General features: G+C 29.3%; 3 protein-coding genes and 1 pseudogene across 4 annotated transcripts; 1 reads left to right on the forward strand and 3 right to left on the reverse strand.

Moving 5' to 3' along the window:
- Positions 1 to 30,326: 30,326 nt before the first annotated feature.
- On the forward strand, positions 30,327 to 30,968 carry LOC150027856 (uncharacterized). Its single transcript, XM_090301843.1, has 2 exons — positions 30,327 to 30,511; positions 30,645 to 30,968. Exons 1-2 carry the CDS (start codon positions 30,393 to 30,395, stop codon positions 30,772 to 30,774), a joined length of 249 nt encoding a protein of 82 aa, XP_090157969.1. The 5' UTR covers positions 30,327 to 30,392; the 3' UTR covers positions 30,775 to 30,968.
- Positions 30,969 to 33,328: 2,360 nt separating this feature from the next.
- LOC137837064 (zinc finger protein CONSTANS-LIKE 2-like) lies at positions 33,329 to 35,957 on the reverse strand (annotated as a pseudogene). The gene is made up of 2 exons (XR_016520644.1): positions 34,918 to 35,957; positions 33,329 to 33,890 (listed from the first exon to the last, which is right to left on the reverse strand). The product of XR_016520644.1 is annotated as a zinc finger protein CONSTANS-LIKE 2-like (transcript).
- Positions 35,958 to 40,800: 4,843 nt separating this feature from the next.
- Positions 40,801 to 42,572, reverse strand: LOC137837065 (large ribosomal subunit protein uL6). The gene is made up of 3 exons (XM_068645921.2): positions 42,128 to 42,572; positions 41,137 to 41,259; positions 40,801 to 41,046 (listed from the first exon to the last, which is right to left on the reverse strand). The coding sequence occupies exons 1-3, from the start codon at positions 42,497 to 42,499 to the stop codon at positions 40,960 to 40,962; spliced, it is 582 nt and encodes a 193-aa protein (XP_068502022.1). The 5' UTR covers positions 42,500 to 42,572; the 3' UTR covers positions 40,801 to 40,959.
- Positions 42,573 to 49,376: 6,804 nt separating this feature from the next.
- Positions 49,377 to 54,491, reverse strand: LOC137837066 (protein CLAVATA3 INSENSITIVE RECEPTOR KINASE 5). The gene is made up of 11 exons (XM_068645922.1): positions 53,634 to 54,491; positions 53,390 to 53,522; positions 53,163 to 53,234; positions 52,914 to 53,057; positions 52,743 to 52,814; positions 52,590 to 52,649; positions 52,399 to 52,496; positions 52,112 to 52,261; positions 51,613 to 51,954; positions 50,661 to 51,040; positions 49,377 to 49,991 (listed from the first exon to the last, which is right to left on the reverse strand). The coding sequence occupies exons 1-11, from the start codon at positions 53,737 to 53,739 to the stop codon at positions 49,668 to 49,670; spliced, it is 1,881 nt and encodes a 626-aa protein (XP_068502023.1). The 5' UTR covers positions 53,740 to 54,491; the 3' UTR covers positions 49,377 to 49,667.
- Positions 54,492 to 62,891: the final 8,400 nt, after the last annotated feature.

The raw sequence follows: 62,891 nt of genomic DNA on the forward strand, positions 1-62,891 counted from the left end.
TCAAGGTAGGTTTGAGAGAAAACTATTTAGTGTTTATAATACTATTAATATGGTTCATGTCTCCAGTCCTCTTTTTAGTGCTTTATCAAAAAGATATACAAATATTCCAACTTATGTTTTTCAATTCTAAAATTATTTAATACAACTTATCATTCTAGATAAGCATATAGAATTGTGCAAATTAATTAATTCGATGGAGCTACTAGAGGTCATCCTAGTTATTACTCAATTCCATGTATTTGCAGCATATGTAAAAGGGACTTTTAAGAGTCTTCTCTATTTATTATGAGATTTATACAACTCTAGGATTTGAATTGATATTGATAACTATTGAACAAGAAAACTTAAAAGGGTTTGAATTGAACTTGAAAAGAATAGTGATTCTATGCTTGTCCAATAAACATTACTTGAAGTTGGTCTGGTTCTCTCAAGGTTAAGATAAAGGTAATTATGTTTTCTTAAAAAAAAAATTTGTGCATTTTGAATTTTTACATTTTTTCGTATAAGAAAATAGATGAGCAAATCAATGAATTATTGATAAGATCATTTTTGTTAATACGATGTTATACGAAATTGTATTAAGAATATTTTTTCTTCAAAATAAGCTTTATTTGCTTTTGTACAAGTTTCTCACATAAGTTTTCTTGTGGTCCGCCAATGTTTGTAGCCTTTTTTTAATAAAAGTTTACTATCTTACATATGATTGATAAATTGTTAAGTATCAATAAAGATGTCATTGTGCATAGTAATATATATTATTAAACTTTTGTATAAAATATGTTTAATGTTTTATCCTATATTTTTTTATCGTTAAAAAACTGTAGTTTTATATACACAAATTGTAGAATTATTATTATTATTATATCATTTTTTTTTAATATAATACATATTTATTTGAAAATACGTTGTAGTGATAATGTAGACTAAAAAATTTGACTTTTAGAAATTTTGAATCTATTTAACTTATTATTTCAATTTATATAAAAAAAAAACAGCCCACAAATCCATTTTGTGTGAAAAAATAAGAGAAAGGATACCATTGTAAAGTGGGCCAAGCCCATTACAATTGAGTATGTTTATAAAAAAAAACATTCAAAACCCTAATTTACATAATTATTGGATGCGCCGTTCTCTAACGCATCAAACCCTAGCAATTTAAGGCTATAAAAAGGAGATCACTAATAGAGTACAAACATAATCTTATATACTTTTGAAGTTTCCTTGGTGATAAGGGATGAGGTAGTGTTGTAGTTTCAAAGAGTGTGTGAAAAGTAAAACAATAGAAAAAGGAAGAGCAAAAAAGAAGTTCTTATCACCATAGATCATCTTTAGGGCAAATTAAGGACAAATCGGAGTAGTGATTGGTGTTTCACCAATTGTATTGGTTCTATTCTTTTTCCTTTAACTTTGATTATAATTTTAATACACTTTTATCTACTTTTTACAATTGACAGATACATCCACTCTTGAACAGACAATTTTCCAGATGTAAGATTCTTTGGTATTTATTAGGGTTTGCTAAAAAATTTGTAGGTGTTGCCTAGAGTAAGGTGGCACGGGGAAGAAACAATCAAAGTGAGTACTTTATTTACCATCATGATTTTTTTTTAGTTATTTTTATAATTCTTATATAATTAAGTTTGTTTCTTGTGTAGGTACTTATAATTATAAATTTACTTCTTTTATGGTAATCTTATTTCTTAAATAAAATAAAAGTAATTCAATTTATGGAGTTTTATCTGATTGTTGAGATGATAAAAAAAAACACACACACACACACATATATATATATATATATATATATATCAATTAATATATTTTTCGTGAAGAGGTAAATTGATTATTGATTTTGGCTACAAGAACACATTTTTTCATTGTATAATATTTTTTATTGATATATTTCATATGCAAAGTTCTATCTCTTTCACCTTCTACTTTTGACAACCTTTGCAAATCTGAAACAAATGAAAGAAATCTGAACCTAAAGGTAATATGTGACCTTTGTTCAATTTAGATTCCTTTTCACCCCTATTTTATTCTTATTGGATTATTTCAAATAGTAAGATTTTTGTTAAGTTACTCAATTATATATATATATATATGTAATGATTAATATTTTGTAGACATTGAATAATTTTATTTTTTTAATTCCAACATGTTATATGCATACCGGTGAACTATACCTCCTCAACCATTGTGACAACTTCATGTTTTCGTTATCATCCTCATCACAGGAATCCTCAATATCATATTCCGCATGGTCATCTTCAGAGTAAGAATGATTGATCATTACAACTGACTTCATTAATTAGTTATTTTTCCCATTTCTCTTACTCTTTTGATCACTCCCCGCCAATAATTTTAACAACTCACAACCGAAAAAACTGATGGTGAGATAATTGATTTTTTAGACTCCTACACAGAGTATGGTTTGATGAGTAAGAGAAAGCGAGTATGGTTTGATGAGTAAGAGAAAGCGGAGAAATAACTAAGTGATTTATCAAGTTGTGATCGAGAATCATTACTACCCTGAAGATGACCATGTGAGCTATGACATCGAGGATTCTTGAGATGAGAATGATTACGACAATATCAAGTGCAGAAAAAGTTAAGGAATCATGTGTACACCAATAATGCATATAAAATGCAATGTGTTTAATTTTGTTCCCATTTAAAAATACAAGTATAACATTGTTTTAGATATATTGGTAAATGTCATGACTATGAATTAAGTTAAAAAAATACAAAAGGTTACACATATATGTAAATGTGTGGGTCGTGCAAGTTAGGAAATTATACTTATTGAATTAGATTATTTTGGAAATCCTTTCGATAGGGAAGGAGAAATTCTATTAAGTGCATTTGGAAGTTTGGTAAAGAGACATAAAAATTGTTATATCTTTCATTGAAAAGTCATTCATAAAGAATTTATTGTTGACATGGTAAACCCGATTCATTACTAAAATTTTTCTAAGTATTTTTCTTGTAAAATTTTATGTATATTGTTAATGACACTCACGATAGATAAAATTTATTTTGTTTTTGAACTAATTGAACAAAACAAAGCATGTTATAGTACAACAAATTGAGTATGAAATGAAGACAATGTAAACATGAATTGAAATAAAAAGGATATAAATTGCTAACACCGAGTAGAACACAACCACTTATATACCTAATCTTGGAGTTGATGCATACCAATATCATGATTCGATACATATTGTATTTACTCTTTGGTTAACAAAATTATTTATTAAGGTTTTACAATATATTCACTAGTGATAAAAAAAATACAAAAGACTCATATAGTATTGGAATTAAGAATCTTCCTAAACATATTAATGAGATTATGTGTTTTACTATTTTCTCTTATCTCATTTATTTTCGTATTATTTTATTTAATCTAATTTCTCAAACACAAATTTATATTTACAGTAAACTTGAAGAGATGATAACATCGTTACTAAAATTATTATTGTCGTGACCGAGGACATTCTTTATATAAAAGTTGGGATGTCCATAAAAAAATCTCTTTTTAATTTATTTATTCTTTAATAATAAAAGAAACTTTTCTATAACTTACCAATAGGTATATATGTTGGTATTTACTTGCAACACAATTTCATCACTAATTCATAACTCTACTTTTGGTTTATTAATTCACGGATCATGCTATCACTCAGAAATCATTTCAATTGTAAAGATCAAAATGTTTTTTTTTTCTTTTCTTGTGTGTTTATCTATATGAAGTTCTATTTTTTTTTATAATTTGCATGCAAAAATTTGTCACTAAAAAATATTTTAAGTTATTGGTGTAATTAAAGTTGGTCTTGAAATCTTTCAAAATATATTTATGTATTGATATTTTAAGTTATCATTATTTTATTAAACTTTAATATTTTAAAATATCGTACTGATGAAAAAATAAATATAGAGGTGTATATCCAAATCAATATCTTAATCTTTTATTATTATTATTATTATTATTATTATTATTATTATTATTATTATTATTATTATTATTATTATTATTATTATTATTATTATTATTATTATTATTATTATTTTAAAAATTTCAGTTTCGAGGAAGATTTTAAATGTTATTATTAGCTGGCATTCTTAAATTTATAATTTTAAAATGACGTTAGATTACGAAAATAATTTTGAATCTAAATATCTCATTACTAATTTTAATTAAGACATGAAACTTGGTTAGTAGTTATATATTTTATAAAAAAAAATATTATTATCAATAAAATATTTTTTTTCTATTCACTATTCACTATTTGAATATAAACAATTACTTTCTTACGTAGTTATAATATAACTATTATTATTATTACTAGAGATAGAGTGTTTTATTTATTATAAGAAATATGACAAATGCTTATACGATTAATACAACTCTGGGTTGAATGTGATATAATTTTGTTCAATATATATCAAAAGAAGTCCACAAATTCATTTTATGTGAGAAAAACAAAATAAGAGAAAACAACCCACCATAAATTAGGCTAAGTCAATTACAATTGAATATGTGTATATAAAATTGGATTTAAAACCTTAATTCACATAATTGTTGGATGCGACGTTGTTAGCGCATCAACAAGGTTATAAAATATAAAGAAAGGAAGGTCACTAAAAATGTAAAGACAATCTTATATACTTTTGAAGGTTCATTGGTGATATGGAACAAGATAGGGTTGCACTTTTAAAGAGTGGTGCAATAGTTATTCACTTGATATTGGAGGCGAATTTATAGTCCACAAAAGGAGTGTGTGAGAAGAAAAACAATAGGAAAAGAAAAATAAAAAAGAAGTTTTTATCACCATAAATCGATCCTCTTCGGAATAGATTAAGAACAAATCGTAGTAGTGATTGGTGTTTCACCGATTACATTGGTTCTATTCTTTTTTTTATTATGATTTTTAATATGCTTATATATGTATGTGATGAATGATTTATATTTTGTAGACTTCGAACATTATTCTTTTGATTTTACAACATATGTTATAGGCATACTAGTGAATCATACCTCCTCAACCATAGTCACAACTTCATGTTGTTGTAATCATTCTCATCACAAGAATCCTCAATATCATAATTTGCATGGAAATCTTCAAAGTAAGAATTATTAACCTTCACAACCTACTTCATCATTTGGTTCTTTTCTTTTTTTTATCTTGCTCTTTGAATCACTCTCCGACAAGAATTTGAACACATTGGTGAACTCACTACCAAAAAAAGTGATGGTAAGATAATTTATATTTTAGAGTCCTTAACGGGGTATGATTTGATGAATAAGAGAAAGAAAAGATATAATTAAGTAATTTACCATATTGTGATCGTGAATCATTATTACTCTGAAGATGACCATGTGAACTTTGACATCGAGGATTCTTGAGATGAGAATGATTACGAAAATATCAAGTGTAGAAGTAGTTAAGGAATCATAATGTGCACTAATAATGCCTATAAGATAAAAATATGTTTAAATTTAAATCCATTTGAAAATAAAAGTATATAATATTGTTTTAGAAATATAGGTAAATGTTAAGACTATGAATTAGGTGAAATAAAGAAAAAAAAATTATACTACACGTAAATTGTGTGGGTTGCATCATATAGAAAATTATACTTATTGAAGTATATTATTTTGGAAATCCTTACCATTGGGAATGGCAGATTCTGCTAAGTGCATTTGGGAGCTTGAGAAAGAGACATAAAAATTGTCCTATCTTTCATATTATTTGGAAAGACATTCATAAAGACTATATTACTGATATGGTGAAGTTGATTCATGTCTAGAATTTTTTGTAGATATTTTTCTTGTAAAATTTATTTTGTTCTTCAACTGGTTGAATAAACTATGCATGTCCTAAGACAAAAGTTGAGTTTGGAATGAAGGAAATGTAAACATGAATTCAAATAGAAAGGATATAAACTACTAAGGTCGAACATTACACAATTGTTGATATACCTAATTCTGAGGTTGATGCATATCAATATCGTGATTTACTACATTATTGGTGTTCTTAGAAGGATCAGGTACATATTGCATTTACTCTTTTGTTAACATAATTATATATCATAATATTTTTCAAGTATTTTTTTTTATATTTATTAGTCATAAAAAATCAAAGACTCGCATTGTATGAGAATTAAGTATCTTTCTAAACATATTAATGAGATTATGTGTCTCTTTTGTAATTTGTTTTAGTATTATTTTATTCAAATCTAATTCTCAAGCACAAACTTATATTGACACTTAAACTTGAAATGAAGAAAACATTGTTACCAAAATTATTGTTGTTGTGATTGTACGATGTTGTTTCAATTTGTATGTATTAAAATAAAAGGACACACATGGTTTCATAATCATAATCTTTTCAAAATGACTTATTACTTTGTAAAAATAAGTCATATATAACGAGTAAGTCATATTTTAGTAATATCTCCACTAATTGTATATCTCATGTGCAAGAGATCTTATTAACTTCTTATCCCTTAAATACACGGGAGTTCATCTATTTAATGTAACTCCCTATGCTTGCTACTTCAAAAAATCATGTAAAAAGTTAGAACAAAAGTTGATTCATGGAAACTATTATCTTCAATCTGAATAGTCCAACTTGTAAATACTATCATATTAGGTATGTTGTTATATGTGTTTCAGATTTATGCTTGGCCTATGTCATTGTAGAATGAAGTAAAGACTTTGCTTCAAAACTTTATTTTGACAGTTGACGTACACCAAAAGAATCTAGTTACTCTTAAATGGAACAAAGTGTGGTTACTGCGCTAGGAGGGCCGCTTGGGAAATGCCTATATCAAAGTTCTCATTAGAATTGCAATATTAGAACTCTCTTGGGATTTCTTATTTTCTACCTATGCCTAGTATATCTTTATGCACTATAGGATTTTGAAAACACGTTTTGTGTCTTAGGTTGGGTATACATCCTCTTCAATTTTGTCTCGAATATCAATGTATATTTCTACAATTTTATAAAATTTTGGTTGGGTTATACGTGGAAGAGGATAAGTATAAATTTTTTGACATATTTGTAGTGTATGGAAGGACCATAACCAGTTTTAAAGGTAGGTTTGTGAAATAATTATTTAGTGCTCATAATACTATTAATATAGTTCATGTAAATATGGTTCATGTCTCCATTCCTATTTCTAGTGCTTTATCAAAAGGATATATGAATAATTCAACTTATTTTTTTCAATTCTAAATTTTTTAATATAACTTGAGATGTTAGATAAGGATATATTGATTAGATTAATTAATTAGATAAGCATTATGAACTTAGTTTATTATACCGAGCTCGAGGAGTTTGTATTACACCAAACAAGGTCTTGTTAATTAAGTTTGAAAATGTGCTAAGTAAAAGACCTAAACTCGAGGGATTGTTCTACACAGACTTCTATCTTTATGACATCATTGATGAATGCACTTTTAACATGCATTTTATACAACTTCATATTTTTATAACCAACAACAAAACCAATAAGAAGAGAATGATTAAAGAGAAGAAAATCTAATACAACAACAATATTCTCCTAATTATTCGAATTAATAGAAATAATTAGTAGAATTGTAATTTTAGTTTGTTTTATGATACTTAGTTCTTAAACATTAAACTTTGGTTTTATTTTGAACTTGGAATTTCATAAACTAAGATATTTGAACTTGTGAATTACTATATAATTGACATGTTTATATGATGATAAAAAGATTGATTACCAAGATTAGATTTAGAATTTAACTTGTTTTAACCACAAATTTTTCTCGGTGTTTATTGATAAGTATCGTAATTGTCCAGAAGTAGAATATTGATAATTAAAGAAAACAAATTACTTGATGACTTAAGGAAACCTTGTTTCTTCATGACTTCATCAAACTTTATGAACCACTGCCGTGAGGCTTGCTTGAGCCCGTAAATGGATTTCTTCAGCTTGCAGACTAAGTGTTCTTGACCTTCAGGTTTAAAACCTTCTGGTTGTTTCATGTACACGTCTTCATACAAGTCGTCGTTAAGGAAAGCGGTCTTGACGTCCATACGAGGGCCATTACGATCCTTAAGAAATCTTTTCGAGAGATAGGTGAAAAGGTCTCTTGATAATCAATTCCCTCTTTCTGAGTGAACCCTTTTGCAACCAATCTTGTTTTGAAGCGTTCAATGTTTCCATTATGATCTAGCTTGGTTTTGAACACCCATTTAGATCCTACGGGTTTTACTCCTTCGGGTAATTCTACTAGATCCCAAACATTTTTTTCTTCATGGAGTCAAGCTCATCGAGCATGGCATTATTCCATTCAGAATACTGATCACTAGTAATGACTTCATTGTAACAGGTAGGATCAGTATACCTTCCAGCATCCATTTCTGCTTCAGTCACTTAGTAGCAGTTTTTGTTCTAGATGACCTCCTGAGCTGATTAACGGGTTCTGCATTGTACTGATGTTTGTCGTTCAGGGTTCCTTCATTCTCGGATGGATTCAGAGTAGCATCAGGTTCTGAGCATGGAGTAGGTGGTATAGTGACGCGCAGAGTGGGTACAAGAGGAGTGATTATAGGCAAATTAGTAGTCGATGTAGATCTTCCCCCCGCCTCTTCTAGTAAATCCAGGTAAGGATTGTCACTGCTCCCACTGATCTTGAAATCCTCTAGGAAATGAGCATGCTTGGTTTCTACAATGCGAGTGACGTGGGAAAGACAATAAAATCTATAACCCTTTGAGTGATCGGGATACCCGATGAAGTGACAAGTTATTGTTTTCATGTCAAGCTTCTTTAAGAAAGGGTTATAAACTTTAGCTTCAGCAAGGCAGCCCTGTACTTTCATATATCTAAGACTCGGTTTCCTTCCAGTCCAAAGTTCATAAGGAGTTTTAGGGACAGATTTGGAAGGAACTCTATTGAGTATATGAACTGCTGCTTTTAATGCCTCGGTCCAGAGGAATAAGGGCAAATTGGAGTTGGCTAACATACTACGCACCATGTTCATTAGGGTCTTGTTTCTCCTTTCAGCAACACCGTTTTGTTGAGTACCGGACATGGTGTATTGGTTCACAATCCCCTGGTTTTTACAAAACTCATAAAATGGACCAGGGGCTTGTTCCAAATCAGTATGTCTACCACAGTATTCACCTCCTCTATCTGATTGCACAACTTTTATTTGAAGATCAAGTTGTTTTTCAACTTCAGTTTTATTATCTTTAAAAGTTGTAAGTGATTCAAAATTTTCCTTAATGAGATACAAGTACATGTAACGAGAATAATCATCTATAAAAGTGATAAATGAATTATGTCATGTTATTCCAACGATGTTGTAAGGGCCACTAATGTCAGTATGAATAAGTTCTAATAATTTTGAACTCCTAGTTGCACCTTTCTTAGTCGTGGATGTCATTTTGCCTTTGAGGCATTTGACACATGTTCCAAAATCAGTGAAATCGAGAGATGGTAAGACTTCATCCTTCACAAGTCGAGATAAGTGATCTCGTGAAATGTGGCCTAAACGTTGATGCCACAACATGGATGAAGTTTCTAAGTCTCGTTTTCTCTTGGTCTTTGTTAAGTTTTCATTAATATTATATGATAACAAAGATTTGGATAAGCTATCATCTAGTTCTAACTTATAGAGACCGTTATCTAGAAAACCAGTACCAAACAATTGAGAATTTAAAGAAATAGTAAGTTTGCCATGACCGTGGGAAACATAAAAACCATCAATGTCTAACTTTGGTCCTGATACAAGATTCCGAGTAATCTCGAGCATATATAAGGTATCATAAAGTTTAATACATTTTCCAGTTTTCATAAGTAATTCTACGGTTCCCACAGCTTCAACAAATAGTTCTTGTCCATTCCCCATCTTAAGTGTTCTTTGGTTTCTTTCCAGCTTCCGGATTGTAAGGAATCCCTGGATTGAAATGGTCACATGAACCATAGAACCAGAGTCAAACCACCAAGTATTAGTTGGAACATTTAAATTAAAGGACTCAATTATCATATTTAGATGATTACCTTTCTTAGCCAGCCACTCCTTAAAGCTTGAGCACTTAGACTGCTTATGTCGTACCTTGCGGCAGAACTTGCAGTAGGACTTGCTAGTGGATTTGTTAGAGCTGGAGGGTGCACTTGCATCAGTTTTAGGGACCTTATTAGATTCCTTTTTATGGAATTTGCCCTTCCGCTTCTTCGGTTCAGCAGCCACGAGGTAAGCAACATCTGGTTTTTCCAGCTTCAGGCACTCTTCTTCTTGAACAGTCATAGCAATCAACTCACTCATGGACCATTTTTCCGTATGAGTATTATAGTTGACTTTGAAGGCTTCAAACGCAGAAGAAAGAGAAGTCATAATGAAGTGGACTAGGAAACCTTCACTGATCTTCATGGCTAATCCCTTAAGTTTACGGGCCATGTCGCTCATCATCAGGATGTGCTCGCGAATGCCGGTGCGCCTGTCATATTTTGTAGTCACCAACTTCAAGATAAGAGTACTAGCATGTGCCTTAGAGGTTCCTTGAAATTGTTCCTCCACAGAAGCTAGATAAGCCTTAGCGTTAGGTGAATCAGGAATGCCTCCTCTGATGATTGGGCTGATGGAATTCTTGATAAGAATAAGACACATCTTGTTACTCCTTTGCCATTTCTCATAAGCCATCTTATCTTCAGGAGTACTCTTATCAGTGAGGGCAAGAGGAGTAACTTCAATTAGTGCATGATCAAAATCCAGCATCCCAAGAGTCAACATCAAGGAATATTTCCAAGAAGAATGATTTTCATCAGTCAAGGTCTCAATTCCCATATAAGGGACTGGTTAGACGATGAATTAAGATACTTAGGCTAAGGAAAAAGTTAGAGTGACATAGGGAAACTTAGATCTAAAGCAAGCATAAGTAAGAACCATTATGATAATGAAGCTGTGATAAAATCTATTATAACATCAAAATAATATACTAGATTAGGTTCTACTTAAACAATCAGCTTTCACTTTGGTTAATTACCAATTATTTAAGCATAATGAACAATTATAAGTAAGGTATGTGCAATAAGAATGTGACACATCATCTTTGGACAGAAGTGAACATTTAGGCTTATGCACATATTAAGTTTGCAAAACACAAGTGCAACAAACATCGTTGGACAAAATAGAAATAATTGTGTTTTTAGGCAAATGTCATGTGAATATTTAATAATTAAGTGTACTCACAAGTAAGTGAAGGTGCTTAATTAGACTCAAATAACAAGACATAACCCATCATCGTTGGACAGAAGAGAGACTCATGTTATTAAGTTTAAGCAAAAATTTTAATTTTAATTTTGTCAAACTTAATATTTTTTTTAAACATAATTACGGTATCATGAGATTTACCATATTTAATTCGATAAATAAAAGGAAACATGTAAATATGTTACTCGTAAACCCAATAAGGTGAGTAGCGGAATATTAGGGATTTGATTTTAGATTTGGTCTTCAAAATTTTAATTAGATTGATATGTTTCCAAGTTTGACACGACTGCTATTTTCGAAAATAGTAATAATAATAATACCCGAAAATTAATAAGGCAAGAATATACTATCCTAAATAAGGAAAAACTTGGAGACTAAGATATCAATTTTTTTTTTAGGAAAACACAATCAAATCAAATCCATTCTAATTAAGGGAATCAATTGTATTTCAAAAATTTTAATTAAGAAAAAATATTATTTTCAAAATTTCCTAATTAAGGGAATAATTAATTTCCGAAAATTCTTTATTCCTAATTTTCGAGAATTCATATTAACAACAAATAATGATGATGAACATAAAATCAAAATTAATAACATTCCAAATAAGGGAATACTCACGAAAATTATGAAGAACACATAACATTCATATTAAATTTTAATTTTCGAAATCTTAAAATAATTATGGATCTCGAAAAAATTAAAATTTATTTTATGATATCAAGGTGGATTTTCGAAAATAAGTTGTTCAATAATATACCAAAATAAAAACATTGAAAATCAATAGGTTGAATCAAAATCCTCGTTTCTTCCAAATTTCGGGAAAACGAAAGAAGAATCGATTAAGCAACATAAACGCTTTTATACTAAATATTGGATTAGGATTCCTCTAGTCATATAATGAAACGTGAATAATGATTAAATAATACCTGGTAGACCCCTGATCGTATGGCTGAGGGACGAAGACATGATCTTGATCGGGTTCCCCTTTACGGTGTATCACTTAGAATGGAATTATGTGAGTAGAGAGACAAAGAGATGAGAGGCTCGAAAATACCTTTAGGGAATTAGTTTCGACCGTGTGATGTTAGAATATAAGGGTGTCTCTTTAGTTGTCTAATAATCTCTATTTATAATACACCTAAGGGGAAAACCCTAATTATTTATGGTGAGAGTAATTATGTCCATCAAGTAATTACCAATAATATAATAGGATAAATATGGTAATTGATCAATTAATAAAATAAATAATCGTGAGGTGCCACATAATATTCGTACAATTAAAACTTTTATATAAAAAATATGTTTTAATCCTTTATCCTGTATTTTGTGTATTGCAAAATAAAATATAGTTTTATAGAGACAATAGTAATCACAAAATAATATATTTGCAAAGTAAAAATTATATGATGTATTAACCATTATATTATTAATTATTATATTAACTAAATTAGATATTATTTTAATGAAAGCATTCCTAACATACATTTGATACAATTTCATATTTTTATAACCAACAAGAAAACCAATAAGAAGAGAATGGTTAAGGAGAGAAAAATCTAATACAACAACAATATTCTCCTAATTATTCAAATTAATAGAAATAATTATTAGAACTGTAATATTAGATTGTTTCATGATACTTAGTTCTTAAACATTAAACTTTGGTTTTATCTTGAACTTGGAATTCATAAACAAACTATTTGAACTTATGATTTACGACATAATTGACATGTTTATATGATGATAAAAAGATTGATTACCAACATTAGGTTTAGAGTTTAACTTATTTTAATTAAAAAAAAATCTTTGTATTTATTGATAGGTATAATAATTATTCAGAAGTAAAACATTGAGAATTAAAGAAAACAAATTACTTGATGGATTTTCATGAGTAATTTTATCATGATTATACAACTTACTGGTAGATGTATCTATTGATATTTACCAACCACATAAGTTCATCGCTCATCTCATAACCTCACAATTGGTTTATTAATTCACATATCATGAAGTCAACAATTACCAATAAATCATTTTATTGGTAAGAGTTAAAATAATACTTTTTTTTAAGATTTATATAAAAAAATTAATCACTATATTAATTAAATTAAATATTATATTAAAGATTAAAAAAATTATTAGTATCTAAAATAATTTTTAAATTGATATTTAATAAAAACCATTTTATACTAGTTTATTAATTTAAAAATTAAATTAAATATCAACACAAGCATCTTGGGTATCTAAGTACATATATGCAATTAATAGCTGGTAAAGTGGTATTTAAAACTAATTTTGAAGCAAGAATATATAAATGTGAAATTATTGCCCCATTTAAGACTTTGCTTATACAATATTATATAATAGGCCCCAGAAAACGTGTCCTTACAGCTGAGGCATTTCCCAGTTTTCTTTTTCACATCAATTTACATTATATGCAGATTCATTCCTTTCTTTTCTTCAAATAAAAGTTTAATATTTGCAAAAGGTAGAATAGTAATGGTTTCTTGTGAAAAATCGATTTTAAGTTTTTTAATTTTTTTAAATAGTCTTAAATAAAGCATAATTTCATTTTCTTTTTAAAGAACATCAATACTATGTACTTCCATACCTCTCTTTCGTCCATAACACTTTAATTTTTCTCCAATCGCAATGGTTGAGAGAGTAGTTTCATCATTTGAGCGTGTGTGAGAATGTTGACGAGAAAATTCTTTTATTTGATGTTTCTTAGTACGAAGATAACTTTTTTTTTAGTTTTGTACTCCATTTTTTCACCTTGCTTATTTTTTTATGGGTTTTGTGGTTTCTAAAAAAATAAAAAATAAAAATGAACGAAACACAATCACCACCAGTAAAAACACCACAAAACTTACTTCAATCATAAGGTTTATCACCAACCATCACAAGGTTTATCACCAACAACCACAAGCAACCACCACCACTTAAAAATGAAGAAAAAAACATCACACTCTCCACCATACTCAAAAGGGTATTATTGAAATTAAAAAAGAGAGTATAAAGGTGCAAGGGAAAGAAATAAAGATGTAAGGAGAATTTCTCTATAAATGGAGTATATGAACAGTAATAGTAGATGAGCTCACGTAAGGCCAAGTCTCATGTAACAAAGAAATATCACCTATTTAGGTTATATGACTCTAAATAGAGAAAAGTTTTACCCTAGTTAGTAATCATTTCCTTGAGTACTCGAAGCTCTCAGTAGACATTGTAGCAAAACTTTATCATTGTTGCTTTTATTAACTAGTTCCATGCCTTCCAAATCTCAATCCAAAGACTCAGAAGAAATTTTTCATGCCATTCAGGACCTAACAACCATCCAGTCCCAAACGGAGGCCAATGAGACCTGTCAGACCAATATTGAAGCACACAATGACCTCATTCAATCCTCTCTCACCATGTTAAGGGACGATGTTTCCTCTTTACCTCCTCATGTTTCTTCGTCATTTCATTCTAAACAGAAGCAAACCAACACTCTAATAACCCCATTCCCATCCCTCAGACCATCCAAACTACAACTAGCTCTTTCTGAAGGACTAGACCCATTGGATTGGTTATTTCAATTAGAGTAATACTTTGATTTTTACCAAATTTCTCCATAAAATATATTGTATATGGTTCCTTTATACATGAAATGAGATTCTCTTAGTTGGTTTAAATAGTTGCATAAAAACCACCACATTACCAACTGGCCATCACTTACAGGTTCTTTATAAATACGTATTAGACCTTCCTCATACACAAACCACCAAGTAAAATTATTAAAACTTCAACAACATACTATTGTCACTAGTTACCAAGCCAGGTTTGAACAATTATGCAACTGCGTACATGACTTAACCCCTTAGACCATTTTCAATTGTTTCATCTTAGGTCTTGTCTTGGAGATTCGGAGAGAAATCACCATCTTGAACCCCTATTCCATTTCACAAGCTATTGGCGTAGCTAATCTCATAGAAGACAAAACTAGAGACTCAAAAACTAAAATCACCCGCCCATCCATACACCACTCCTTTTAACCACACCACCACCACCACTACACATTCACACACCACCCCTCTACCAAACCCTAACCTTCCCATTATATCCATGATATTTTACGGAGGTTTTCAAACCCATGGTATTTTACAAAGATTTTGAACTCCATGGTATTTTATGGAGGTTTTGAAAACCATGATACTTTACAAGGGTTTTTAAACCCATAGTAGTTAATGAGGGGTTTTGAAAACCTCCATTAAATACTGACTTTTCCTGAAGTTTAAAAAATCATCGGGAAACATGTTTTCAACGGATGATTTAGCAAGAGAAACTACAATCTCGGGTAAATGACTTAACAGGTGGTTTTAACCCTTGGTAATGTAAAAATAAACCTCCATAAAAAATATTTTTTCTTGTAAAGAGTATACTGAAGCAAATGAATAAAGATGTGTATTTAAATACTTATATCTTAATAATTTATTATTATTATCATCATCATTATTATTACTATTTATCAAGGATAAAGTTACACTAAAAGTTTATTCCTGGAAAGGAAAACTTTTATCTTTAATGAGAAGAATTCAACTTGTAAATACAAATATATTAAGTATGTTGTTATAAGTGTTTCAGATTTATGCTTAGCCTAAGTAATTGTTGAATGAACTAAAGACTTTAATTCAAAACTTTATTTTGACAGGTGATGTACACACAAAAAATCTAGTTATTCTTAAATGTAACAAAGCGTGTTTACTGCGCAAGGAGGGCTACTTGGGAGTGGCTCTATCAAAGTTCTCAATAGAATTACAATATTAAAACTCACTTGAGATTTCTAATTTTCTAACTATGCCAACTATACCATTATGCACTCTACGTTTTTAAATTTTTGTGTGTCTTAGGTAGGGTATACATCATCTTCCATTTTTTTCTCGAATATCAATGTATATTTCTATAGTTTTATGAACTTTTGGTTGAATTACATGGAATGAGACAAGTATAAATTTTTTGATAGTATGGAAGGACCCATAACCAGTTTTCAAGGTAGGTTTGAGAGAAAACTATTTAGTGTTTATAATACTATTAATATGGTTCATGTCTCCATTCCTCTTTTTAGTGCTTTATCAAAATGATATACGAATATTCCAACTTATGTTTTTCAATTCTAAAATTATTTAATACAACTTATCATTCTAGATAAGCATATAGAATTGTGCAAATTAATTAATTAGATGGAGCTACCAGAGGTCATCCTAGTTATTACTCAAGTCCATATATTTGTAGCATATGTAAAAGGGACTTTTAAGAGTCTTCTCTATTTATTATGAGATTTATACAACTCTAGGATTTGAATTGATATTGATAACTATTGAACAAGAAAACTTAAAAGGGTTTGAATTGAACTTGAAAAGAATAGTGATTCTATGCTTGTCCAATAAACATTACCTGAAGTTGGTCTGGTTCTCTCAAGGTTAAGATAAAGGTAATTATGTTTTCTTAAAATTTGTTTTTGTGCATTTTGAATTTTTACATATTTTCGTATAAGAATATAGATGTACAAATCAATGAATTATTGATAAGATCCTTTTTGTTAATACGATGTTATACCAAATTGTATTAAGAATATTTTTTCTTCAAAATAGGCTTTATTTGCTTTAGTACAAGTTTATCACATAAGTTTTTTTGTGGTCCGCCAATGTTTGTAGCTTTTTTTTTAATAAAAATTTACTATCTTACATATGATTGATAAATTTTTAAGTATCAACAAAGATGCCATTGTGCATAGTAATATATACTATTAAACTTGTGTATAAAAAATGTTTTAATGTTTTATCCTATATTTTTTTTATCATTAAAAAACTGTAGTTTTATATACACACATTGTAGAATTATTATTATTATAATTGTTTTTATTATTATTATTATTATTATTATATAATTTTGTTGTATCTAATATATACTTATTTGATAATACTTTGTAGTGATAATGTAGACTAAAAAATTTGACTTTTAGAAATTTTGAATCATTTAACTTATTATTTCAATTTGTATAAAAAAAAACAGCCTACAAATCCATTTTGTGAGAAAAAATAAGAGAAAAGATACCATTGTAAAGTGGGCCAAGCCCATTACAATTGAGCATGTTTATAAAAAAACATTCAAAACCCTAATTTACATAATTGTTGGATGCGCCGTTCTCTAGCGCATCAAACCCTAGCAATTTAAGGTTATATAAAGGAGATCACTAATAGAGTACATACATAATCTTATATACTTTTGAAGGTTCCTTGGTGATAAGAGATGAGGTAGTGTTGTAGTTTCAAAGACTGTGTAAAAAGAAAAACAATAGAAAAAGGAAGAGCAAAAATGAAGTTCTTATCACCATAGATCATCTTCAGGGCAAATTAAGGAAAAAATCGTAGTAGTGATTGGTGTTTCACCAATTGTATTGGTTCTATTCTTTTTCCTTTAACTTTGATTATAATTTTAATACGCTTTTATCTACTTTTTACAATTGACAGATACATCCACTTTTGAACAGACAATTTTCCAGATGTAAGATTCTTTGGTATTTATTAGGGTTTGCTAAAAATTTTGTAGGTGTTGCCTAGAGTAAGGTGGCACGGGGAAGAAACGATCAAAGTGAGTACTTTATTTACTATCATGATTTTTTTCTTGTTAGTTTTATAATTCTTATATAATTAAGTTTGTTTCTTGTGTAGGTACTTATGATTATAAATTTACTTCTTCTATGGTAATCTTATTTCTTAAATAAAGTAAAAGTAAGTCAATTTATGGAGTTTTATCTTATTGCTGAGATGATCAAACACACACATATATCAATTACTATATTTTTCGTGAAGAGGTAAATTGGTTATTGATTTTGGCTACAAGAACACATTTTTTCATTGTATAATATTTTTTATTGATATATTTCATATGCAAAGTTGTATCTCTTTCACCTTCTACTTTTTACGACCTTTGCAAATCTGAAACAAATGAAAGAAATTGTCTCCCTTTTTATTATCATAAGATCTTAACTTAAAGGTAATATGTGACATTTGTTCAATTTAGACTCCTTTTCACCCCTATTTTTATTCTTATTGGATTATTTCAAATAGTATGATTTTTGTTAAGTTACTTAATTATAAATATTTATATGTAATGGTTAATATTTTGTAAACATTGAATAATTTTATTTTTTAATTCCAACATGTTATATGCATACTGGTGAACTATACCTCCTCAACCATTGTGACAACTTCATGTTTTCGTTATCATCCTCATCACAGGAATCCTCAATATCATATTCCGCATGGTCATCTTCAGAGTAAGAATGATTGATCATTACAACTGACTTCATTAATTAGTTATTTTTCCCATTTCTCTTACTCTTTTGATCACTCTCCGCCAATAATTTTAACAACTCACAACCGAAAAAACTTATGGTGAGATAATTGATTTTTTACACTCCTTGACAGAGTATGGGTTGATGAATAAGAGAAAGCGGAGAAATAACTAAGTGATTTATCAAGTTGTGATCGAGAATCATTACTACCCTGAAGATGACCATGTGAGCTATGACATCGAGGATTCTTGAGATGAGAATGATTACGACAATATCAAGTGCAGAAAAAGTTAAGGAATCATGTGTACACCAATAATGCATATAAGATGCAATGTGTTTAATTTTGTTCCCATTTAAAAATACAAGTATAACATTGTTTTAGATATATTGGTAAATGTCATGACTATGAATTAAGTTAAAAAAATACAAAAGGTTATACATATATGTAAATGTGTGGGTCGTGCAAGTTAGGAAATTATACTTATTGAATTAGATTATTTTGGAAATCATTTCGATTGGGAAGGGGAAATTCTATTAAGTGCATTTGGAAGTTTGGTAAAGAGACATAAAAATTGTTATATCTTTCATTGAAAAGTCATTCATAAAGAATTTATTGTTGACATGGTAAAGCCGATTTATTACTAAAAAATTTCTAAGTATTTTTCTTGTAAAATTTTATGTATATTGTTAATGACACTCACGATAGATAAAATTTATTTTGTTTTTGAACTAATTGAACAAAACAAAGCATGTTATAGTACAACAAATTGAGTATGAAATGAAGACAATGTAAACATGAATTGAAATAAAAAGGATATAAATTGCTAACACCAAGTAGAACACAACCACTTATATACCTAATCTTGGAGTTGATGCATACCAATATCATGATTCGGTACATATTGTATTTACTCTTTGGTTAACAAAATTATTTATTAAGGTTTTACAATATATTCCCTAGTGATAAAAAAATACAAAGACTCATTGTATTGGAATTAAAAATCTTCCTAAACATATTAATGAGATTATGTGTTTTAGTATTTTCTCTCTTCTCATTTATTTTCGTATTATTTTATTTAATCTAATTTTTCAAACACAAATTTATATTTACAGTAAACTTGAAGAGATGATAACATCGTTACTAAAATTATTATTGTTGTGACTGTACATTCTTTATATAAGAGTTGGGATGTCCATAAAAAATCTCTTTGTAATTTACTTATTCTTTAATAATAAAAGAAACTTTTCTATAACTTAACAATAGGTATATATGTCGGTATTTACTTGCAACACAATTTCATCACTAATCCATAACTCTACTTTTGGTTTATTAATTCACGGATCATGCTATCACTCAGAAATCATTTCAATTATAAAGATCAAAAGTTTTTTTTTTCTTTTCTTGTGTGTTTATCTATATGAAGTTCTATTTTTTTTATAATTTGCATGAAAAAAGTTGTCACTAAAAAATATTTTAAGTTATTAGTGTAATTAAAGTTGGTCTTGAAATCTTTCAAAATATATTTATGTATTGATATTTTAAGTTATCATTATTTTATTAAACTTTAATATTTTAAAATATCGTACTGAAAAAATAAATATAAAGGTGTATATCCAAATCAATATCTTAATCTTTATTACTATTATTATTATTTTAAAAAATTTAGTTTCGAGGAAGATTTTAAAAGTTATTATAGCTGGCATTCTTAAATTTATAATTTTAAAATGACGTTAGATTACGGAAAATAATTTTGAACCTAAATAAATATCTCATTACTAATTTTAATTAAGACATGAATAGTTATATATTTTATAAAAAAAATATTATTATCAATAAAATAAATTTTTTTTCTATTCACTATTAATATAAACAATTAGTTTTTTACATAGTTATAATATAACTTTTATTATTATTATTATTATTATTATTATTATTATTAGAGATAGAGTGTTTTATTTATTGTAAGAAATATGACAAATGCTTATACGATTAATACAACTTTAGATTCAATTTGATATAATTTTGTTCAATATATATCAAAAGAAGTCCACAAATTCATCTTAGGTTAGGCTAAGTCCATTACAATTGAATATGTGTATATAAAACTGGATTAAAACCCTAATTCACATAATTGTTGGATGCGGTTGTTTAGCGCATCAACAAGGTTATAAAATATAAAGAAAGGAAGGTCACTAAAAATGTAAAGATAATCTTATATACTTTTGAAGGTTCCTTGGTGATAAGGAACAAGATAGGGTTGCACTTTTAAAGAGTGGTGCAATAGTTATTCACTTGATATTGGAGGCGAATTTATAGTCCACAAAAGGAGCTTCCGAGAAGAAAAACAATAGGAAAGAAAAATAAAAAAGAAGTTCTTATCACCATAGATCGATCGTCTTCAGGATAGATTAAGAACAAATTGTAGTAGTGATTGGTGTTTCACCGATTATATTGGTTCTATTCTTTTTTTATTATGATTTTTAATATGCTTATATATGTATGTCATGAATGATTTATATTTTGTAGACTTCGAACATAACTTTTTTGATTTTACAACATATGTTATAGGCATGCTAGTGAATCATACCTCCTCAACCATTGTCACAACTTCATAATTAATTAATTTACCATATAGTGATCGTGAATCATTATTACTCTAAAGATGACCATGTGAACTATGACATCGAGGATTCTTGAGATGAGAATGATTTCGAAAATATCAAGTGTAGAAGTAGTTAAGGAATCATAATGAGCACTAGTAATGCCTATAAGATAAAATATGTTTAATTTTAAATCCATTTGAAAATAAAAGTATATAATATTATTTTAAAAATATAGGTAAATGTCAAGACTATGAATTAGGTGAAATAAAGAAAAAAAAAGTTATACTACACGTAAATTGTGTGGGTCGCGCCATATAGGAAATTATACTTATTGAAGTATATTATTTTGGAAATCCTTACAATTGGGAATGGAAAATTGTCCTAAGTGCATTTGGGAGCTTGAGAAAGAGACATAAAATTTGTCATATCTTTCATATTATTTGGAAAGACATTCATAAAGACTATATTACTGAAATGGTGAAGTTGATTCATGTCTAGAATTTTTTGTAGATATTTTTCTTGTCAAATTTATTTTGTTCTTCAACTTGTTGAAAAAACTATGCATGTCCTAAGACAAAATTTGAGTTTGGAATGAAGGCAATGTAAACATGAATTGAAATAGAAAGGATATAAACTGCTAAGATTGAACATTACACAATTGTTGATATACCTAATTCTAAGGTTGATGCATATCAATATCGTGATTTACTACATTATTGGTGTTCTTAGAAGGATAAGGTACATATTGCATTTACTCTTTTGTTAACATAATTATATATCATAATATTTTTCAAGTATTGTTTTTTATATTTACTAGTCATAAAAAATACAAAGACTCACATTGTATGGGAATTAAGTATCTTCCTAAACATATTAATGAGATTATGTGTCTCTTTTAGTATTGTCTCTTTTGTAATTTGTTTTAGTATTATTTTATTCAAATCTAATTCTCAAGCACAAACTTATATTGACACTTAAACTTGAAATGAAGAAAACATTATTACCAAAATTATTATTGTTGTGATTGTACGATGTTGTTTCAATTTGTATGTATTAAAATAAAAGGACACATATGGTTTCATAATCATAACCTTTTCAAAATGACTTATTACTTTGTAAAAATAAGTCATATATAACGAGTAAGTCATATTTTAGTAATATCTCCACTAATTGTATATCTCATGTGCAAGAGATCTTATTAACTTCTTATCCCTTAAATACACGGGAGTTCATCTATTTAATGTAACTCCCTATGCTTGTTACTTCAAAAAATCATGTATAAAGTTAGACCAAAAGTTGATTCATGGAAACTATTATCTTCAATATGAATAGTCCAACTTGTAAATACTATCATATTAGGTATGTTTTTATGTGTTTCAGATTTATGCTTGGCCTATGTCATTGTAGAATGAAGTAAAGACTTTGCTTCAAAACTTTATTTTGACAGGTAACGTACACCAAAGGAATCTAGTTACTCTTAAATGGAACAAAGTGTGGTTACTGCGCTAGGAGGGCCGTTTGGGAAATGCCTATATCAAAGTTCTCATTAGAATTGCAATATTAGAACTCACTTGGGATTTCTTATTTTCTACCTATACCTAGTATATCCTTATGCATTATAGGATTTTGAAAACATGTTTTGTGTCTTAGGTTGGGTATACATCCTCTTCAATTTTGTCTCGAATATCAATGTATATTTCTACAGTTTTATAAAATTTTGGTTGGGTTATACGTGGAATAGGATAAGTATAATTTTTTTGACAAATTTGTAGTGTATGGAAGGACCCATAACCAGTTTTAAAGGTAGGTTTGTGAAATAATTATTTAGTGCTCATAATACTATTAATATGGTTCATGTCTCCATTCTTATTTCTAGTGCTTTATCAAAAGAAAAAAGAATAATTCAACTTATTTTTTTCAATTCTAAATTTTTTAATATAACTTGTGATGTTAGATAGGGATCTATTGTTTAGATTAATTAATTAGATAAGCGTTATGAACATAGTTTATTATATCGAGCTCGAGGAGTTTGTATTACACCAAACAAGGTCTTGTTAATTAAGTTTGAAAATGTTCTAAGTAAAGGAACTAAACTCAAGGGATTGTTCTACATAGACTTCTTCCTTTATGATACCATTGACGAATGCACTTTTAACATACATTTGATACAACTTCATATTTTTATAACCAACAATAAAACCAATAAGAAGAGAATGATTAAAGAGAGGAAAATCTAATACAACAACAATATTCTCCTAATTATTTGAATTAATAGAAATGATTAGTAGAATTGTAATATTAGGTTGTTTTATGATACTTAGTTCTTAAACATTAAACTTTGGTTTTATTTTGAACTTGAAATTTCATAAACTAAGATATTTGAACTTTGTGATTTACTATATAATTCACATGTTTATATGATGATAAAAAGATTGACTACCAAGATTAGATTTAGAGTTTAACTTGTTTTAACCACAAATTATTCTCAGTGTTTATTGATAAGTATCGTAATTGTCTAGAAGTAGAATATTGAGAATTAAAGAAAACAAATTAATTGGTGAAATTTTGTGAGTAACTTCATCATGATTATACAACTTATTGATAGATATATCTATTGGTATTTACCAACAACACAAGTTCATCGCTAATCTCATAACCTTACATTTAGTTTATTAATTCACCTATCATAAAGACACACTTAAGCTATGATCTGGTTAAAATCATGTTCAAGTTTATTTTTGTTCGCATGTTTTAGTAACTTGATTTTGATTTTGTGTTTAGTCTCTATTTTTTTATAATTTGCATTCAAATAAACTTTCAATAAAAAAATATTATATGTTATTGGTGTAATTAAAGTTGGTCATGAAAGTCTTTAAACACCTTAAGAAAATTACTGAATGTAAAACTAATTTTAGAAAAAAGATTAACTATTATATTGACTAAATTTGATACTTAAAACCTTGCTAACTAATTAGATACTAATTTATAAACTAATTTATAATTTTTTTATTAATAATATAAACTACTTTAGAATCAATATTTTTTAATATATACAATAGTATATAATTTAGTTAATATAATAATTAATTATTTTTTACCTCTAAAATTAGTTTATATTTAATGAGTTTTTTTCGTAATAAAAATATATTTATGTATTGATATTTTAAGTTATCACTACTTTATTAAACTTTAATATTTTTAAACTATCGTACTTAAGAAGTAGATAAAGGTGTATATCCAAATCCATATATCTTACTACTAGTAATATTATATTATTATTGTTATTATTACTTTTATTTTTATTTTTTGTTATTATTATTACTATTATTATATTTTGGTGTATGTAATACATATTTATGTGATAATACTTTGATGATGTAGACTCGAAACCATTTGACTTTCAGAAATTTTGAATCTATTTAACAAATTATTTACTTCAATTTATATTAAAAGGCCCATAAATTCATTTTATGTGTAAAAAAAAATAAGAGAAAAAAAAACATTTTAAAGTGGGCCAAGTCCATTACAATTGAACATGTTTATAAAACAACATTCAAAACCCTAATTTACATAATTGTTGGATGCGGCCGTTGTAACACATCAACAACTAGCAATTTAAGGCTATAAAAAGGAGATCACTAATAGAGTACAAACACAATCTTATATACTTTTGAAGGTTCCTTGGTGATAAGGGACGAGATAGTGTTGCAGTTTCAAATAGTGGTGCATTAGTTATCCACTTGATTTTGGAGAAGTTCTTATCACCATAGATTGTCTTCAGTGATAATAGTGCAGGTGTTTCACCAACTATATTGGTTCTATTATTTTTTTTCTATAAATTTGGTTATGATTTTAATACGCTTTTATCTACTTTTTTTTCAATTAAAAAACACACATTCACTTTTGAAGAGACAATTTTTCATGTGTAAGATTCTTTGGTATTTATTAGGGCTTGCTAAAAATTTTGTAGGTGGTTACCTAGATTAAGGTGGCACTGGGAAGAAGCAATCAAGTAAGTACTTTATTTTATTATCATGATTTTTTTTCTTGTTATTTTTATAATTCTTGTATAATTAAGGTTTTTTTTGTGTAGGTACTTGTAATTATGTTTTTACCTCTTTTTGGGTAATCTTATTTATTAAAAAAAATTAATATATATATATATATCTTATAAGCATACTGGTGAAGTACACCTCCTTAACAATTGTAACAACTTCATATTTTCGTAATCATCCTCATCGCAGGAATCCTCAATATTATAGTCTGCATGGTCATCTTCGGAGTAAGAATATTAACCATCACAACTCAATTCATCATTTGGTTATTTCCCTTTTTTCTCTTGGCTTTTTCAATCACCCCCCCCCCCCCCCAGCAAGATTTTGAACACATTGGCGAACTCACAACCGAAAAAAGTGATGGTGAGATAATTGATATTTTAGACTCCTTGACAGGGTATGGTTTGATTAGTAAGAGGAAGAGCAAAAATAACTAAGTGATTGACAAAATTGTGACCATGAATCATTATCACTTTGAAGATGACCATGTGAACTTTGACATCGAGGATTCTTGAGATGAGAATGATCACGAAAATATCAAGTGTAGAAATAGTTAAGGAATCATATGTACACTAGTAATGCGTATAAGATACATTGTGTTTTAATTTTTTGCCCATTTGAAAATACAAGTTTATAATATTGTTTTAGATATATTGGTAAAGGTGTGGGTCATGTCAATTAGGGAATTATACTTATTGAATGAGATTATTTTGGAAATCCTTTCAATTGAGAATGGGAGATTCTACTAACTGCATTTGGGAGCTTGGTAAGGAGACAAAAAATTGTTATGTCTTTCATTGGCATAAAGACTATATTATTGACATGGTAAAGTTGATTCATTGCTATAATTTCTTTTAAGTATTTTTATTATAAAATTTTATGTATTGTAATGTCTTATAAATCCTTTTTGTTAATGAGACTCAAGATAGATTAAAGTATATTTTGTTCTTGAACTGATTGAACAAATATTTGTTAATACAAAAAAAAAATGAGTATGAAAGGAAGACAATATAAACATGAATTGGAAAAAAATGATATAAATTATAAAGACCAAGTAGAACACAATTGTTGATAGAGCTTGGGGTTGATTTTTTTTTTTATCAACAATGATTAAATAAAATTAAAGGGGATACTTCAAGGGTATCCCAACCCATATACAGTAACCACAAGGGGACTTCCTATATCATCCACAAAAGAAACTCTCCTTTATGGTTGGAGCAGAACAACCATAAAGTGAGAAAAACATACCCAAAAATATAACCAACAAGTTACCTCAAAGCAACATTCAACTTTACCGAAACGCCTAGAACTGAGGCCACCTACATTCACCTCACCACGCGACAAGTTACCCATGCAGGGAATAACTCGCCATGTAGCTTACTCTGGTGAGCACTAAGTGCCACGAGGAGCACAATCTCTACAAAATCGCCTGCCACCAATGCTACTCGCCATGTATGCTCTGACCTAAGGAAACCCCGCTCTCGACGAGGATCCACTCGGGAAATCCCCTCGTCGACGGGCGAGCTGTTCCCTTCATCTCATTGCTCATGTTGAGGTTTAACAGACATCTTTATCGAACCAACACATCTGGACTTACTCACCTAAATCTCCAACAGCTTCAAATAAGCTTTCTGGAGAACTCGGCGATGTGTCCACCTCGGCGATTTCCAGTTATCTGATCTTCTGTTCTTTGGATACGGTAATGATGCACAACTTCAGCGACCACCGACTACGCACGCATGGAGATCGTCGCTTCATCGACTGGCGATCATGTTGACCTTTGCATAACTTCGACGACCATCGACTACACACGCATGGAGAACGCCGCTTCCTCGACCGGCGATCATGTTGGCATTTGCATAACTTCGGCGACCATCGACTAGGCACGCATGGAGAACGTCGCTTCAATCAACCAGCGATCATGTTGGCTTTTGCAACTTCACGCATGGAGAGCTTGGGGTTGATGTATACCAATATTGTGATTTAGTACATTGTTGGTGTTCTTAGAAGGATTAAGTATATATTGTATTTATTCTTTGGTTAAAAAAATTATATATCCTAAGGTTTTTCAATTATTGTTTATTATATTCATTAGTTATAGAAAATAAAATAAAAAAACTCATATTGTATGAGAATTAAGAATCTTCCTATACATATTAATGAGATTATGGGTCTCCTTTAGTATTATCTCTTATCACATTTGTTTTAGTATTTTTCTTATTTAATCTAATTCTCAAGCACAAATTTATATTTACCATTAAACTTTAAAAGACAAAAACATTGTTACCAAAATTATTGTTGTTGTGATTATACAACATTATTTTGTATGTTTTAAAATAAAAGGACACACATACTTTCATAATCATAACCTTTTCAAAATAGCTTGACATCCTATAAAAGAGACACTTAGGAGTGTCCCAACCCTTATACATATACAAAAAAGGCCTCACCACCAAAACTTACAATTCAAAAGCATTATAAAACAACATAAAAACTTGGAAAAGCCTATGATTTAGCACTCCCATCACTGTTGTTACAAATTCAATCTATGCAACAAATTCTACATAACTTTCCAGCAGTGGCACTTTTATAAGACAAATCCAAAACAACACCTATAACTTACTTTTCCTTACATTAGCAGCCTCATTTCCCTTCCCAAAAAAGAGCATTATTAAGTTTTAAGAATAGTGTTGCAAAAACGTATGACCATGGCCTGCAAAATGAAACTGTATACTTTCTTCCTTTCTACAAAGTGTAGTGACAAACCCTGCTGACCTCTAGATCTTATGAACTTGTTATCCCTTAAATATATGGGAGTTCCTATGTTTAATGTAACTCCCTGTGCTTTCTACTTCTGAGGAATCATTGATAAAGTTAGACTAAAAGTTGATTCCTGAAAAGGAAATTATCATCTTTCATGGGAAGATTCCAACTTATAAATACATATTAGGTATGTTGTTATATGTGTTTCATATTTATGCTTGGCCTATGTCATGTTTGAATGAACTAAAGTCCTTGATTCAAAACCTTCTTTTGACAAGTATTGTACACAAAAGGAAGTCAATTACTATTAAATGGGACAAAGTGTGTTTATTGTGCAAGGATGGCTGCTTGGGATTGTCAAAGTTCTCCATTGAGTTTCAATATTAAAACTCACTTGAAATTTCTTATTTTCTAACTATGCCTAGTATACCTTTACGTTCTCTAGGATTTTGAAAACAAATTTTGTGCTTTAGGATGGCTATACATGGCTTGAAAACAAATATGTAAAATTTGTATAGTTTTATAAATTTTTTGTTGTTACATGGAATGGGACAGCTATAAACTTTTTGTCATATTACCGTGGTATAGAAGGATGCATGACTAGTTTTAAAGATAGATTTGAAATAAAACTATTTAATGCATATATAGAGAAATTAGAGATATCAAAGTGGTGCAACATTTCAATTGATCACCTCTTTTTTTACTTTCCACTTCATGTTTCCAATTTTCTTTTGGAATTTATAATGTAATATTTAATTTATTATAAATTTATGTGTATTTGCATTTTTTTAAATATCAACCTATTGTATTTATATTTTTATAATTTTATCATAAATTTATATGCATATATGTTTAAAAAATATAAATACCCATAAATTTATGATAAATTAAAATATTACAGTATAAATTTATAATATTTTAATAAATATAAATAATACATATAACAATAATAAAAATAAAAATGTAGATACACATTATTATCATTATTATTACTAAGAGAAACAAAGACATTACGTATGTGTATCCACATTTTTTATTTGTATCATCTATACATAGTTATTAATATTAAAAATTGAATATTGTACTTTACCAAATATTTGTTATATAGAAGTTCCTTGTGAATTATATAAAAGACAGAAAAAATGAAAGATATCTTGAATATCAATCTTTATTTGGTGTTTAAGAATTTATTATTGCAAAACAATGAGATTGTAAATTGTAAATTGTTGTTTTCTTCTTTGAAACATATGTATATAAAAATATATGTCATAATTTTGCATGATATTTGTAAATTTACCATATATAACTATGTTAGTTATGTTTCGATAACAATATATTAGTAGGTGCACTTAGAGATAATTTATATGTTTTCTCATGTGTATTCATATTTATTAAAATGAATTATAAATTTATATTGTTAATTAAGTGTGCGGATAATAAAATTATTTATTCAATTTTTAATATTAAACAATTATATGTAAATTATAAAAATAAAAAATGCGGATACACAAGCGCAAGAGTGCATGTGTTTCCGATAGTAATTATAATGATTCTTTCACGGTTATTTCTCAAAAGACCTACAAATATAAGTATTTATGTGAAAGTAGACACACACTTTTGACTCATATTTTACTTTATAATATTATACTTAAGAATTCTTATTGACTTAAGTATCGGATAGTTAGAGATGGCAATGCGAGCCAACCTCTCTCACACAGGCTAGCCCGCACTTGGTCTGCAAAATGTGTCTGGCTCTGCATAAAATATGCGGGTTACTTTTGTTGGCCCCCCTCTCATAAGATTTTTTTTTAAATTAAAAACTAATTTTTTTTTGTTTATTAATTTTTTTTTTTATTTAGATGAATTTGATAAATGGTCTCGTAATATTATTCTCACAACAGATGCATAATGAAATATGGATAACAAATTACGATGTTTTGATTTTCAATGAAATTTTAATTTCAATCATACTAATAAATTTTCTAATAAAATACTTCATTACATATATACAATTTTTGAATATAATAGATGTAAACACATGATTTCTATTCTAATGAAAAATAATATAAAATAATATATGCAATAATAATAATACTATATTAAAAAAACTAAGGTCTCACTATTATATTTAGCTTTTGATGAGTATTAAAACTTATATAATCTATGCATTTTATAAAAATAAAAAATACTTTTAAATATTAAAAAATCATCATCAAAATATGGGGTGCATAAAGAAATTATTGAGGTGAAAAATAATTTTTTTAAATATGTGAATTATGCGGGAATGGTTATTACGGTGTCGTTTAGATGTGCCGAAAATGAATACAAAATGAAAAAGGGGCATAGTTCAACCGTCGTCGTCTCCAGCGCCTTCAGCATTTTGTAGCGATGGCCGGTGCCGTCAGTAAGGTTTCCGGCCATATCAACTCGCCGGAGTTCGACCGTATGCAACCGTCGCCACCGCCGCCTCTTGATTCTTCCCTTCTTTTAGCTACCAGAGCTCCAAGGCATTTCTCTCTCTGTTTGCTTCTTATCTAAGCTTATTTCAGATCACTCGTTTTCATTGTTTAACAATGTTCTTACAGATTAGGGTTTGATGTCTTAACTTGAGATAATTATTGTGTGTTTTGTTTGTTGCAGACACGCGGTGTCGTATTGGACGTGCTCAAAGCTTTGTGCAATTTGCTTTGTTGCTGGAATGGTTTTCGGTTACTCGCTCAGGGGACGAGTCAAGCGGTGGGCTTCTAACATCCTCAAGAAGCTCAACTGAAACATAATTCAATTGCAGGTGGTCGTTTGGTTCCAATTACAGATCACTTTCATAGATTGATTTATGTAAAGCAATAGTTTCAATTTTCCTTCGTTTTTAGATGTTCCGTCATGGATTATGCTTTATTTATACTGAACTTGGGATGAGTTCGAAAGTCACAGATTCAATTACAAACCTACACAACATCTTGTTCATTTCGGTGATTTGTTTCTACGTTTTGCGCACAATATCAATGCCTGTTATGCTTTTTATTTTCAGTTCACCACATGGTTTTGTACCACTGCTTAGTGTTTATACTGCTAATTTTATTTTCCAACAAGTTAGTTCAATTTTAGGAATATTTAGATGGTCAAAGGTATGTATTTTGATTACATGGCAATATGGTGTTACAGTTTTTCAAGTTCACTTTTTACTCAGTTTGCTATCATGACTTCATCATGCTCTTCTCGGGCATTCCAGGTGAAGCATGATGACTTTTTTTACCCATTAAAATGTCCAGTGTTTGAAAGGGTTTGATTACTTTTCTTTGGTTTTGGCTTCATTCCAAGCCTTTCTCCAACGAATTTAGCTTTCTTAAGCATAAAATTTGTTTTGACTTTGAATTCGCTCCTAGTCATGCTTCAACGAAATAAACTTTCTTAACTTTGAAGAAGAAAGGCAACTAGATATACTTTGTTTTTTGTATCCTATGTTTTCAAAAGCTTTAGAAACTATAGATCGTCTGTTCTTTAAGTGTAGGATAACAGAAAAAGTGTGGCATATGTGTGAAAAGTGGGTAGGAATATATAATATCTAATGTCATTCATATCAATCCCATTCAAAACTTCAATCCTTTTGGATTGTGCTTGCTAGGTCAAAAAGGTAATCTTGTCTAAAAAGGGGTCTGGGTGGGTTTGGTTTGATACCTATGGAAACAAAACAAAGAAACCAAGTTATTTTTAACTTTGCATGTCCTGAAGCTCTAGAACTTTTTTGCACAACACCAAGAACTGTTTAGGCTTAGGTAAGAAACTTTATCCTAAATCAACTTTTTCATACTGTGACTGGTACTTTGATAACATTGTGTATATTAAATTTTTTATTTAAAAAAACTTAGGGAAATACAATCATCAATGGGGTTTAGTTTTGATCCATGTATCTGTTATGGCTAGTAAGGGAAACAGTTTTTTGGACTATGGAAATTTTGCTTTGATACATAATTGTAGGCCTCTGCTCTAGGTGTCTCTTTTTTGTTTTCTATGTTTGCTATGCATGTGTTGCAATACATGTGATGCTAGGAAGTCCAATGTGTAAACCACATGAAGGCTGGATTGTGAGGAACACCGGAATCTAAATGGTGCATCTGTTGGAGGATGGTTCCAGAAGAAATTAATTAAATGAGACCATGAAGAAATACAGAAAGAAGGAGAGGTTGGATTAAGTGCATTCTTGAGTCCTTACTACAGTTGTATTCTCTTTCATAGACCAAGTTTGTAGAGAGTTTTGTGAATCAATGGCAATGGACAGTAGTATCAAGTCTACCAAAAGCATTTCCTTTTGTGGGAACAGATTCTGAGGGGACCTGGGTAAAGCAACCAAGAACCATGGAGGGCAAGGCACAATTCTGATGCTTTTTACAGAGAGTCATTTAATTTTAAATAGGTTCAAGTTTGGTTATGTCTGGAAGGCTTATTGGTATCATCCATTATTATTCATAGTTGTTATATTCTCCTCCTATATTGTTTCTATTTGTAGGATTTATTTATCGTTGTATAAGGGTTGGAACACCCTTTAAATCCTTCATTTTATTTTATTTTAATTCATTCATTGTTAATAAAAAAAACAATGAAACTACTAAGAATGAGAATAAAGTGAAGCCTGCTCGTTTAGGAATATAATTTTGTGTACACTTACTCACAATGCAAATGTGATATCTAGAAATGTTACTTGTTCTCCTTACATTATATTTTTGTAACATTTATAATTATAAATGCCATAATTTTTTTACATTATACTTTTTTTAATCACATGTTATTTACCATGAGGGCTTCACCATCACCAATATTACCCGTAACACAACACATTCATAAACTCCAGACCTAAAAGCTATAAAATTATACTTTTTAAAATGTTGCAAATGGTAACATTTTTTCATATTTCGTAACATTAAAAGGTCGTGTCATCATATTTCAGGAACATTTTATGGTAATAATTTGATTCAAGTGAAAGACATGGAAAATTCCCAATGGGTCGATTCAGTGACAGTGACAGGAAAATTCACATTTTCACAGGACGTGTTGCTCAAACTGCCCTATAGTAAATGCAAAATTGAACTCCCAGAGTTTTACACTTTTCCTTTGGATTCTTTAACTGCACACACACATCAACTAAACTAAAGAATTATGTTCTAGCCTTCATTGTGAGGTGGAAGAGAAACCATTTGTTTGCTGTTAACTAGTAGTTATCATTGATTCAATTTAATATTTTCCCACTGAATGTTAATCCAATGACTGGCACAAGAGATGAACAAATAGAAATTTGCAGAAAAATATAAACAGAAAACACAACTGAGAAATTAAATTATAAGGCAAAATTTTCAGAATTAGCTGACTTAATATATATAAGTACTCTATTTATGAAGCATAAGTATAGAAAAATAAATATATATGATAAGTCCAAACTAATTAGACAAAATAAAAATTACATTAGGGGGTGGTGCCTTCCAATGATGTGGTTCTCAACCTTCTCTTCTTTGGCTATTGATAACTTCTTTTCTTTCCATTCCTGGAAAGATGGAAAATTGTACCACCAACTTCATTGAATAGTGTTTTGGAGAGCATTTGGTCCACTTCAGCTTCCACATCTGTTCTCTTTGCAAATCTACCCTTGATGCGTGGTCTAGTTTCTGCATAAGCCTTCCTTGAGGCATACCTTATTTTCTTTTCAAACTTTCTTGTCTTCTTTTTCTCCCTGTATCTTAGGACTCTGGCCTCTCTGTCCATTGGTGTAAGATGTGAAGGCATGGGAAGGGGAGGAAATAGTTCACTTGTCCCTATTGGTGACTTTGAATACGACACTGAGATATCACTTATTGTTGATTCTGGGACTACACCAACTTCCATTGATGAGACTGATACCTGAATAAACAAAGAACAAAGATTATTATGTAGCCCAAAGTGAACCAAGAAGAAAAAGGATCACATGTTCGTGACAAATTCATAAACTGAATGCTAATGGAAAACCATTTTTGTGAAACTAATGTTGGTTTCACATCCCAGAAACAAGATAGGGTGAAAAGAAGCAGAAAAATTGAGAAAAAACGAAAAGCAAGAAATATTGAGAAAAGTGATGGATGTATAATAGAAGAAAGGAGAGAATCCAAAAAAAAAAAAAAGAGGAGATGCAAAAGAGAAAAAGTATAAAAGAAAGGTGTTAACAAATTAATCCCCCCACCAATTTTTGACTTCAAGAAAAGAGGCTCTCAGGCTCATTTTTTGTATGGAAGCTTCAAAATTGAGGGAAATTAACACACAATTGATGAAATTATGTTGAAATGAGATAGAAACAAAGTTTAGGGAGATCTAACAACGTAGGGGTGAAAATAGGTGAAAAGTTACCCTTCAAAGTATGTCTATAAGGAATCACAGATAGAACTAGCTAGCGAATACAAGAAACAGTAAAAGGGGGAAAACTCATGTATACGACAAAAAAAATGTCACTCAAGACAGAAGAATGAAAGAGGGTAGTCAAAAGAAATATGAAACACTTTGAAATGAATAAGAGTAACATTGCAAAGGAACTACAGTAGTTACTGCTTCTAAATCCCACTTTGGTTCCAACCTAGGTTTTAAAAATCAGTATGTGAGTGAAATTTGGACTACAACATGAATGTTTTAGACTTTTCATGACCAAACCTAAACTTGTATCAACAGTGTTTGTTTGTCTTAAATAGGGAGAAAACTACCATAAAGATTGCGACAGCAATTTAAAACCTTTTTTTGAAATGGAAGGAAAAAAAGCAAGGAAATTGGCACTTTGAAGGAAGAGCCAGCAGAGGTCAAGCAAAATCTGATAAAGTATAATTCAATTGATGAATGATCTAAAGAGTTTGGAAGAAGAAAAAGTAAAAATCAAAAAGCCCTTAGGTAAGAGAAAAATCCTTACACTTTGGCTAAGAGAACCATCGTAACTGAAACCAGCTTTTGATGAGTCAAACTCCAAACCCGGTTGAAAATGCTGCGATTGTTGCAGCACCTGAACTGGAACCACTGCATAGTTCTGAGGGACAGTGTTGTAGTTCTGCTGGTGCTGAAAAACGTTGCTAAACTGGTTATTATTGTGACCGCACGAGTTGCAATCCATAAGGTTCTCCAAATACTCAATACCGTACATAAAACCATTCTCCTCCTCTTCGTTGCCTTTCACAGGATGTGGCAACAACCACGAAGCAGCTTCAATCTCATCGTCATACTCATAAGAAAACTCTTCCTCTTCCTCTTCCACCACGTTCACGAATCTGTGTTCCGGTTCGTGATCTGGTTCTCCCAAGAGGGGACCCAAGATGAGGAGAACGGGGAAACGGTGGTGGCGGCTGGCTAGAGGGTTTGCTGAGTGAATCTCAGCATCACACGAAGAACAAAGAGAAGCTGCGTCAACTTTGCAAAGAAACGCTGCGGGAGCACGTTCTCACGCTTCACACACCCACACACGCTCGTGCCTTGAGGCCACGCGGTTAGCTGCATGGACACGAGCATCACAGGATGAACACAGGTATGCTGAGTCTGCATGGCAGTACACTATGCATGGCGCTGACCGGCACGTGTCGCAGACACGTGACCAGGTGCTGGAGCTGCCACCAACGTTGTTGGTGCCTTCCTTCAACATGTTGTGTGTGAAAATACTGTATGAGGGGTGTACCAGTGTTTGTACTTGGTTGGATTTTGTGTATGTTTGTGTGTGTTTTGGAGGAAGGGAAGTAGAGAGGGTTTGTGTGTTGAGTTTGGAAGTGAAGTGAAGTGAAGTGAGTGAGTGAAGGGTTGAGTTCAGTGAGCTGAACCAAGTAGTGTTGGGGGAGAATCAAGGGTGCCATCGTGGCACAAAGTTAGTGGCCTGCTAAAGTTCTTGCTTATCTAGTGGTTGGTTGTGTTTCAGGGATAGACCACCAAAAGCAAGGACAACTGGTTTTGATTGTTTTCAGTGTATAACTACTGCTGTCAAGTATAATTTCAGATATAAATAACGGAAACGAGTTTTTTCAGTTTAATAATTAGTAGTTTTGAGTATTAATTTTTGTTTCTATAGAACTATATTAAACACTCAGAAAAAGTTGTGATCTATAATTATATATAAGTGTTACTTACTGGGAAGGATTTCCATGATTGGTACTAAAATAGTAGGTGATGGGGTTTTGTTTTGGTCGAACCTGTGCACATTGCTTCTTTGCCTTTTGGAATCACTAAAGAGATGTTCATGGCACAACTTGGAGACATGTGTCAATTTGGGTCCAGGTAGATTCTATAGGCATGCAATGCTTGCACCTGTCAAAATCTCAAGTTACTCCTTAATATATGCTCTCTTCTCTTGGGAAATTCATTGTTGTGAAAGGATGTAATCACTGTGTCAAGATAAGTAATTATTTATATATAGACTGTGGAGTGTGTATGACTGTGACATATGAATCTTCCTCTCAGTGGGGAAGCAAGTGAAGTGACCTGTAGCACTAAAAATTTAACAAATGCCGTTGCAGATATAGATCATTGCAATGTTCCTAACCATTGTTGCCTTAAAAATTTAAAGTGAAATAGTGCAAGAGAAAATGTGCAATGCTCCTTCCACACAATGGGAATAAAGCAATCTTCTGCATGTATCTCGTTCCTTCCCTAAAGATTAAAAGTGCACACACTTTTTTGGACCACTTACTTGACCCAATAACTTTGACCTAAGATGTACTTTACCAATATTTGAACAAGCTCATTTCTACTCCAGTTCCAAACCAAAAACAAAAATAGTAACAGTGTTCTCACCTACAACTTTTACAACACCATTTTCTTTATTATTTGTTTGTATTAAATTACTCATATTATACTATTATTCAATTTTTCTATTGTACTGTTAAAATGATTAACAAGTTAGAGGACTTACATTAGCCAGTTACTGTTATTTTACTTTTTTCGTGCATCAGTTTCGCAGAATTTTTCTATTTTTGAGAGGCCTTTTTAAAGCATAAGAAGGTCGTTTTCTTTCATTTTAACTGATAAATTCAAGTAGACAATAATTTTTAGAACACTCACAAACTATATTTAAGTAAACTAAAGAATAAACACAACAGAAGCTTGTAATTTTTTCTTCTCTTAGACAAAATAGCATTTGACACTGCAATATACACTCTTTGAGGAAAAGAGAGATGGGAAGAGAAAAGGGAAAGAAATACATGGAAGAACTTGGAAGTGACATGTATGCACTTTAGTGTACAACGAGGCTCCTGGAATATTCCAACCACTCGACCCTTTGCAGTGTGCATCAACAGCTCTATGGTGTCACTGTTTTGCAGCCATGAAACGTGAATCTTCCTCTTTGTGGAGGAGAATGACGAGTGCCAAAGGTAACATAACCAATGGCATTGCAGATACAGATTATTCTGATATTCGAAGACCATGACAACCCCAAATTTAAAGTCACTAAGTTCAGTGCAGTGTGAGTTTCTCTTTCCATTTTTCAAATTTGAGATTACTAACATTCTCATCACACAATGAATAAAAATTAAGCATTCTAATTCATGCATGGTGGACAACCTGTTTTAACTCTTTCACGTGTGTTGTTCTTTTTGTAAAATATTCATTTCCACGATGGCTAAAAGTGCACCTAAACTGTTCTTTTACACTTTATTTCTTATGTGGCATATGCCATTTAGAAAGAGTGCAAAAGATTGACCATTATGCTTGGGAGGGTCTCATTGATGCCCTGGGCTCACACCATGATGAAGCATAATATTAGTATTATCATATTTATAATTCCTTCTCAACCTATAAATATGGGAATTAAAGCATTAGTATCATGCTCATATTCATATATTTTCTCCAAATCCAAATGTAAGTCCACCAAGTCCACCACAGTACTTAATTAGAAGTATGACTACTATAAATATGAAGTTTTAAAGTTTGTATTTTGCAAGTACATTCATCATCAATCAATGAGACACAAACATATGCAAAGAATTAGTTTATAAATCCATACATCTAGGCGTGTTAATTATGTAACAATGAAGATATTTTTTTGGTATAACCAGAACCCTATTCAAATAGGATATGAAAAACTATAGCTGGTAATATTTTCCTTCCCAATCTTAATGCAACTACATATCTGTAATGCCAACTCAAGACCATTAATTAAGGTGAAATAATTTTACAACGGTTGATCAAAGAACCTTGAGATAACATTTAACAAAAACTTTACTATATATTGACTAATTGATCATGAAATTTAAAAACTATAACAATTTAATTGAAAATCTTAAAGTTCTACGATCCTGAAACCAGAAGTAAAGAAAAGAAAAATTCAATTAGAGGGAGTTCTTTTCTTGTCTTCAGAATCAATTTCGAGGGTGGAAGTAACTGTCTGAACCTCATCTGATAGTTGGTGAATATTAGTGAGATATCCAGTAGATCAGCACAGAGAAGAGTATAGATCCATACAAATGTGTAACAACAACGTCCACATGCTTTGTCTAAACTTCATTACACGTGCACTTCAAGGCTTTTAAAAGTAAAAAAGTGCAGCCACTTTTGAGGACCACCTAGCTACACTTTAAGTCTTTATATGGTGTTTGGACTAGCAAATTTACAGAGAAGAAAAGGCCAAATATGTTGAGCTAAATTTAGTTTACATTATCAATGAGAGTATTATGAAATTAAAGGTGAAAGACGACCCTTTTAATTTTACCAATTAACTAACTTTTGAAAGTTAATCTAAAAAGGACTTATGCTTATATATCCCTTCACATGAGAGTATTTGTGCAATATCTAGTATGAGTTATACTAAGAATATTCTAACCTCTCAACACAGCTGTGAACTCAGGTTTGGTTTCTTCATTGCTTTGCAATTGCAACCATGAAACGTGAATCTTCCTCTGGGTGGGGAAGAAAAGTGAATGCTAACAACAGGTAACAAATGGCATTGCAGATTTAGATTATTCTAATATTCCTAGACCATGACAACCTAAAATTTAAAGTGAAAAAGTGCAACTAAACTTCTCTTTTCTTCCTCACTTTAAGATTTCAAATTACCAATTCCATCTCACAATGGGTATAAAGCAATCAAGTGGCCGAATCTATACCATGGAATTGAAAGATATAGTATAATTTTAATGTTTTGGTTTTTATATTTTTAGATCAAATATTCATGTCCACGAAGACAAAAAAAAAAGCGCATGCAAACTTTGCATTCGCACATTTAATCATACAATATAAGTGGTATATCCATTTAGGAAGATGGCAAAACAATTTTCTTTATTGAAAGTTCGATTCTCCTAGAGGAACTCACTTTATCTAGTGAGTGTTGTATTCATGGTTTTTTTCTTTGTCTTTTGTTTAAGATTGAAGTTGAAGTACTTGTAAGGTATTAATTCTTTTAAGTTGCACTAATGAAATTATTCTTTCAAAAGTCGTGAATTTGTTTATAGCGATACCTACAAGACAAACCATGTCGACCCAAATCATATTACGTACCCTAAGAACATGGTGATTGACATTGTTGAACAGAGTAAACTATCAAGTCAAGTGCTTAAGATACTTTCATAAATTATGAAAGTCACTTTAATTTGAATAAATATATCATGTTGCTATACTTAAACTAAAATATTAATTTTTCTATCATGTGCAATCTTGCATAGGTTTAGTCTTATTAACTATTCACTACTCATAATTATAAAACATGTATAGAATTGAGCCATTTAGTCAAATTCAATAAGTTTACATTTCATGCCTCTGATTTGTAATGTGTTTTAATCTTGAAATGTGTGTGGAATTACTTTCAACATTTAAATAATTTATTTTAATTTTAAAATACAATTAAAAATAAAATATATACAAAAGGAGAATCCGTTGTATACTATGTTATATATACTGAACTTAACATGAAATTTACAAATAATTAATTTAAGCAAGGAAAAAGTAAGACGGAAAGATTATTTTCATGAAAAATTATTTTCTAATTGAGAAGGATAAAGTGATAGGGATGCTATTTAGATTAAAAAAAGAATAAAAATAAAATTATAAATCAATATATTTAGGAAAAAATCAATATATTTTTATATTATAAATAAAACATAATTAAATATAAAAAAATGTTTAAATATCACCTTAAGTTAAACAGGTTTTTCCCGTTACAAACCAATTACGATTTTTCCCCATTATAAAATAACTTAATAAAAAAAAGTAAACTTTAAAAAAACGTTAGTCATGTCAAAACTCATTGTATGCAATCTTCAGTAGGATTAGTCATGTTAAATATGTCCCATTCATAGTTATAAAACATTATTCAAAACTCATCATATTTTTTATGCATAAATCACATGCATACTCAGGATTTAAAACCCAATGGAAGTATATAGAAAATAAGAAAATTAACACAGACTATTCCAGCAGCTGCATGAGAAAGTTAGCACACTAATGCAAATGGTGAAATATGTTATAACACCACACTTGGTCATGTTTAATTCCCTTCTCGTTTTTAGTTTACAAACTATTTAACATAAAAACTCCACACACCAATTCCTCATCAAAAACTTATTAACTTAAAGTGCTTCCAAAAAAAATGTTTTAATATCCTAAAAACAGAGACAGCTTTCGTTTTCATCTTTTGATCATACCCTGCTTAAATTCTACACACTACTCTGTCTTACAACATCCATCCATCAGACTGTATGAGTAATCTAACACTTTAAAAACCAAATAGTTTCTTAAAATTGTATCAATCCCACCCTAAAAACGCAACTTTTAATTGTGACTCTGCATATTAACCAGATTCATCTATCACTACAGCAATAAGTAATTTCAGCAAATACTTCACTCCAATGCATGTTGGATTAGTAAATTTAGAGTAAAACATTTCAATAAAAAAAGCCATAAACAACACAAAATTGTAAATCCAATTTCAAAATGATAACAACAAAAAAGATGTCCAATCTAAAAGAAAGCAGAATGGTCTACTCTATTCTTCTACTTCTATTGTTCCCTTCTCACTGACGTAAATACCATCAAGGAACTTCCGAATATCCTTGTTTTTAACATGGCATTTCTGTAGCAAAGCAAACAAATGAAAAACACAATTAAAATCTAAACAAGAGTAAAATTAGATAAGGGTTTGGGAGAAATAAGATAAACATACCTGATTAATGAGAGCACAAGACCTGGAAACAAGCTCTATGTCATTTCCATCCACAACCAACTCATCCTTCACCTTTTCAGATCGAATAACAGACACACCATCAAGCATATCCACTTTTCTCACCTGTAACCAAATGTTATTGAGATGGTTCGTCAATAAAATTCTTTAAATATTTGACAAAAACATAAGCAAACTAATCAAAATCGTAAAGATATAATTTACACAACTGAAATTTAGAAGACAAAAATCATATTAATAGCATACAACACTTACAAACCTATTTGAGTAATTTTAACTTCAGAGCGCAGAAAATTAAGATAGCAAATTTTTACATCAAAATTTTTAACCAAAAAATTGACGAGTAAATCAAAATCGCACAACAGAGATACACCTTCAGATCCAATTTAAACAATCGGAAGACTAAATTCCTGCAAAAACAATAACTCGTAACCTAGTTTGCATTATTTTAACTTCAAAGATCAAAATCACACATTCTGAGATACAAAACATTCATTGGCGCAGTAATGAAACCAAAAGATCTAAACAATACGAAAAACGCATAAATACAACAATTGCGAACCTAATTTGCTTAATTTTAACTTGAGAGGCCAAAATCACACTTTGTAAGACACAAGATTAAAAATGCAAAATTTATTCTAATCAAAATAAATTTATTAATCAAAATCAAGTGTTTCATTAAATTTCTTTTCTTCTAAATTGGTATAGAAGGTATCAGATTCTCTACAAAGAAACTATAACACTACTAAATACTTTTAAAATTATGTAAAATAAATGTTATTTTGCCTGTGAATATTAGGGACTAGTGATTCAAAAATTGGAAGGATAAAAACAAAACAACAAACTTAAAGAGACTAAAATAAACAAAACAAAAAAGAACAAAATCAAAAACTACCTAACTCTAAGCGACTAAAAGAACATTTAAATAAAAATTAAATAAGTAAGAAATTAAATTAAATAATAAAAAATAAACCTTCTTCTCGCCAAGGAAGTTTCGGATTTCAATGGATCTGTTGCTGTTGCCGATGCTGGCGTTAATGGGAAAATGGGCGTAGACGAACCTCATCTTGTAGCGGTAGCCCTTAGTGACGCCGGTGATGAGGTTGTCAACGTGGCTGAGCGCGGTGCGAATGGAAGCTGAGGTTTTGCGAGATCCGAACCAGGCATCGATCTTCAGCTTCTTCTTGCCATTCTCATCGGTGATAAGCTGAAAATCGAGGTTGAGATGTTTGAAATCTCGCACTAATTTCCCACGAGGTCCCTCCACCTCGATCACCTTCGCGTGAACCTTGATGCTCACGCCGTCGGGAATGTCCATCGTCTCCGAAGAAAGAATCGTCTTCATGATTCCCTCTCTCTCTCTCTTACACACACACAACCCTTAACAATTCTCAGAAACACAGAACAAAACCCTAATTCGCTACTTTGCCGCTTCAGTGTTTTGATCTTAAATTGATAGCGATTGGGCTAGGCCCACTTACTAGGCCCATTTTATTAACTTTTTTTAAAATGTGATTCGCAAACAAAATTAGTTGGGTCTTTAGATGGATAGAATTTATTTGGAAGTTTCTTCCTGCACCCCCACATTTTTCTTCCTGCACCCCACAAGGTTGCGCAAAGACAAAACTGTCCCTCTATAAACTGTAAATTTTTTTTTAATTCCGGATTATGAAATCCGGTAAACTTTTGAATTGGCGCTTTCGGTAAATTTTTGGATTGGCACATTCGGTAATCTCCGGATTGATGCTTCCAGTAGTACGTGAATAATAGTGTCAATTCAAAATAAAAAAATGCAAAACATTCATAATTGAAAAAATCATTCCGGATCCGCCAATCCATAATTCAAAATATGCATTCCGGATTCAGAAATCCATAATTAAAAAAATCATTCTGGATCAACCAATCCGTAATAGAAATTAAGTTTCCAGATTCAACAATCTAGAAATCAATAATTTATGCAAACTTTGCTTCCGGAACACCCCCTCATCCGGAATGCACCATGATTCACTTTCAGATTGATGAATCCGTAGCACACTCCCAAATCCCGAAATTGTAGCAGTCAGTTTCGGAATTTACAAAATTGTGGGGCTGCAGGAAGAAAAATGTAGAGTGCAGGAAGAAACTTCCAATTTATTTTTAACACCTTCGTACCTTTATCGTGAACCTCCACATTGTGGAAAATTTCAATTTATTTATAGTTGGAAACATTTAAGCATCATCAAGAAATATACTTTAAATTATATAATTTTAAATCAAAAAATATATTATTAATTCAACAATTTAAAAATGTATTAGATATTTTATAATCCATAATACATTTTTTAAATTAAAAATATATTTTAAATTATACAATCTCAAAATTTCTAAATTATATAACTTAGAATATATTTTCAAATTGTGTAAAACATAAATTCATTTTATATTATACATTTCAATATACATTTTTTTATTACATAATTAAAAAATATTCTAAATTGTATCATTCAAAATAAAATAAAAATATATCTTAAATTACATAATCTAAAATATATTTCTAAATTATAAACAGTTCATAAAGGTGCATGAAGAAGTTATGGAACTGCAAAGAGTAATTGCCTCAAATTAGTTATTGTCCTTTGCCCTTTGTTTTCTTCTAAACAAACTAAATAATTATTTGGTTTAATTGTATTTTTTTATATTTTTAAAAAAATTATAAATTTGGTCTCTAATTTATTTATTTATTTGTAATTTTACCTTTAATTTTCAATTATTCATAATTGCTGTTCTCAATTTTTTTTAAAGCAATTTCGATATCTTAATTAATTAATTTTTTTATTTTCACTTTATTTTATTTTCAGTTTCAAAAGAGTAAGTGTCTTCAATGTTGTAGTTGTTGTCATATTCAATCTTGTAGTAAAACTGCAAATACTATATGTTTTGCTTCAATTTCATTATTCATGTTCGAGTAATAAAAAGCTATGGATAATTAAACCAAATTAGATAAAGTTATGGATAATAAAATTCAAGTAACTAAAATTGTGAAAAAAAATTAAAGATAAAAATTAAAATTTTTATAAAAATATAGGAATCAAGTTTTTATTTTATAAAAACTTTATATTTTCTGTCAAATGAAAATAAGCGTTTTGTTATTTTATTATTACTGGGAAAGTAAAATTAACAAGTAAAAAGTAATGTAATAAGCATATGTATTGAAAAAAATATAAAATATCTTATTTTCTTAATGTAGCTTTTGTATAAAATAATTATTTTTCTTGTATTTTATTAACTCGTGCATTTCCTTTAGAATGTAATAATTGGTCCAAATTTTTCAACATCACTTCTTTAAAAAAAATATAATAAATTAGTTTGTTTTAACATACTTAAATTCAAATAGAAAATGGAATATTACATTTAGTTTGTTAAATATATATATATATATAAATAAGGGAACTGATTAAATGTTTATTAAATAATATTTTTTTTAAAACTCACCATTAAGTTTTGTACTGATAGGGTAAAACCGAGAGGTTCATGCCGAGAACTACATAGTATAACAATTAAGATGATTAAGTTAAAACCGAGAGGTTTTGACCGAAAGCAATAAAGACAAGAATAAAACAAATATAAAAGTTGTAAAAGCCCAATTAGATAAAAACTTGCAAGAGGGGTGCACAAATAATAAAAAAGGTGCAGAAAGAAAGCCCAAGAGTAAAGGGAAAGCCCATTAAAGAAACTCTATAAATAGGAGTTCAGAGATAGAAAGAGGTAAGAGTGATTTTATCTGATGAACGTTAAACCTTTTCTGACTTTGGCATCGGAGCGACTTGCAGGTACCCCCCACCTGTTGTGAGGAGAAGCCGAGAGGAGAAGCCGAGAGCACCAGCCGAGAGCACCAGCCGAGAGGAGAAGCAAAGAGTTTCCATCAAGGAGTACCCGGCCCAAGACAGTATTCAGCCCAAGATTGAAGGATTAGTCTTAATTAACCCATTTCAAGTGTTCTTGGTCCTTGTTGTAAGAACAAGTTTAATGTTTTCCATTTATAATATATATAAATTATAAATTTTGAAATAAGTAATTATGATTATATAAATGTATAATCTAACAATTAAATTCATAAAAAAACAGGTTTTTATATAAAGAAAATGTAACATTTACGTATATAAAGTCCATCCTCACACATGTTTTACTTATAATGACGATTTTTTATCCATTTAAAATAATTATTTCCATTTTTACTAATTTTGGTTGTTTTTTAAATCTGATGAATTTGGGTAAATTATCTCAACATAAGATAACTTATTGTAAAAAAGTCATGTAATGGTGAGATATTTTTTGTCATATTAAAGTGAAATCGTGTCAATCTCATACTACCTTTATTAACGATTTCTTTTAAGGTTACACTGAAATCATGTCACCCTTATATGACTTTCACTTTATTGAATTTTTTTTAAAACAATTATTTGAGTAAAAAATTGCAATAATTAATTGAACTATTAGTTTAACAAATTTTATAAAATTAAGAAAAAAATAGTTAGTTATTTTTTATTTGAAAAATTAATTAATAAATAGTCTAAAATATAAACTAAAAGTCTAAAATATACAAAAATACCTAAAAATATATAAAAAAAATAAAAAAATAGAATTAGTAAATAGTTTAAAAAAATTGTATTCTCGATTCCCTTCGAATATTGATCATCATATTACTTACCTCATTTAAGCAACTTTTATTTTTAACGCATTTCAATTCGGACTTTCTATCAAAAGTTATGACTATTTTGAATTGTTTTCCTACAAAATTTTATAAAAAAAAATCAAGTTTTAATATTTTTAATAATTTAATTAATCATTATATTTAGAAAAACAAAAAATAAAATTTTATAAAAGAAAATCAACAAAAAGTTAGAGTCATACTTTACATGCACGACTCCGATGCAACTTGCTTTATGCAACTTGCTTTAAACTCAAGTCGTATCACCTAAATACGACTTTACCTTAAAAAAATTACTATTTGAAATTACATTAAAATGACATGATATCACGATTTACATATTCTTAATTTTTTAAAACCAACTCTAATTTATTAAAAAAAAATGACCGATATTGATAAAAAAAAACCTACAATACCTTACTTGTGTTCTATTTTTTTAAATAAGCTTTTCAAATCAAAACATTAAATATGGATATAGTATGTTAAAAGATATAATAAATATGCTCAAGTTTTCATTAATTTATTTAATTGAATCTCTTTTATTAAAAATAAATAAATTTTGAGTATCAGATTTTTGTTCACTTATGTAACAACGTAAAAGAAATCAAATCACAAAATCTTCTCCTCCAAGAACGTTTCTTTTTCTTTCTTTCTCCATCTCTCCAACTTTCTCCCTTCTCTCTCCATTTCTCACTCACTCCATACATCAGCTATTTTAGAATTTGATTGCACCACGTTATAGTTGAGGAGTTAAGGAACATTTCTATCTGATCAGATTTTCAAACAAAGTTCATTTTTGCTCTAATTATCCTTTATTTTCTGTTTTTTCTTAGGATTTAGTTTTCAATCTTAGTGGGATCAGTTGAGAAAAGTAGTTTCTTCTACTATATACTGAATTTCTGTTATGTGTTGGATAACTTACATTAGGCTCTTATATCTTGAAGCTTATCCAGACTGAGGGGATAAAATTCTAGAGGTTGCTTGTAAAGCGAACAATCAAGGTAAGGGAAACTAACTTTAACTTTCAATAGTACCCGAGGCTAGAAAATCTGAATGTGGAGGGGACGTGGTTCCAAGTTTCAATTTCTCTTGCAAGAATGTTATTTGATAAAATTGTTTGATTTTATGTTGTGTGAACATGTATAAATATTAGATTTTGATAGTTTGGAAGTTAAATATTGTTTTTAATATTGGTAAGGTTCTTAAATGTTATGAATTTTTAAATATTATGTGATTAAATGATATGTATTATATATGAATGATGAAAATTGTATGAAATTGATGTCATACATTTGGGATAATTTATGAGTTATTGTTTGATGGTACATTAAGTATGAAAAAACTACGTTTAACAGAGATCCTCTAACTTCACTAATCATCAAAGTCATATAGACTAAGATATCAGGTGGTGAGAAGCTGATGAGAGAGTTCATACACACTGGGTCCCGCTGATCCTTGATGTATGAATTAGATGTCAGTATCTGGTAGGGGCATACTTAATGAGTCTTCCGGAAGACGATGAATTCATGTGTATTCTGTGTGATTGAAATGAAATCAAAGTGCTATGGATTGAAATGAAATCAATGATTGTGATTGGAAATAAATCCATGTGTGGTCTATATGAACGATGTAATTGATATTGAAATTATAGATGACATCATTTAAAGAAATGTTTATAAATGATTAGTCTGAATGATTATTTTTGCATGAATTAAGTTTGTTATGGAACTTCTTTTCATTAGCTTACCCTTGTTTTTTTTTGTTATATTGTGAATTGCAATGATTGTACTATATACACGAGCAGATGATCGTACAAGTGTCAGAGATTCTTGAGGGCTTTAGGATGTTCTTTTGAATATTATATTGTAAATATTTGTATTTTTATAAGTTCTAATGATGTATTAAGAAGGTTAGAAATAACTCCAAACTTATATAAACAAGTATGATTAGATGTATTTATGGGGTGTTATAGCTTATATCTAATTATTATACTTTTACTTATATTTAATTATTATGCTTTTACGTAATTTTTCTTTAGCTTTTAAGAAACTTTTAACTTTATTGACTTCATTAGTATAATACTTAACGATCATATAAAGTGTAGATAATTATCTTCATATAAAAACTGTTTAATATGTGAAATTACAAAAAATAGATTATAACATTGTCATAATTTGGTAAATAAAAAATGCATTGTTTACTAGTACAAGATAAAAGATGCAATGTTCAATATACATACTTTTCATAATTAATATAAAAAAAATATCAATAAAATTTCCATAATTATTTTTTTATGAAATTTTTTTGATTCGTATATAAAAATAACAATATATATATATATAATATTATTCCTGACTAATTAATGTCATATTTGTACCTCAAAGATGAAAACAGAAAGGGGGAAACATTTTCTACTTGTTTTTGTTTTCTTGTTTTCAGAATCCCGAAAACAATTTGGTTAGAATATGTTATGACGAACTAATTTTTTTTAAACAACTTTAAAAAATAAAAACACGAAAAAATTGGAAATGAATTTTTATAAATTAAGATTAATTTATATATATAGACTAATTTGTAGAAGTTCTTATATATAACTTTTTAAATCTTTAGTTTTATTATGCATAAATTAACTTTAAATCAAATAAAATAAGAATAATTAATAAAAAAAATCTTCCCATTCTAGTTATGTCAAATTTTCAAATTACTTTTAAAAGCCAAAATACATCTTCCAATGACATCTAAAATTATTGATCATATTTTTACATGTTAATTTCTTTTCATTAACTTATAATAAAAGTTTATATATAGATTAAGTTTAATTTTTGAAATAAGAATATCATAATGCTCCAAAATTTATCGAATTCCTGATAGAGTATTTTATTTACTATATGATATAAAAATGATTAAAAATAATGTTTTAAAATTGATAATAGTCCCATACTAGAATCAAATTTTCACAAATATACGATGACACTACTTATTTTCCTTTTCTAGATTTATAACCAATGATAAAAAGATGTGTTAAAAAAATAAGTATTTTTTTATTTCTTGTTAATATACAAATGATCTTTTATCATTAAATAACATATTTATTAAACTATTTAAAAACATTGGAAAACATTAAGTAATTTAAAACATGTATTAAAGAGAAAGTGTTAATTGATGTTGTCTGCCAGACTCCTTATTAAATGACACAGTATTCTACAAAATATTTGAAGTTATCTAATATATTCTTCCATTTTCAATTTTTTTAATTTTAAATGTAAAACTTATTATATAAAAAAATAGAAAAATATATAATAGTTAGAGTAAAACAGAAATGAGTATCACAAACATTATTCCATAAAAAAATTATTTTATCTAGAACTTGTTTAAATAAATAAATAAAATGAAAGAACAAATAAAAAAACACTAAAATTACAAATTGGAATTGAAATAAAGAATAAACAAAAAATGGTAAAATGATGAATATCTCTAATAAAGTAAGCATGAAACATAAGAAAATAGAAAGCAAGTAAGATAATTTTTAGTAACCTTTTCACTGAAAACCTGGCAAAGGTTGTCATTTAATTTCTCTGAACTTTACAAAACTTTGCACTACAAAATCATCTTCAACAAATAAGTATATATACATTTGAAAAGCAAAACAAAACAAAAAAAAAAGCCCTTTTCAGCTTTGAAGGCTTCTTCTATCATACAACATATAAAAATGGACTCAATGATCACATGTTCTTCAATTTCATATACTTTCTTTAGGAAGCTAGAAACCCAAATGAAAAAGAAAAGCAAAGTGAAAGCAAAAGAGCTAAAAATGACTATGAAAAACTCATCTGGGGCCTGAGAGTTCCATTGCTTGAACCAACAAAGAAGAGTCATCAGTGAGGTCAGAATACCTATCTGATGAAGAGAGTTCATGTGGTTTGTTGCATTTGGTGGTGTCAGCACTTTGAGAAGCTTCCCATTTCTCTGCAAGGCCATCACCTTCAAGCATTCGTACAACTTCAGACATTCGGGGCCTATGGCCAGGAAGATACTGTGTGCACAAGAGTGCCACTTGAACAATTTCCTCAAGCTCAATCCTGTCATAGTTGTTCATGAGATCCTTGTCCACAAGCAACTCAAGCTTCTTCTCTTGATGGATTTTCCTTACCTGGGTGAATATGTCATTGTCAATAATGTTTGTAAGGACTTGGTGTTTGTTTGATTGTTGTTTCAAAGGTATCAAATGTAGTTGTTCTGAATCTGATTAAAGGATTTTCAAGGAAAGAACATAATTTGCACAAATGTAGTAGGTTATTTAATGGATTTTCTTGGAAAAGAACATGTTGGTTACTTTTGACAATCGGTGATTGTGCTTCCAAACTCACATTGGACTAATAGTGTGATTGGACATGTGTTGTGAGCTCACGATTAGTGTGAGTTTGTGTCCTACGTTGAGTAGGAATGAGCAAGATGAACAAAATATATAAAAAGATGAACAAAATATATAAAAAGACTCACAAATTCATTGTCAAAGTTTTGGATTGAAAGTGGTGTCTTGATGGCTTATATGTAATAATCTTGGCTCATTCATGCCAAATCTCCTTGGCATTACCTCTTGCAAGAACCAACAGTAAGAACAAATGCTTATTTTAGCTTTTGGCAAAACTTGATTCTTAGTAAATTGCAACCAACTTTAATTTTGTAAATCAAGTTTGCAGATGTTCATCTAAGCACACAATTACCTTACCCCTTTAAAAACACAATCACAAGTACTCTCTTTGTGCCAACAAAGTGGGAAAAAGGAACTTAAATTAACAACAAAGGGAAACAAACTTACCCAATCAAGCATGGCTCCTTTTTGGTTGGCTGCTTTTCCAAATTCCAGTGCCCTCTGGCCTGTGATCAATTCAAGAAGCAGAATGCCAAATCCAAAGACGTCAGTCTTCTCAGAAGATTGCCCTGTGGAAAGATACTCTGGTGCTATATGCCCCACTGTGCCCCTCACTGCAGTTGTAACATGTGAATCTTGATGATCTAAAAGCTTTGCCAACCCAAAATCCCCTACCACTGCCTCACAATAGTCATCAAGCAATATATTTGCAGCCTTCACATCTCTGTGGATTATCTTTGGATCACACTGCTCATGAAGGTATAGCAGTCCCCTTGCTGCTCCTATGGCAATTTGCTTTCTTGTGCCCCAATCCAACACTGGCTTACCTGGAAATATCCATCATTGGTGCATGAATCAGGTACTCAAATTACTTAGTATACTAGTATACGCATGTATAGGAGAATAATAAGTTAAAATAAGCTAAAATGGATGATTTATAAGCTAAAAATAAGTTTTTGAAGACTTTAATATAGATAAACATATTTCTTTTTTTGTTTCTATTTTCTTCTTTTGCAAATGTTTTTGACTAAGTTTATCTATAATAACCTTTTTTACATGTTTGTTTTAGCTTAAGACTCTGTGTATAGATTTCTATAAAATCACTTATAAGAGAAAAAAAGTAGAAGGTAAAAAATGAATTTCACTTCTCATAGGTTAAAATTAACCAATGCAACTCAAATTTTTTAGAAGTCAGGTAAGAGAGTTTCTACTGGAGTTAAGCACACAAATTGATTTTAACTTGTAAGAGTAGCTCCATTCATTTTACTCTCTTATTTCCTTACCCTTATAAATACTTGATAAATTCAAATAAACCCAAGTCTGATGCAATAATCACATTTTATTCAAAAGCTTTATCAGAGACTGTAAAAAAAGTGATTATCTCTACAATTGAACTCACCCTTGAGCCTAGAAGCAACACTGCCATTGGACATGTAAGGATAAACCAAAAGCCTTTCTGTTGGTGTCATGCAAAATCCATACAGTTTGAGGAGGTTTCGGTGCACCGCCAAGCTGATCATTTCAACTTCAGTCTGAAATTGAATATCTCCTCCAGTGGCACTGCCATCTTTAAGCCTCTTGACTGCCACAAGAGTGCCATCTGGGAGAATTCCCTTGTAGACATTTCCAAAACCACCCTTGCCGAGAATGTTTTTGTTACTGAAGTTGTTAGTAGCAATCTGGAGTTCTCTTAATTGGAACCTCTTCAAGTTTCCAAGGTAGACTTCTTCATGATGCTGGTCTATAGTGATTCAGAATCAAGACACAAATTGGAGGAACCATTATAATTGGACCAAATATATTCAAAATCTAAGATATGTACAAGTATACAACCCTTATAGTACAATGAAGATGCATAATTGTAAGCTTCAACTAAAGGTTTTTTATGGGAAGTATACCTTTAACATCAAAGAATGACTGTTGTTTACGCTTGTGCCTCCTCCATAGAATAAATCCAAGACCAAAAACTATCAAGCAGAGGCATCCAAGACTCAGACCAAAGGCAAGGACCATTCTGTGAGCCTTTGTTCTACCAGATGGTAAAGCATCTATGAAAGCAAAGAGATATGTTATCCACATTAGTACAATTACTATAAAAAATTATCAAAATAGAAATGAGAGAAAGTGTTATTTGGCAAAATCATTCAATTTCAGAAATTCATGAGGCATTGTGAAGGGATCTTACTCTCAGAACTGTTCAAGTTCATTGACATGGGCATAAGTGTCATCCCATGGCAATTTTTTTCTTTTTCAGTGGTGCAGACTAAAGGGTTTCCTACAATACTGAAACAACCCAAGAGAATAAGAAGAATTTTGAAGTCAGTACAAAATTTTAATGTGTTTTGAAGAAATCATCAAAGAGAGACAAAGTTTTACCTGAACGATTTGGCCAAAATTTTAGGAATAGGGCCACTCAGATTATTGTAGGACAAGTCACTGAATAGAATCACAAACAAAAAGTCATCTTTGGAAATACAAACAACAGAATAAATGCATAAGAGAGAAAAAGAAAATGGTCACGAAGATTACAGGAAAGCAAGCTGCGCCATGTTAGCAAGTGACACTGGGCATTCTCCATCAAAACTGTTATTATTAAGCCTCCTGAAACCATTTTAATAACCATTTAGCTCAAGAAACCGGGTAGAACACACTGACAATATGGTATATTCTAAGGTTCAATCATAGCTCATAAATGCTTACAAGTACTGTAGGCTTCTCAGGTGACCCAGAGAGGGAGGAATCTCCCCATTGAAGAAGTTGTCAGAGAGATCAAGAGTTTGAAGCTTGGAAAGTTTTCCTATCTCTGAAGGGATTGGTCCAGTTATGTTGTTATTTTGTAGCACCCTGAAAAGTAGTCAAAAATACCTATCTTAGTGCTGATGAAAGTAATAAAAATAAGAAGCAACCATGTTGAGAGTTATAAACTTCATAGTGATTTCTGATTCTTACACAGTCTGAAGATATGTGAGGTTTCCTATGCTTGGAGATAGAATACCAGATAAATTTTGACTGGGAATGCCCCTACACAAAGCAGAACCAGGTTCATCAAACTGTTAAAAAACATTTTCCAATACAAGCTTGAAACTTGTTGCTGTGGAATGTTCAACATTTTATCCTTTGTTCTGAAACTATTCCAACTTGAAAATGTAGAAGAAGAAGATTGAAGAGAGACTCACAGGCTAATGACAAGATTCTCAGGGGAACACGTGACCATATTCCAGCTGCATGGATCAACTGCATCCCCGTCCCAATTATCTAGAATACCATGGGGATCCACAAGAAAAGCTTTTATGCCCATTAAAGCTTGCACTACATCAAGAGAGACACAAAAATCCTCAATGAACTGATTTGAAGACATAGTAGAATGCTAAACTTTTGCACAAATCTATGGAACTATAAAGGACAAAAGTTCAACTTTACCTTCAAAGTTTACTCCCTTTGGAGAAAGCAAAGCATTGGAAGAGCTCCAAAACCAGAAGAAAACCACTAAAGAAATAGCAGCTTCTCCTCCTCTTGGCTTTCCCATTCAATTGAAATATCCCAAGAACCAAATACAAGTACTGGAAACACCTGATGGTAGTAGTACTAAAGGATAAAGATAATGAGGCTATAGCAACAATTCTCAAATGAGTGAGTGTTGTTTCTTCCGCAGTGATTTTCAAAATAAGTGCAGAATCCCATTCACCAAAAATCTTGTGTCAGACCCAAGAAAATAAGACAGGCTTTTGATAATATAAAGGGAACTAGCATAGCATGCCTGTCATAGAGCCAGGTTCTGTAAACAAGATAATGTGTTGTTATGCCCTTAAAATTGAACCAATTGAAGGTAAAATTCAAATGACACATGGCAGGGAGAGAATATGGCAAGGACAGAATTGGCAATTCACTTGAGTCTTAATCATGCACTTGCCAAGGAAACAAAAGGAGCTTTAACAATTATTTATTCACTCCAAAGTAAAGCCAAAGAAGCACAATGGACAATGAGAGAGAGAACTATATTTTACTAGTATGAGTGAACATTATGCAGATTCACATCAAACCATGACATTTTTTTCCCCTTGTTTTGGTGTAAAAGGGTCAAAAAATCAAACCCCTTGCTTATTTTATTCACCAGTGACAGTATGCATTTGCCTAGATATGGGCACTTGCAGCTACAAGCTTTGTGGTGTGCTGAATTGCTCAGAAAACTTAACCTATGAGCTCATTAGCTTATGTATTAGATGGTAATATGTGCTTTGGTGCTATGAAGAATCCAACATTCTCTGGGTTTGGCCATTCAGTAAAGTTCCAAAACCCCAAAATTTATAAATCAAAAGTATTGAGAATGTGAGAATCTCGAGGAAGTGGGGTTTATAGGGGACTCGAAATTGATGATGGATTTGGCCACCCACTCTACCATGATCCCCCATCAATATCTCTTTGTTGGCTTTCTATTATGTTACTTTTATTATATGTGTATAACAAAACAATAAACATAATAACATGATTTTTTACATGTTTAGAGAGTTTAATAATTAAGTATAGTTTAACATGATTAAAAGATTTCAGATTACCCTAAAATTTGAGAAGAACAAGAGTTTTAGTCTATGTCCTCAGAAAAAGAGCCATTCTCTTAGATTTGTTCAAAACTGGTAATTTTTGTACAGTAAAAGCTGCCACTCCTCTCTCTCCTTTGAAAGAACCACACATATTTTTCCATTAATCATGTTCTTTTCTTTTTGATATCAAATCAAGTCCACTCCATGCTCTTCCAAGAAGCATGCTCAATTATAGTGGGACAAACTTCCTTTGCTTTTTCTTCTTGCACCAAGAAAAACAAATCTCCAAACTGTAACTTACCTACAACATTTTAGTATTATATGTTACCACCATCTTCAAATATTTTGACAAAATAAGTTTTTTCTTCTTATATTATTTATTTCTATTTTATGTAAGATTTGTAATTCATATTTGAATCCATATAAAACCAATATCCTTAAATTCAATTGAGGTATAAATTATACTAATAACTCTAACACATTTAAACAGTTCATTTGTTTGATTATGATTTACCCTATTCTAATTATTTTTACTAAGATGAAAACATATTCATTGTGTCTATGTTTTAATTTTTAATTAAAAAATGGTTGTGTTTTTTGTTATTTTTAAATTTTAAGATAATTTAGTTATATTTTATCAACTATGTTTTACTTTTCATCTAATTTTAACTATTTTTTATCTAATGTATTTATAGGAAAATTGAAATGAAGAATTTAAAATAGAAAATCTATTATGTTTCCTGATTCTACATAAAAATCTAAAATCTATAATATATATATATATATAAAGAAACTTATGGAAATAGTTGTATTAATGAATGATTTATACAAACAAAATTTAGTTGGTACCATATTTAAATTTGGAACTATTTAAAAGGTTTAAATTTTATTTTCTTTAGACTAATGTTTTCATATTGATGTCTTATGGTATTATGTTACTTAGAAGTTATAAAAGAATATTATGTATTAATTATGATGGTTAACTTTTAAGCGCATGTGTTGGTTAAAATTTGAAGAATTAAAAGGTATTTTTATTTTAAAAATAACTATTTTTTTCCTTCACTGGATGCATTAAAATTCATTATTGTATATTAATTTTACAAAAAGACTTGCCAAATTTTAATCCAAACCTATTTTTTGTTGTGTTTCAAAATTTAAACCCATTAATGAATTATAAAAAAAGTCTAACTATAAATAAAATAAAATCATCAAAATAAACTTACTGTTTTTAGATAAGAACCTATATTGTTTACTTTTACCCAATTTGTAAGTCCAAGTACATATTTATCATTTATCAAATGGAAATTGTACTATAACAATTACAAAAAAATGGAAATTGTACACATTTATATAATGACATGTTATGTCTATTTTGCTACAATAATTTATTATAAAATATTTAATTATCAATTTCAACAATACTCTCACGTCTAAATGATTGATGTACAATTTTCAGAAACGAGAAGAGAACAAAAAAAGGAGTATTGAGGTTGCTTCAATTTCTTTTCATCTTAATTTTTAAATAATACTTTTAAAATTATCGTGAACCTCAATTTTATCTTTCAATTTTTTTTTTTAAATATTTTAATTACTCAAATTTTAAAATACAATTTTGTAATTCAAAGTTTGCAGACAAAATATTTATAACTTTTAAATATTAAATTGAGTAAGGTTTAATTTTTTTCAAAAAAATATTTATTTATCTTATTCAACTCCATCTCATTAATAAAACATTAAATCTAGTTTCTATTTTTTTAAAAAAAAAACACAATAACACAATCATTTTAATGGTTTAATTTACAAATAATATAATTAATGCTTAATATATAACAATAACTGACATTATAAAAAATTAATTTTTTAAAATTTAATTAATAACTGTATTAATTAAATTAAATATTATTTTAAAAACTAAAAAATATTAGTATTTAAAGTAATTTATATTATTAATAAAAAATATAATTTAGTTTCTAAATTATAATTAATTAGATAGTTATTTAAAAATTCTTTATTAATAATAAAAATTAGTTTAATTACTAATAATTTTTTTAATTTTAAAATAATATCTAATTTAATATATAATAATTAATTATTTTTTCTCTAAAATTAATTTTGATTTTATATTTTTTTATTAACATAGGAAATTTCAATATAAGAGTTCTATTATTACATGTTTAAAGTACTCAATTAAACCAAATGTACAAATAGTTGGATAAAAAGTAATTGAGTCATTGAGAAACTAAAATGATATTATTTTAGAAAGTAAAATACTTTTAAAAAAATTGAAAAGTTATATTATCATAGTTAATATAATAAGCATTTAGAAGATGGGTGAAGATGTGTTCTAAATCACGATTCATATGAAAACAATGATTTTTTCCTACAACACTAATAATGGTGTTGCTATGAATGGGTCACACCGTCAAAGGAACATTTGCTTAGGACAATAATTAAACTACGTTATTTTGAAGATAGACAAACCCCACATGTACTCCACTCACATACCCCTTCTCGTACAACCCTTTTTCACATCATTAATTACAACCAATTTTCTATAGTAAATGCATATTCATGGATAAGGGTGAATTTTGCATTTTAACACTTTTTTTTTATCACACAAATTTTACTATTATGTACTATAAAAATCTAGACAAATCTTATCATGTAAAGTGGGTTGTAGCTTGAGATATTTACTTTTTTAGGTGATTTTTGTTGTCTCTCATGTTAAATGCATATTCTTTTAATCTTTGAATAGTTTATTAATATTAATATTATATTAGAAGATGAATAATGTGAGTTTTTTTTTGTATGTTGGAATGATACTCAAATGCATGAGAGTCTTCTTACAATTGACATGTATAACCTAGTCTTATGGTTTAGATAATGTGTAATGTAAACTCTTCTAGATTTAATATTTTAATTTTAGATTCATTATATATATTAGTTCATATTTTTTTATTGTTTCTTTTGTTTTTAAAAACCATTTTAAGATATTAAAAAGAGGATAAATGATATGACATTCTTTTAATTAAAATAATAAATTATTTTTATAGTATCAATTTTTTTATATCAAGTTTATTATTACATTGTTATCTTTATTGTTTTTAAGATATTGTCTCTTTTATCTATAATTGAAATCTTACAATTTTATCTTTAAATGGCACTCTAAAAAATAAAGAGAATGGTAAGTAATATAAGATTTTTGTGTGGAATAAAACATAATTTCCATTCATTATCTTTCTAATATTAATGTTCCTGTTATAAGTTTCATATTGTACTATCATGTGTATCACTTACTTTGGATCTTGTGTGACCATTGAATTTTGTGCTTAAAAGATTAATTTGTTAATTTAGGGAAGCTACATGACACTATTTTGACATAGACTTTTATTGAGATGTTTTGAACTCTATCTCATTGGATTATTAGGCTCACCATTTTCAAATTTTTTTTCTCATGGTGGACTTAACAAATTGTTTTTAAAAGTTATCTCAATGGATTATAAGTGATATGATCTAAAGACAAGGTCTTCAAATAAAAGTAAATATAAGGATAAATATAAGGGAAACATGCTCTTTATTTTAATCAATTACTTAAACTAGTTAAATCATATAATTTGTTTTTCATCTTTTCTGAATTGATTATTCATATTGTTAATCAATTATTCTTAGAGACTAGCTAACTCAATTATTTGTTATGTATTTTAATCCATTATAAAAACTAATAATTGATTATCTTGTTTTGAAAATATATAGAACAAATTAATCAATTATATAAAACTTTAATCAATTAAAATGAAATTAAAACATTTTCAACATAAGTTAACCTTTCAAAATAAGTTTTATGGTTAAGGTTAGCTTATGTACTAAACTGAACTTCTTGTGATCTACCTTGTGTGCAAGAATCACAAACATATGTAATGAAAATTACATTTTCAACATCATATTCTTCAAACATTATCATCAAAATTAGTTTCTCTAAGACTTGACTTTATTCTTAATTCTAGCATCCTTCCATGTAAAAATACAACTTGAAAAGCATTTTGAGCTATTTAGTTAGAGTATTTCTTAGTTGAGTTTTCCTAAGTGACATCTCATTCTCTTGCCTACTCGGAGCATTAAAGAGGAGTGCCAAGAGACCCCAAAGCTCTTTTATACTTGTTAAAACTCTTTCAGGAATTTAAAGTTAAAATCATATGCATGTGGACTCTTAAAACCTTCACATTCCTATATAGGTTCTTTGATTGCCTCCTCTTTGAATTTTGAGATAAGAAACGCATCATCCAGTTCATAATTTTTCCAAACCAAACCAAGGCTAAATTAAGCTTCTTAATTCTCTCTTGGAATCTAACACTAGAGAATTTGTGTATTTCCTCTTTTATTTTGTTTAGTTCATTCACACAAACACCATTAATATGTATCCTTCTTAAATTAGTTTTCCTTCTTTTCCAATTGGTTACCTCATGAAAAAATTTAGTAACTTTGCCTCCATTTCTTGACAATTTAATCCTTGGCTTTTGATTATGAATTATTCATTATAATTTGTTAATTTTCGTAATTATTGTTAAGAGTTCTTTCTTCATTCTTCCTCCTCAATCAGACTAATATCATCATCCTTGTTTCCTAGTTCATTCATCCTTTATTTCATTTTCCTTATATTTTTTTATATATGTTCCTAAAGCTTATTCATTCAATCCAACATTTTCAGCCCTTCTTCTAAGACATACTCCATAACTATCATTTCTTGTCATACTTATGTTAATTAAATATTTGTATTTTATATTTTTCATCCAAGAGTCCATTACTCTAAACGATTTTGGTCCCTGGTCATTTATCATATTTTTCATTAATATGGACTAGTGATCTTAGAAATGTTAGTGCATGTTATATACCCCCTCAACTCCTTTAAACATTATGTTATCACTTAGTACTCTATTATGCCATATTTATAATATATGCTACATGGTTTAGGGTTGACAATTATGTTTTGGAAGTTGTTAGGTAGGGAACTAAGGTATAGTGGCATAGATAATTGATGTAACTCTCTACAACATACAATCTGGTTCAATGGCTTAGTTCTTTATAAATAGTATATGTGATCTTTCTTTGTTAATTTGTGATGCTATTAAGTTATATGAATATCATATTCATATCTATATGACTGAGGAAGGTATTTGCGTTGTGTTTTGTAGGAAAGAAGCATTGGAGGTAGGAAAGAAGAATTGGAGAGAGGAAAGTCTTGGTAGTTTTCTCTCTTAGCAAGCAATGCAGGTTGAACTCACTACACTAAAACAAGTTTAATTGCAAATTGGTGTCTTCTGCATTGAATGCAAAGAAGAATCACATACTAACATTGTGACATCAAATATGACATCTAATCTAGACAATGGAAAAAATGTTTCGTATGGGTCTTAATCCTAATGCTAGGTAACACTTACCTGATCTATTGGTTCGATCTTTCTCTTGGAATTGGTGCTTTTGATCTTTGCACCTGGTTGGAAAAAAATTCTGCTTTTATGTTTGTAGGTGGAAAACAATTACTTCAAATGACAACACAATGCTTTAAAAAAATTCTCTGATTTAAATTGTAGTAAAGGCAGTACATGCCATGAAAAGAGATAAACCGTAAAAGCATCACAAGCACTCGAAAGATAAAGTATAAGGCCAGAAAATCAACATTTTGAAAGCAACAAGTTCTTCATCACAATAGATATCTTGTCAACACTAAACAAGGTTGTTAAGTACAAGAAACAAGAGGAAGTGGATCTATATATGCTTGGGAGAACTAATGATAAAGAGAGATACCAAGTTAGTAGGAACCTTATCTTTCATGTAGGCCTATTGAACACAATGCAAAACTATTGGCGAAGCAAGATGAATTGTTCTTGTTAGAAAAACCACAAGCCAATATTGTGAGTTGGAAGAGAACAATTGACCGACATAATGTGAAATTGCAGTATCATAGTGTTTTAGATAGGTTTTTGAAATTTCTTTTTGTAATAGGTTCTTTGCAAATGTTTTGGGTGTTTTTCTTTCTTAGGTAGTTAGAATTCTTTTGAGTATTCTCATATGATGGAATGCTTATTTCTTGTGACATGTTAGGACTAAACTTTTTTTTTATATATATATAGGTTGGTCCATCCCTTAAATGATTCATTTTTATTCATTAATTCTTTGTCGGAAAAAATAATATGTAACATAGTTTTTCTTAATAATAATGTGAATTAATTGGCTAGATCAAAGTAGAACTCAACTAGATTTTTTTTATACATGATTACTTTCAAACAAAATTTGTAGCATTGTTTAAAAACAATACTTTTAATCAAAGTTAATTTGAGTTTAATGCCATTTTTTCATAAACTAGAATACAATTGTTGTGGTTATGTCATTTGACCATTTCTAACTAGGTACAACTTACCATCATTTTGTTTGATCATTTTAAAATATTTAAAAAGTAATATCAGTTTTTTATAAAACAAGTTGGGCATCACTCTGAAACTTGACATCTCAGTTAGACTCACACTTTAAGTATTAACAATCATTTGTCACACCACATGAAAAAAGTATTATTAAAAAAAGAAAAAAGAAATAAAGAAAGGAAACACAAACAAATATGGGGGATTAAGCCAAAACTCATATATAAAAAAACCTAATAAAAGTGATACTTAGGTAATCTATACCTATTAATAAAGAATTCTAAAAATAGACTAGATGGGAGCCTATTATATCAATGAAATTGTTCTCTATGAATAAACCCTAAGTTAGCAAGCTTGTCAGCACATGCATTGCCTTCACGGGAAATGTGAGAAATCCTAAACCTGATTTTCCCATAGTAATCAAGGCAAGTGTTCCACCTATTATGAAGCAATAAACATTAGTCCTAGAAGTAAATGCAACACAAACCAAGGTAGAATCACATTCAAGCCATAAACTAGAAAGACACATCTTTTTAGCTTCTTCAATGACATGTATAACTCTATAAAACTCAGCAACCAAAGTAATTTGAATATAAATGAAAACAGAGAAACCACCAATGAAATTCTCCATACTCCCACAAAAAATACCACCACAGGCAACAAAACCAGGAGAATCCCTAGCAACACCCATCAATATTAATTTTAACTCAACTCGGTGAAGAAAATTTCCATCTTAGAGAAAAAGGATGAAGAATTTTGTCCACCAAAAAACTTTAAGGACATTTTATCAATTTATTTCATGGTAATTTTACAATTTATAAGAGTGAATATATTTCATAATAATTTTTACGTGAATATGTGCTCAACTCATTTCTGTCTTTTAGTCATTGTCATTTCGTCACCTTTTATTATTCTATTTTTCCTTTCTTTCTCATTACAACTTTTTGTGTTATTTAATTGACATGATATATTAGTATTTATTTAAATTTTATATATTTCTTTTCATAAAACTGTACTTGTTTATGTGCCACTAAGATGGTGTTAAGAAATTAAAAAACATGTGTTATTAGTATTACTTGTATAAGGGAGTTGCATGATAACACATGAGCATAGAAAATTGAACTTCTTTTTAATAGACCCAACCTATTTTCCTATGCAAACTAAGTATATATAGTGACTATAGTCAGCTTTCACAGGTTTATTAGTAGATATTGTAAATTCTAAATGTATTATTTTTTTTTAATGTATACTAATAAGTATATAGGTTATGCTTTATGCAGAGTTAAATTAGATTTTTTATCTTTATAAAATTAGTTTCTATTAATCTTGTGATTAGTGAAAAAACTATTAAATAGAGACTAATTTTAAAGATACAAAATAGTTAGTCATTATATTAACTAAGTAAAATACTATTTTAAATACTAAAAAAATTATTAATATCTAAAATAGTTTATATTATTAATAAATAATTTTTAAATTGATATTTCTTAACTATTAAGTAATTAGATTATAAAATTTGTAACTAATTAGATACTTATTTAAAAATTATTTATTAATAATATAAAATACTAAAAATATTTTTAGTATAATATAGTGACTACTTAATTTTAATCTTTAAAATTAATTTTTATTTTTAATGTATAATATTAATTATTGTGAAGGGGTTTTCTACCCTGTCATATGTTGATAATAATTTTTTTATGACCTTCATTCTTCTAAAAGTGTTT

Source organism: Phaseolus vulgaris, chromosome 4, assembly GCF_051622355.1.
Source record: "Phaseolus vulgaris cultivar YP4 chromosome 4, ASM5162235v1, whole genome shotgun sequence".
NCBI lineage: Eukaryota > Viridiplantae > Streptophyta > Magnoliopsida > Fabales > Fabaceae > Phaseolus > Phaseolus vulgaris.

Excerpts from the sequence above, each read along its gene's own strand:
- LOC137837065 (XM_068645921.2), bottom strand. The coding sequence starts at position 42,499 with ATGAAGACGATTCTTTCTTCGGAGACGATGGACATTCCCGACGGCGTG. Across the intron at positions 41,260-42,127 it reads ACTTCCTTGGCGAGAAGAAG|GTGAGAAAAGTGGATATGCT; the intron begins GTTTATTTTTTA and ends ATTTGGTTACAG. Across the intron at positions 41,047-41,136 it reads CTTGTGCTCTCATTAATCAG|AAATGCCATGTTAAAAACAA; the intron begins GTATGTTTATCT and ends GCTTTGCTACAG.
- LOC137837066 (XM_068645922.1), bottom strand. The coding sequence starts at position 53,739 with ATGGGAAAGCCAAGAGGAGGAGAAGCTGCTATTTCTTTAGTGGTTTTC. Across the intron at positions 52,815-52,913 it reads CTGAGAAGCCTACAGTACTT|GAGGCTTAATAATAACAGTT; the intron begins GTAAGCATTTAT and ends AAATGGTTTCAG. Across the intron at positions 49,992-50,660 it reads AAGGAGCCATGCTTGATTGG|GTAAGGAAAATCCATCAAGA; the intron begins GTAAGTTTGTTT and ends ATATTCACCCAG.
- LOC150027856 (XM_090301843.1), top strand. The coding sequence starts at position 30,393 with ATGGCCGGTGCCGTCAGTAAGGTTTCCGGCCATATCAACTCGCCGGAG. Across the intron at positions 30,512-30,644 it reads TTAGCTACCAGAGCTCCAAG|ACACGCGGTGTCGTATTGGA; the intron begins GCATTTCTCTCT and ends TGTTTGTTGCAG.